At 33.4% G+C, this 72,089-nt stretch overlaps 3 protein-coding genes and 1 pseudogene across 3 annotated transcripts in view; 3 read left to right on the forward strand and 1 right to left on the reverse strand.

The window, feature by feature from the left end:
• LOC139488633 (structural maintenance of chromosomes protein 2-like) overlaps positions 1-385 on the reverse strand; it is a 900-nt gene extending 515 nt beyond the window's left edge. Inside the window, exon 1 of the mRNA XM_071274427.1 lies at positions 1-385. This exon is cut by the window's left edge and continues 515 nt beyond it. Within this exon, the coding sequence (XP_071130528.1) occupies positions 1-385 (385 nt within the window).
• Positions 386-25,091: 24,706 nt separating this feature from the next.
• LOC139488693 (ATP-dependent DNA helicase pif1-like) lies at positions 25,092-28,210 on the forward strand. The gene is made up of 2 exons (XM_071274543.1): positions 25,092-25,694; positions 28,166-28,210. Exons 1-2 carry the CDS (start codon positions 25,092-25,094, stop codon positions 28,208-28,210), a joined length of 648 nt encoding a protein of 215 aa, XP_071130644.1.
• Positions 28,211-32,428: 4,218 nt separating this feature from the next.
• Positions 32,429-35,058, forward strand: LOC139488757 (uncharacterized protein KIAA1958-like; annotated as a pseudogene).
• Positions 35,059-37,480: 2,422 nt separating this feature from the next.
• LOC139493381 (opine dehydrogenase-like) lies at positions 37,481-53,949 on the forward strand. Its single transcript, XM_071281754.1, has 2 exons — positions 37,481-37,604; positions 52,616-53,949. Exons 1-2 carry the CDS (start codon positions 37,589-37,591, stop codon positions 53,842-53,844), a joined length of 1,245 nt encoding a protein of 414 aa, XP_071137855.1. The 5' UTR covers positions 37,481-37,588; the 3' UTR covers positions 53,845-53,949.
• The last annotated feature ends 18,140 nt before the right edge of the window (positions 53,950-72,089 follow it).

Below are 72,089 nucleotides of genomic sequence, written 5' to 3' on the forward strand. Positions count from 1 at the left end.
TTACTTGGCTTTGTAGATTTCTCATTTGTTCATCGTGTTTTTCTTTCTCTTGCATCATTTCCAGTTTCACCTCATTTATTTCCTTCTCGATGTGGCGATGTACCGAATCCATTTTAGTGTCTATTTTGGATTCCAAAGCGGTTATTTGAGTCTGCACCGTAATTTGAAAATGTTCTTGGTTTTTTTTCATTTCATCTTGGGCTGTTTTCATATCTAACATAAGTGAATACAGATCTGTAAGATTTACTTCTTTTAATGTTAAATTTGCCATGTTTTCAAGTTTCTCAATATTTTGTCTCTTGCGAAGGGGGGTGTCTGTTTCTGAACCCGAAGAAGATACTCTTGGACGTCTATGTGGAGTTTGTGGTGTTGTTTGTGACTTCATTACCCGTTAATCTCAAGCGGATGGTGTATTGGTTGATAATTTCACAATATATAGTATTACAGTTCTTTTGGGATACCTTTTTGATACAATTTTCACTTATTTTTTTAAACCTGACTAAAACAACAACATTCCGCCATAACCTCGATCTCGTATATATGTGTTTGTATTGGTGACATTGTTTGAAAAATTAGTGAACATGGTGAAATTAGTTTATTTATTTAAATCATTTTATTTATTACATTGATACTCTAACATATCTTATGTGTGATATATTTCAAACTTTGATAACATTGCTTTACCAAAAGATAATAGTATAATATAACTGTTGTTTAAATTTAACTTAAGCAATACTTGGAGGTTAAAAATGAACCAAAATCAGGTAAAGTTCAATAGAACATAGCTACAGTAAATCATTAATTAAAATTAGCATTTTACTCAAATATCCAATAAAATGTGACAGGGTTTGGAAGAAAAATGAGGACAGTATCACGAGTGTGGTAACTTAAATGAACATATAAATATGTATTGTTTGCCTCATATTTGCCTCAAATGTCATAATTTACCCATGATGCGGTAATATGGTATGGTTGCAATAAATAAATATATATATATAAATAACATTTATGTTAAAGTCACTAAAAAAAACTCACTATATAATCAACATGAATGTTAAAATGTTTCATAGTACAAATTTTGACTATAACATTAAAATTGCTGTATTAGATGCAAAGCATGGCATACATTAATATAAAACTTGCAACTAAATATCAGTAAACTGTAATTTACATTAGCTGAGGAAAATATTATAAGGGATTAGGTTCAAGATGGCCCTTAATAGACATAAAAATATCAACTATGACTAAGCTACCAAATGTTGGTGCTAGGATGTGTATATAAGACTCCAGTATTAATAGAAAAAGTTAAAATTCTATTTTATTCAAAGCACGGCTGAACATTGGACTCACTTAAATGCAAGCCAATGCATAGCCCCTTACCTGTTAAGAATTCAATGTACTGATACAAAATGCTATCTTGATATGTTAACTTGTCAGGATGTTAACTATATAACAAATATCAAGTCAATATCTTCATGACGAAAACAAGTATGAAAAACTGAATATGTAAGTTAATTTTCTTAGTACAAGAACTAGAGATCTGGACAAAACAATAAGACTGGAAGAAAAATCTGTAACAACAAACCTTTGTTTCACTCTCAATATTAAAACATTTACTGAAAATAGCATCAATATCAGCATGAAAAAAAATTGTGAAAAACAAATTATTTGAGTGAACTTATTAAGTCCTAGGACCATAACTCTGCACAAAATTATCACACTGGAACAAAATTTTATCGTGAACATATAACTTGTCAAGATAAAGCTATATACAAAATATAAGATCAATATCTTCAAAAAGTTCAAGTATGACAAAAATAAAGTGCAGAAAATTGATGAGTAAAATTTCTAAGTCTATTAGTAAGACCATTATCTGCATAAAATCATTAGACTAGAACATAATTTCAACTTGATCTGTAATTTGTCTTGATAAATATAGAATAACCATACATTGTCTCGAAGTATCAATGTTATTTGTACAAGGCTTAGAAACAGGTAGAAAGAGAGGCTGTACCAAGCATTTCTACCTGTTTCGAGCCGAGTACAAATAACATTGATATTTCGAGACAATGTATGGTTATTCTTTATATACCGCAACTCTACTGCTTAGCCTTCAATCACAATCTTTGCAATTTTGCAGCAACATAAAAACTTTTGATTTGTCTACGCTATACACTACTATTCCCCATGCTCAGTTGAAAGATCGACTACACCATCTCATAAAAAAGAGCTTTTTCTATAAAAATGGAAATCGTAGTTACAAATTTCTTGTTTTGGGTTACACTAATTCATATTTTGTGAAAAATCACACTGAATCTCCCAGAAAATATACAGAAGATGATATTATCAAAATGCTGGACTTTTTGATCGACAATATATTTGTTGAGTTTGGAGGATTTATATTTCAACAGACAGTCGGTATTCCAATGGGTACTAATTGTGCACCCCTGCTGGCTGATTTGTTCTTGTACTCGTATGAAGCAGAGTTCATTCAGAACCTTCTAAAAGACAAAAAGAAAAAGCACCTTGCGAAATTCTTAAATTTTACTTTCCGATATATTGATGATTTTCTATCATTGAATAACCCATATTTCAGCCAATACTTACATCTCATATATCCAAGTGAACTTGAAATTAAGGATACCACTGATACTAGAAGGACTGCTTCATACCTTGATCTTTTCCTCAATATTGACGTAGATGGACGACTTCACACGAAAATCTATGATAAACGGGACGATTTCAACTTCCCAATTATCAGCAGTAACATACCCTCTGCCCCTTCGTATGGTGTTTACATATCACAATTGATACGTTATTCTCGTGCTTGTTCACACTATACGGACTTCATATACAGGAGTGTGCTCCTTACGCAGAAACTGCTCCAACAAAGTTATGAGGAGGACAGATTAAAATTGACACTCCGTAAATTTTATGGACACCATCACGATTTGGTGGATCCATACGATGTTTCATTGACCAAACTAGCTAAGAACATTTTTACCACATAGTAGATTGTGTTTTGTCATAATGTCGTCTAATCTTTTAATTACCAAACGTGACTTATTCCCGATTGTGACTGTTTTGCCGAGTGTGAACTCGCATTACTATAAGACGTGGTACGGTACTTGTCTATCCCAAATTCATGTATTCAGTTTAAATGTTTAATGTTATATTTGTAATTCTCATCAGATTTTGTCAAATGTGTTGACGTCTTTTCTATTATATTAATGTGTTATGGTAAAGAAAATTAATCACCGCCTTCATTTATCAGATTTGATTTCGTTCAACGTAATCAGTACGATATTTTACGTTTGAAGTTAGATTCAAAACAAACCGAACATAGTTTTATAATATAGTTAATTGCTACCTTAGTTTGATATTAATAAGTATTAAAATGTGCTTTGTTATTAAATGCAATATCAGTATTTAGTTCAAATATATAATCTTAAATCAATCCTAATTCTATCTTATTCATTCTTATGTGACGTCATTTTTCATTTTTTGATGATCTGTTTTACAAATTCAAATGACGTCATTTTTTCGTCATTTTTCAGTTTCAAATAGGACGTCACTTGGCGTAGAGGTTTAAACTTATTCGGATGTGTCTACTTTTGTGTTTCAAATGTCTGGTTATGTAAATGTATTTCAATTGTTTCCTGTAATTAGTTAATACTTCAGTTTTATCATGTACCTCTTTTGAATATTCATTTTATAAAATTTACTGTTTGCAAAAGTATAAATTATTCTAAATTATAGGGATTTTCTGGTAACTTACAGAAAACCCTTGCTGTAGGGGGCAGCTTGAAAAGAACAGCAGACACACTAGTAAGATGCGGTGAGGATATATTATGTGCAGCAAAATTTAAAGAAGCGTTAGACAAAACAGGGACAAATGTCACTCTTTATATAACTGATCCTAAAGAAGTCCAACAATTGGCGCACAAGTATGATAAATGATTTCAGAAGCTAAAAGCCATACCAAATACCATGCAAATACATCAAATCAAAACTATAACTTCGTCTTCTGTCTTATTTAGAGATGTTAGCTGCAACTGTGGCTTTAATGAGGGACCATTGTGTAAAGGTCATGAATTTAAAGAAAGAACATTTAATGTGAAACAAACAGTCAGAAATGTAGATCTAGATATATTAAAAACTAAGCATCAACAGTTTGATGATACTATTCTTGAAGAAGAACTAAAAAATGGCATGACAAATGTTACAGGTAGTTGTACAGGCAAGCTAGAAAATGATACAGACAAAGTTGCAGGATGTCCTTTTGAAGAAATAGAAGATGACATGGAAATCTTTACAGTATTTAGTATACCACATGCAAAAGAAAGCAGCTATGACCATTATTCTAAAATCTTAGAAAAACTACGACAGTGTAAAACCTTTAACGAGTTCAGAGATCAGTGCATGGCAATCAAGATTAAAGATGTACAAGGAAAAGAACGTTCTATACTCGAATGTAAGTCGACTGTTGATCAAACTGCCATGGAGTTATGTCCAGACGAATTCCTTCAACAAGAGCCATATTCCCAACTGTTGTAAGAGCAGATGGAGACTGTCTGCCAGGCTGTGGAAGTGTCTTTGTTTATTGTGATGACAGTCAAGCTATTGAAATGAGATTACGCATAATTATAGAACTAGTCTTGAATGAAGACTATTATATGGATAGAAAGCAATTTGAAGTTCTATCCTCATCGGGCAAATCTAAAGATCTGAGAAAGTCATTTGCCATGTATTCTGAAGCTTTCATTCCCGGAATCCATCTTGATGATCAAATGATAATAAGAATATATCAACAAGAGATAATGAGCATTGCAACACCCAAAAAATACATGGGAATGTGGCAGATTTTTGGACTGGCTAGTGTTCTGAAAATAAGGAAATCGAAATGTACGTGAAGACTTACATAGACTTGTCCAACCAAGACCCTTACCTATAGCAACAAGTTCCGTCTTTATCATGTGGAGTAGCACAGGGTCAGATATGGTAGAAACTCATTGGGTCCCTAATCACTTTTTGCCAATTCTACCGGTTGACAAGGACTCTAGTGGACATGAAGCAGTGGTCGTTGAGTGTGACAATGACGACACTAATCTAGCCAAAATCGATGACATCGTGGACATGCTGTTTGATTTACAGAACACTTATTGGACCGAGAATGAATCCAGCTATGTAGAAGTAGAAAGGACAAAACACAATCAAGCTGAAATAAATCTTGGTGAAATGACTATCGAGACCGATACAATTATATAACATAATCAAATGAATATGGATACCAGTTCTCATGGAAACCAGATAAAAACTGAAACGAACATAGAACAGGGGCATTATACAAAGGATAGCGAGAATATCTATATCAATAATGATACCATCTTTGAGAGTAGCCAAACCAAAACAGCACACAAAAAGTCATTAAATCAGGGAAAAGATGGTGATATTGATCATGAAAGTGGTGTGGCTAAGAAAGAATTAACAGTTGGCCAATTTGTTCAAGTGAACTATGAAGATGATGATTATCCTGGAAAAATCCTTAAAATAAATGAATCCTTAAAAGAAATCTATGTTCAATGTATGAAAAGAGTTAACGAAAACAACAGTTTGTACTTTTGGCCGAGGAAAAAAGACCTGTGTTGGTATCCTTTGGATGCAGTAGTTATGAACATACCTCCTCCAAGACTGATTGATGGGACAAACCAGTACACGATGATATTTCAAAAATGACATATTTGTTTCGCAATGACTGTTTGTTGGTTTCAATTTGACCAATGTGTAATGATGTTATTTTTGTTTTAACTTTACAAACAAAGGAATTGTTTTGAAATAAAGTTCTTTCCTGTTACCTACGTTTATCCTGTTACTGAAGATTCTTTCATGTTACTGACTATATTTTACTTAATTTCTTAAATCTGTGACACTTATCTATTACAAAAAAGGGTGTGAACAATAAAGGTATATTATTTCTACAAAAAAACAAACTTTTTTTTTCTTTCTATCAAATAAAGTTTCTTGATGAATAAAACCACAATTTAAAGTATGGTTTTCAGAACTTCAAAGGTCAAAGAAAATACTCTGTCAAAATTTTATGAAAATTAAACGAGCCAAATTAATTTTAGTGAAAGTGTTGGGTACCACCTTAAATCATTTTGTGTTGGAGAATTGAAAAAGTAGCTACTCGCTAGAAAAATTAAATTTATTTTGCCCTTCTCCTTCCCCTACCTTTTCACTTTTTAGTGGGCATTTCATTTTCAATGTTGTTTTCTACCATCTCTTTACATCTATCATTAGGATTTTTCATTCTCTGTCTTACAAAAATTCTTAATTTTAAATTTACAATTGTGTCCTTGTTAATAGCAATAGATTATTCCTGTCCTTTTGGTTTGGTTGCTTTCAAAACCTCTTTTTGATGATACTGCACATTCAATCCCGGAAGGAAAGACATGTTTGCATTTCCTTTTGAAGGAGCTTTGACAGCCATTTGTTTTTGGCAGCAGCTTTATTTGTTTTTCTCAGCAAAGGCTCCTCTCTTGATTCTATCATTGACTCACTGAATTCATTAAGGGCTTCATTGTCTTCAAATTTTTCTACATACTGTTTTGATCCACAAAAATGAACTTCCTGTCCCTTTTTAAACATAACAAAATAGGATGTATCGTCATTTGCATTGGCAAATTTGGCTATTTTGTCAAACAAAGACAGACTTTTGTTTAGTTGCTTCTTTTCCCGGTCCCTTTTTCTTCTTAACAGCTGTGTTGGTGTACCGGACAGCTTCATCTCAAATTTTCCAGAAGTGCTGCGAATTCTCTCTACAAAAAAAATAATGAATTAAACATATATACAAATTTTACTTTCTTAAGATACTGGAAGGTTTTTTCTAAACACATTTTGATATCTACTACCGATAGCCGGAAAACAATTTCCAGAAAAATAAGGTAAAATATTCAACGAGTGACCAACCTATTACTTAGAGCATGAGTTAATTGTCAGTCTTTGACAGTGCCGTTCGGTCATGAGTTGAATATTATTCAACATTTGAGTTCTTTGATTTGTCATTCTTTGTTATTACATTGGAAAATAGCTTTTTTTTATGAAATTAAAGTAAATAAACAGCTGCGCCATGAGCGCATGATACGCCCGACGTCTGGTGTGGAAGTTTCATGCAATAATCATAAATAGTTTCCGAGAAAGTTTTAAGCAAAAACCATATATTAATTTTCAGATACGGCGGGACATGTGAACCCCCTCCCCTCTTTTTTTTTTTTTTACACAAAACTAAATATCACTAAAATAAAATTTTGAATCAAAACCAAAAAGTATACAGATCTTTAGAATAATATAACAAAGAAGTGTGTAAAGTTTAAAGCAATTATCATAAATTGTTTTTGAGGTACGGCGCGACATGTAAAAAAAAACCTCCCCCTTTTTTACAAAATACTCAATAACTCAAAAATAAAATTTTGAGTCGTCAGCAAAAAGTATGCAGATCTTAAGATTGATATAACAAAGAAGTGTGTCAAGTTTAAAGCAAGAACATTAAGCCATTTGTGGAGATACGGCGCGACATGTAAGAAAAAAAAACCCTCCTCTTTTTTTATAAAATACTCAATAACTCAAAAATGAAATTTTGAATCATCACTAAAAAGTATACAGATCTTAAGATTAATATAACTAAGAAGTGTGTAAAGTTTTAAGCAATAATCAAAAATCGTTTTTGAGATACAGTGCGACATGTGAAAAAAACACCACACACCCCTGTTTTAGTTACAAAGTGCCGTAACTCAAAACGTTTTAATTTTATTTTCATTAAAAAGTAAACAGATCATTTGACTATCATAAGAAACAACTATATTAAGTTTCATGAAATTTGGATAAGTCGTTCTTAAGTTACGGTGCGACATGTTTACGCCGGACAGACAGACAGACGGACGGACACCGGACATTTGTATACCATAATACGTCCCGTCAACATTTTGACGGGCGTATAAAAATGTAAGGAACTAAATCTAATGCTACACATTCACAATTTGTTTTGATGTCTTGACAACACAGTTGTATAAAGTCAGAAAGTGAAATTATAGTGGGTTTTTTCACTGATAAATCAATGTGAATCATTGCTACCGTTTCCATATTTCCCCATATTCATATCGCACTGTTTGAAATTTATGACTATTCCCAGTACATGATTTCCCCTAAATTACAGTGAAAATTACCCCCTCCTCCTCCCCCACCCCTTTTGATATTCCATATCAACCCTGTTATAATGCATACTTGGAGTTTGTAGGAAATCTATTTCATTACTGTCATCTTCTGCAGACTCTTCTTTATGTAACTGTAGATCTGTAAGAAAAAGTAATAAATGGACCTTCTAATAATTGATAACAACATTGCATTTTTTCTTAGAATTCCATAGAACTTGATTTGATGACATAATAAAAGAAAAGGTTGCAAGATGACATTATATGATAACATGTATGTGAAAGTTTCATCAAAATAATGGGGAAAAAACAAATATACGGCAATGTGACTGACCAGACTATCAAAGCGAACCCTAAATCTGACTCCACATTAGCATTTTATCAGGGGACATGGTCTTATTCGATATCCCTATCCGTATACAAAATACCTTAAGATTTGAGAGCTTGATAATTCTTGGCTGTGCATTGATGTAACTTTTGGACTGTTTTAGATGTTTTAATGCTCTTTTCTAATTGGAATTTTAAAATATTCAGTCAATACTGTCTCAGATATTTCCTGTTTAGCACAACTTATTACATTAGCCTGGAACTTGGATGTTTTTGTTTATATTGATATAAAAGTTATTCAGTGGGCACCAATTTTTTTTATATTATTTCTTCATAGACAGAAAAAATATTACAGTCATTCCTTAAATACTGTAAATTCAGAAATTATTGCGTGCATTTAATATGGCGATTTTGTCATTTTACTTAAAAATGCGATTTTAATTTTTACGATTTTGAGAAAAATCCTGTTAAATTCATTAAGAAATGACAGTGTTCGCCACATTTTTTATGTTATTTCGAAAAGACAGAAAAAAATATTACAGTCATATCTTATAATTTAATTCTAAATTTCATTTTAAACCATAGAAAACCAGGAAGAAACGTTGATGACGTCACGGTCACATGACGAAATTATGTCTATGGGCTGATAACAAAATAACTTCAGCCAATCAGAAGACGTCTTACATCCAAAATTAAATTATTATAAAATATTTCAAAATGCGAGTTTAGATTATTGCGTTTACAACTCAGTCGCATTTTTCGCAATAATAAAAACCTCACATTAATTTCTGAATTTACAGTATACATATATACATAAAGATATTTACCTTTAATACTATCAATATCATTATAGTTGGCATCATACATAGTTTCAGCTATGACATTGTCTATCAGGTCACCATCAGTTTCAACACTAGAATTATGATGGTCATGATCAGTCTGTGATTCTGAAAACAGAGTATGTGATAAATTAAACTATGAAAATTTCTCATCTGGGACATTATTTCATTTCTGAACAAAGTTGCAGAAATATTTGTAGAAAAAATTTCAGCTGTTTTAACTAGAGGCTCGCAGGTATAAGATTTTCAGAAAAAAAATTAAACATTTATTTTTCATTACAAATTTTATCATATGGTACAAAAATCATTCCAAAACATGATTAAACCATTTAACCTATAATGGTTTACTTTTTAAATTGTTATTTGTATGGAGAGTTGTCTCATTGGCACTCACACCACATCTTCCTATATCTATGAATTCACGTTGGCCAAAGGTGACTTTTAAAATGTAGATACTATTGAAAAAGATCCAAATTATCTCCCTTTGGTGCAAAAATGCCATTTTTTTGTCATTTAAAATTGAAATATCTTTTTTAACTCATCGGTGACCTATTTTTTTATTGTTGTTTTCAAATAAGCTGTACATAAACTAAATAATTGTAAAATTTTAGCGATTTCTGTAATTTAGTTCTTTTTTTTATTTCGATATTACCTCTTTTTCACCTATCAGTTCAACAGAAAATAAGTACTTTTACAAAAATGTATGCTTTTTTCGAAGGCAGATTGTGAGCGTAAATGGACGGTGGTCCCATTTTTTATCTCATTTTTCTATTAAGTATAAGATAAAGTTCATTTATATAAAAATATAGTAAAATCCTATATTAAATTAAAAAAAAAATTTAGACCCGCGAGCCCCCCCCCCCCCCCCCCCCCCCTAAGAGCCTGTGTCGCTCACCTTGGTCTATGTGCATATTAAACAAAGGACACAGACATGACAGATGGATTCATGACAAAATTGTGTTTTAGAGATGGTGATGTGTTTGTAGATCTTACTTTACTGAACATTCTTGCTTCTTACAATTATCTCAAATTATAATGAACTTGTCCCATTAGTTACAGAGGAAAATATTTTGTTAAATAAATGAAATTCGATGTGGTACTATTTTTTCATGGTTTTGCTAAAAAAAACAAAAAAACACAACGATCTTTGGTCTAATTTAAACGGGAAAGATCGATCTTCCATCAGACTTTAAAGTCTACCTCCAGAGGTGTTTTTTTTTAAAAGGATCGATCTTTTTTAAAGGGTAAACGCTTCAGGTGAAAAAAGAGGGACGAAAGATACCAAAGGGACAGTCAAACTCACAAATCTAAAACAAACTGACAACGCCATGGCTAAAAATGAAAAAGACAAACAGAAAAACAATAGTAAACATGACACAACATAGAAAACTAAAGAATAAACAACACGAACCCCACCAAAAACTAGGGGTGATCTCAGGTGCTCCGGAAGGGTAAGCAGATCCTGCTCCACATGTGGCACCCGTCGTGTTGCTTATGTGATTACAAATCCGGTAAATAGTCTAATTCGGTAGGTCACATTCATGAAAGTTATATTTAGAATTGAAAATAAATCTGCACATGTTCGGCGGCAAAACACGCGTGTTTCAAAACGATGGATGGAACAAGAAAAGTTAACATAGATTCCGCTATTTTGGGATTATCTTCTCAATCGATAAATTCTATTTCTTTGCTGCAAATCCTCATCTTCAAACGCATTGACCGTTCGTTTTTTAGCGATAGTCTACGCAAATATCTTTGTTACCTATAATACTAAAATAACGAGGTCCAATTTGTCAGCCGTCATGGGGTAAAAACGACAAATCAAAGAATTCAACTTTATATATAGCTAATATATGACAATGGTGTAGATTAAAAATTACACCACTCCAGACCCTTTTGTTTTCCATATAATTAATATTGCTAATAGTTAACAATTCTGGGTCGAATTCGATACCGATAGTATACTCACATATAACCTATTATCTTATCATGCCTGTACGTTCCGCATCTGAGAGGCACACCACCAAACGGTGTATTTAGGATTTTGTTATATACAAGGGTCACAATTACAGGGTTGACACTACTAAATTCAATCATTGTCAAATTGTTCCCTATTATAGTATTTTAATTAGTACGACTTTCTAAGATAACAATACGAATACTAAAAATCTGGAATTAAGATAAGGTGTATAGGTACAGTTTTTAATTTGTAAGCGGGCATGACGTAAAACAGCGAATCAAAGAATTCAACTTTATTTTTAACTAATATAGGACAATGCTGTTGATTAAAAAATACTCCATTCCAGGATCTTTTGTTTTCGAAATAATTAATATTACCTATAATTCATAAGTTCCAGGTCGATGGGTTCACACAGAAAAAGTTTGAAAGCAGAGAAAACTGTGTATCTTTAATATATAATCGGCATGACTTTATGAGATGACAATGCAAATACTAAAATAAGGCTAACGTATAGTTTAATTCAGTCACGAACCCGCGATATCACGGGTGTGTTCTAGTAATTATTAAATCCATCCGAAATCCCAATGAGCATTCTATTTTCTACATCATTTTGCAGTGTATGCGAGATGCAGAATTTCCTTTGATATTCTATTTTTAGGATTATTTGTTAAACGAAATATAAGGTAATAAGGTCAGACCGGCTCTTTTTATATTGTAGTGCAAACGCACTGGATCGATCGATCTTGCTTGTGCCATGTATACTCGAACTAATCTTTTTAAGATCGATTCAAATAAAGATCGATCCAATTTCGTACCAGTGTAAATAAACTCATCATAGGTACCAGGACTAAATTTTGTATATACGCCAGACACGCGTTTCGTCTGTAAACGGAATCTTACGCACGTCACTGCTTTTCATATCATGTGGTGTTTATCGTTTCTCTGTTATAAATGTTCTTCCGTTTGTCTGTGCTGGTTTTCTGTCACATAGGGTTTTATCGTTAATGTTTTTCCGACGTAGTCGGTATAGTTTCGGTTTGTGCCCTTTGAACTTAAGGACGCTTAACTATGGCAACAGAATACGCATGCTCGAAAATCCTTTCCGTGATTGGACAAAATGCTGTCATGGTGGGTAATTTGGTTGTGTTTGAAAAAACGTCTCGTTAATTATATCATGATGGAAAGCAAGTGCACTGTTGAAGCAAAAATTTTCATTTTCATTAAAGCAATGGACTGATTATTCATTTTCACAACTATATTTATGATATTCGAAAACATACAATGTTTAGATGATATGTTTATTATAAAAAAAAACCATGTATAGTCAAGTCATTATGTACCATTTTGTCCGAATTATTAATCATCATCTTTTGCAGAAATAAATCTTTTATATTCCCAACTGCATATACATGTATTGCATAGTATTAAAGTTTGGTTGCATGCAACTAGCCTCTATTAAAAATATTGGCAAACAAATTTCGCCGAGCGGAGCGAGTCAAATTTTGAATGATTTTGGATCCACTGAAGGCCAAAGAAGCTATAGAACCAATGATGCAAAATCATGCTTTCTGGGTGTTCTGAAGACCCTTTCATAATCTGAAAATGCAAGTTTTGACTTAATAATTTTTTGACAATATTTTGGTCTGAAAGCAAAATGTATAAATTCAGTGCAAGACTTAAGTTTCTAGGGACAACATCAAAAGACCAATGTGCATGATAAAGCAAAATTGGATTTCATATAGTTAAGTCTGTGGCTGCTGGGTTTTTTTCAACTCATGATCAAGCTCGTAACAAAATTACTAGATTACAAAAGGAATGCAACACTAACAGAAACAGGAGGGCAATCAATGAACAAACGACAAATAAATAAGAAACATTGATCCCGAAAAATCAGGGCTACGTCTGAGGGAAAACAAAACTTGTTTCTTGCAAGGAACTCGCCTTGTACACAATTCGATATGGAGAAAAGCGTTTGGTTTTGAAATTTCCTACATGGGGCATTTGCCTCAATGTAGTTACGGCCCTGATAAAATAAAAGTGAGGTAAGGTTTCCTGAGACAATATACCTCAAGATAAATGAAACCAATTTTCAGACATTTCAAGTATATTTAAATAATATTCATGCTTTTATTATTAAAAAATAGGGAAGATGAACTTATGAAGAATCTGGTTCCATCTCATACTTTCGATTAGACCGGCTGAGTTATTTATTTTCAATACATTGCAAGTCAGGTAATTTATTCTCAAACTACCACAGAACAAACCATTTATTTTTGTGATTATCAAGGCTGAGTTATTTATTTTCAAAATCTTCCTTTCTTAAAATGTCCTGTATCAAGTCAGGAATATGGTAGGGTTTTTTTCTTCAGGCCAACAAAATACATCTTTGAACCATAGTTCATCGAGCATATCACACATCCATGCACGCTATCAGTATTTTAAAAACAACAAAAGGACTGAGCCGATCTTAAGATCTTTCCTTTAGAGTCATAACTGTCCCTTTAAGCATTTACTGATGTCACTATAGTTGCATTTTCCCGCTAATTGCTTGATCGGGCTGGGAATCTTTCCTAGCACATGCATTTGTTGGGTTATGCTCAAACTGTTAACCTATTTCATCCATATTCCATATATGGACAGCTTTCAAATTAGAATTCGTTATGACCTTTGCAAGATCCTCTGAAGATTTTTGAATTTAACTCTATCCGCCCACTATCATGGTCTATAATTGTTGTTTTGGGTTCCCGAAACACATGACTGGCTTTTCTGTAGCTGTAACCCCCATCGTATATCTATTTAATAGCCTTTTGAATATTTTTATACTTCATGTACATTTTGTTTGCTCTCCTGTGCATCTTAAATTATCTGAAAATAACATGAAAGGCTAGGCTAAGTATCGTAAATAGATTCCAAATATATTTTTTTAGAAGACAGACGATATAATGTTTTGTACACATTCTGATATCTCAGGATAGTAAAGGTCTAGCTTGGTTGAAGACGTGACGCCATGTTGTATTTCCGAACACTCATGATCTTCAAATATTACTCTTTGGGCAATAAAATGTTTTGTACACTAAAAAAAATAACAGAAGATAAAAAATTTAAAAATTAAATTGAATTCACAAAAATACTCAACTCCGAGGAAAATTCAAAACGAAAAATCCCTTATCCAAATGGCAATAATCAAAATCTCAAACACATCAAATGAATGGATAGCAACTGTCATATTCCTGATTTGGTACAGGCATATTCTTATGTAGAACATGGTGGACTTAACCTTGTTTTATAGCTAGCTAAACCTCTCACTTGTATGAAAGTCGCATCAAATTATATTGATAACGATGCATGCACAAAACAACAGAAATAATAGTTAACAAAGAAGCACACAATGGCATATATACCAAGCATATTAGCAAAATTAAAAACAAGAATACACAAATTTGCCATAGTACAATAACACAATGACGTGATGTATAAGAACAGAGCCACGCTTTATGTATCGAAGTAACACTAAAGCATACAGAAAAAGCACATTAGCAAAATTAAAAATCAAGAATACGGGAATATCATAAACAATAATGACAGAATGTACAAGTACAAGTATTTTTATCACAATAAAACAAACAAATATTTAACAAAGAAGCACTAAAGGCACACATCAAATTTAACATCATTCATTACTCCCTTAATTTTGAATTGTATTTAAGTATGTCAAATCCACCAATAAATAAAGGCTACAGTAGTAAACCGCTGTTCAAAATTCATAAATCGATTAAAAAAAAAATCCGGGTTACAAACTAAAACTGAGGGAAACGCATCAAATATAAGAGAACTACGACACACACAGAAAAGAAATATAAAATAACATTAGCCATTTTCCTGACTTGGTACAGATAAGCAAGTAACACAATTATATACAGTTTGAACATCACCGTGTTCAAAATAACATTCGTGGTCAAAATTGTCCTTCAGACAACATAAAGCTATCCGTTGGTATACAGATAGTAATTACACCAGTCAATTCCGTTTCTCTTAAAAAATTAATTGGCTCATTTTCTTTTTATCAAATATTAAAACATTTCTTTATTCCATGTTTCATGTTTTCTGTCGCATTCAAATTGACATTTCTTATCGTTTTCTAATTAGATTAGCCTTTACACGAGGGTGTAGATAGTTGTTTTTTTTTAAATACTGAGAATAAATGACAAAAATAGAGAAAAAATAAAGAATAGGCAAAATATATATAGACAAGGGAAAATGGTCTAAAAATAGAAGATTACAGAAAACTGTTTCCATTGGTACAAGATTGGAGAGGATATCCAGTCACATGTAAACACTTGTTCTGTTTGTAATCGATTTAAGGCTTTAAATAGAAAAACCTTAAGCGTCAGAGTTACACTGTGGGTTATCCGTTGGACCGCGTTACAATTATTGTTATTGGTCCTTTACCCCATACCCGTCAAAATAATAAATTTAGTTATTGGAGACCATTTTACTAGATGGATGGAGGCGTTTTCACTTCCACACCAGCAAGCTGAAAAGGTTGCAGAAAAGGTTGCTGAAAAGCTTGTCCATGAATTTATTTCCCGTTTTGGTATTCCTTTGGAACTCCACTCTGATCAAGGGAGAAATTTTGAGAGTAAAAGACAGAAGTTTGTAAATTATTGGAAATACATAAGATAAGATCTACGTCCTATAGACCTTGCTGTAATTTATCTGTTTAATTGTATCATAGAGATATTTAATGCCACTTTTGAGGGAATGATAAGAAGTTGTGTTAAAAATGATTGGGATTCAGATATTGGTATTTTAATGGTAACCTATAGAAGTACTGTACATACAGCAACAGGTTATTCCCCTAACATGTTAATGCTAGTCCCATAACATGTTAATGCTAGGCGAGAGATTACTTTACCCTCTCAAATTATATATTCCCTTTTTCAAATTGTAATGACTCCATGGAAGTCGAGACTTAAGTTTCCAAGATGAAGACAAAATGGGAGGAAACTTACCAATAAGCACGTGAAAATCTCCGGTCATCTGCTGTACTACAGAAAAAAGAATACGACACCCGTATATCCCAAAATCAATTTTGTAAAGGATCACTTGTTTACAAATTTAATAATATTTAAAAAGAAAAAACTAAACGAAAGATGGTCTGGTCCATTTGTAGTAGGAGATGTTTTGAGTCCTGTACTTTATAAATTAAAAACTAGATACAAATCTGAGACTCTTCATCATGTAAATTGAAGAAATATCAATCTGATGATGTTCCAGCCTGGGCTGTTGCTGTCAAGAAAGGAATGTAAGATGTTCAAGTCAAGGTACCTGCTGTCAATTATTTGTCCTCATTTCTTTCAAGTCTCGGTTTTATTTCAGTAAAATGTCTGAAATTTACAATTGTAATTTGACTGACTGTGTGAATGAAGGACATAAGAGAAACACAATTTTGCATATTTTACTTAACCATGTACCGGAAGACCAGGCACCATTTCATTGTAACATCTGTCACTTCCGTGGAAATACTAGTAGAAACATGGACCGATACTTCCCGACTTATTAGCCTCATCTTGAGAAGATGGAAGAATTTGATATTGATTCTTGTAACAATTGTATTATCAAATCTGGAAACCCATATTTTGTTAAATTGGGCACGGACACATCTTGTGATGCTTTATACAAGGACCAACCTTATACAGTAACTGAAGAGATCGAAGCAATTAGGGAAGACAGCGGCGAGTTCAATGTTGTAGATAACCGAAGAGACCTTTATACCCTTCAGAGAGCTCAAGGCAGAAATGAATATTCTAAAAGGCAATCATCCGGCTGAAGTAAACAGATTTGGAAGCTATATTGCCCGTTTGGAGAAAAGGTTAAAAGTGAAAGAAGATGAAGTACAGTCAGCAGAAAGAAAACTAAGGAAGGGAGAAGGGGGAAGTAGGAAGCAGTTATAAGAAAAAGATGATTTGGTAAGGAAATTAGAGAGGAAACTTAGACACAAAGAAGTGTTGAGGAGAAAACTTAAAGTAGAAGAGTATGATACAGAGAAAGAGCAAGAAAATGAGATGCCCAGGAAAAAGCTGAAAGGATATGTGGTTAAAAACTGTTTTAGACAGTATCTTAATCTTAATTTTTATTTAAATGTCATATTCATGCATTTGTTACTGTTTTTGACAAAATTGGTTTCCGAAATCTCTACATGAAATTAGAAAATAAATCTTTAAATGATCAGTATAAAGATATGGAATGATGGATCTTTACTTATTTACCTTTTTTATTGATTCTTAATTTTGAATACCAATTGTGTCTTAACTTTGTCAGATATTTTAGTGTTTTAAAGGAGGTGAAGTCCTCAAACACTTTTCGTTGTTATTGTGTACATATATATTTTATGTGGTGCTTAAAGTAGAAGAAATTCTCAGCGTCAAACCTATTCAATGATTTTATTATTATTATTATTATTATTATTATGTTCAATAAGTATACTTTTCTAATTTTTGTTAATTGAATTCTGGAATTTCGGGGACGAAATTTCTTCTTCAAGGGGGGTAGTATTGTAAAACTGAAATGGTATTTGGTCAAAACTCGATCTTTAATAATGATTTCTCATGAACTATCATTCCTTCCGTATTATTTATGTTTGCCCAATTTGTTTAAAGGTATGAAAGACCTGATAAAGCACATTTTAGTCTTGTTTGATTTATTAATCAACGTTTTCAGAAGAATTTACTGTGTTTACATATTTTCCGCCAAACCGTAGTTCCATGTTTTGTGCAAGAGTTGTCGTTCTTTTCACAACAAAGAAGTTATTTCTGAAATACGGGATTTAATTCCAGGTGTGCTCAATTGAAATATTGTTATTACGGAATAAAACTATTTGTTGTATATAATTTATGTTCATACACTAAGGATTTTCTTATCCTAGGAGTAGATTACCTTAGCCGTATTTGACACAACTTTTTGAAATTTTTGGTCATTAATTTGGATGATAAGCTGTTATCAGGAATAGTAACAGATAGAGCCAGCACAATGACGGGGAAAATTAATGGTCTGACAGCAAGAATCAGAGCTTAGCACCCAAATGTCATCTTTATTCATTGTATATGTCATAGATTAGCCTTAGCCTGCACAGATTCTAATGCTGATGTCAAATTCATCAAAGACATTGCAGATATCTGAGATGTTTATGGAAATGTTTTGATGATTCACCCAAACGATCAGCCATCTTAGCCAAGGTGCAGCTTGAGTTAGCCAAATGTGATGATCACCTACCAAAGTCATCAAGAGTAGCCATTGTACATAAAGTTAAAAAAAAAAAAAAAAAAAAAAAAAAAAGCCTGCATGACAAGGTGGCTGTCATTTGATGCAGGTGTAAAGGGTTTCTATGACAATATTGTAGCAACTTTCCCATGCTTGAGAAATTTGGACAAAGACTGTACTGCAATTGAACTTCTGAAGAAGATGAGGAATGTTCGCTTCCTGGCTGGTATTTATATTTTGACAGAGGTTTTGCCAATATTGGCTAAATTGGGCAAGACTTTCCAGAAGAGTACTGTCATAGAAGGAGAAATTGTTAACAAATTTGAAGAAGGGTTAGGAGCACCAACTAGAACATATGAAAGGTTTTATGAACAAATACACACACGCTTTAAAGACAATTATTCATGAAAGATTTACAGACTCAATCCAATTCTATCAGCATTTTCAGAATTTGACCCTGCCATGATGCCAGAAAAAACTAATCCACTTTTCAAAAGATATGGTGATGATAAGTTGCAAACTTTAGCAAACCACTTCTATGATGACGAAGAGTCAAGAGATGAAGTAAAAGTAGATAGGCTAGCTTTAAATATCATTTAATGAAAATCATGGAAGAAATACAGAGAGATAAACAAGAAGGAACCCCAACTGAATATACTCTTCAGGGAATTATTCAGCTGAAATCACAGCAAGGCTACATCTTTCCAAAACTAGCAAACATTGCAGCAGTAATTTTGTCATTACCAATTAGTAATGCTTTGCCAGAAAGGGGTGCCTCTGCTGTTAAAGGAGTAAAACAAGGACGAGGAACAGACTGAAGAACACGATGCTTTCATCATTACTCCAAGTTGCAGTAAATAGTCCACCAATACATGAATCAGAGCAGTTGATAAAAAAAAATGTGTACACAAGTGGTATGATATGAAATCAAGAAGAAACTGCAAAATTCTAAATCATTACTTCCACTCCAGACACCATGAAATGTTGTTACAACATCTGATGCTGGCACACAGGCTGATATAGTGATTGAAGAAATGGAAGACGATGTATCTCAAGTATAAAAACGAATGAACAATATTTTGTCAATTTTAAAGCTCCCTGGCCTTAGTTTCAGTCAGGAGAAACAGACCCAGATTCAGATCTGTCAGAGAATGAATATGAAGACAGTTTTGACTATGATTACGAATAGAACAATTTCAAGAACTTTAATTTTATTAGACATTAAATAATGATACCGTTAAATTCATAACACAATTCATAATTTAAATGCTATGAAAATTTACCAATAATGATATCACTTGCAATAACTTGTTTTTCTTATATTGAGCAATGCTTTTTTCATTTCCTAGCAAGTTTTGGATACCTAAATGATTTTGATATAAGCTAATGCTTCACTGACAACTGTTCGATATATAAAATCTGCATTTGTTGCATTTAAAGTTTTACTTCACAAATGAATGTGTAGCAAAGCTAAAGAAGGAACAATATTATGCTATCTAAATTTCTTCATAATTAAGATTATTTAATACATTTTGAGTGTTTTGACTGGTAACATCTATGATTAAGATTATGAGGACCTTTCTTTTTTACTCAACTTAATTGCATTGATTTCTTGGTAATCTTGGTGATGAATGTCAGCTACTTTCTTACCTTTTGAAAATATATGGCAATTATTATAATATGACTTGATTACAATTAAGGTCATTTTATCAAATCTTTTATATTTGATAAGCAATATCACAATTTACCAACTTAACCTGTATATGGGATATATATTTCCCCAACTTATTCGATATCCAAGAGCTTGCAGCTCCTATTCAGACTTTGTAAAACGTCATCGGTGTCTGAGTAGAAAGTTGATAAACCAGGGGTATGTCAAAGAACATCTCGTCCTTTTTCTAAAAAGTTCATCGGAAGGTACCAAGACCTTGTTGATAAATATTTCGTATCAACTTCACAAATAATACACGATGGTCTTGATGTATAGATTCTGCGTACTGATGTTGTTTATCATCTTAACAACGTGTTTTATAGTTCTTTCATTTGTCTTTGTTCTATTATTAATATTACTTTTACTGTTGAATGGTTTTATGTGATATTCGTTTGACGTGGCTCGGTACTTATAGATCTCTTCAATGTAAGATTGAGAATGGAAATGGGGAATGTGCCAAAGAGACAACAACCCGACCATAGAAAAAAAAACAACAGCAGAAGGTCACCAACAGGTTTTCAATGTAGCGAGAAATTCCCGCACCCGGAGGTGTCCTTCAACTGGCACCTAAACAAATATATACTAGTTCAGTGATAATGAACGCCATACTAATTTCCAAATTGTACACAAGAAACTAAAATTAAAATAATACAAGACTAACAAAGGCCAGAGGCTCCTGACTTGGGACAGGCGCAAAAATGCGGCGGGGTTAAACATGTTTGTGAGATCTCAACCCTCCCCCTATACCTCTAGCCAATGTAGAAAAGTAAACGCATAACAATACGCACATTAAAATTAAGTTCTAGAACAGTCCGAATCTGATGTCACAAGATGTAACCAAAGAAAATAAACAAAATGACAATAATACATAAATAACAACAGACTACTAGCAGTTAACTGACATGCCAGCTCCAGACTTCAATTAAACTGACTGAAAGATTATGATTTCATCATATGAACATCAGGCACAATCCTTCCCGTTAGGGGTTTAGTATCATACCATCATAACATATATGAGAAGAACATAACCCGTGTCATGCCAATGTGTTTGTATTATAACGTGACTCTGTACTTTAAAAGATCCCGTCAATATGATATACTGCTATTATGAATAACAAAATACGTTGAACCATAAACGTCAAAATCATTCTTCAATCGCGTTGTGGTATAACCTATTTGTGGATTCTTATAAATTCTATATTTAACTTTTGGACTATTTTCAATCTCGGTCTATTTCTGAAATTTATTCTTACATACTTTTGATTTTTTAACCCTATATGCTAACATTGCATATGTAAATTTTAAAATTGTTTGTATGCACATTGAACGACAAATTTATGTGACGTATACAATTTTCTGACGTCAAACACACAAATCAATGAATGTGTTTGTAGATAGATTTTTTGTGTTCTGTTAAATTGTTCCTTTTAAAATTGTTATACGATGATGAATGATGTACCCATATTCTGACTATTTTATTTATTGTGTCTGTTTATTTAACGCATCAATGTAAATATAACGGAATTTGATGAGACTGTCATCAAAGTGAGAGGGTTAGCGCTACAAAACCAGGTTTAATCCACCATTTTTCTACATTTGATAATGCCTGTACCAAGTCAGGAATATGACAGTTCTTGTCCATTCGTTTTGATGCGTTTTGTTATTTGATTTTGCCATGTGATTATGGACTTTCCGAATTGATTTTCCTATAAGTTCAGTATTTTTGTGATTTTACTTTTTATTATTCAAATTTATTTGAAAATAAGGAGATGTGGTATTGTGGTATGACTGCTAAATATCCACCAAAGTTCAAATGAAATGGGTGTAAGCATTAATAGGCAACTAACTGTACGTCCTTTAATAATGAGAAAGTCCCATACCGTCTTCTTGCCTTTTTTAAGAAAAAATAAGCTAGAACAAATATTATTCCTATGAAACCTCATTTTTTATGTACTTGTAAATGCAATTTTCAATATAATCCCCCAAAAAAATTCAAGGAGGGGGGGGCTGACCCACTCTTTAGGAAGAGCCACTTCAAATTAGTGAATAGCCTATTCACCAATTTCTTTTGGAATACCCTGCATTTAACCATGAGCATTCACATTTTTATAACCTGTTTAATGAATATATCTTACAATAAGGCGTTATTTAAATGATTTTACTTTATATATTCAAAAACTTGCGACGTAATAATTGTGACCTTTTTATCCTAGTGCAATGAAGTGACTTTCTGTCCATTTGCCAAGTTATTAACCAGTTAGGGACTGGTTCTTAAAGTAATGTCCTTTAAAATTTCATTTGACCAGCACTTGCCAGTATTTCCAGGTATTTACCGCTGGCTTGGTCAATACTAGTATCGACCGCTTTGTTGCAATCCTTGGCATCAACAGCTTCAATAATAAACGTTTTGTCGATTGCCATTGTGCCTGTTGTGGTAAAATTATGAATGATATTTGGCAGATGAGAAAGAAAGTCCAAACTAAGTTTGAATCTCAAACTAATTGCAACAGAAAAGTTTTAGTTTTAATCTATAGCATCAAGCCCAAAATAAACACAAAAAAAGTCCATAAAATCTAACTTGAATAAAACTCAATTTTTTCATTTTTGATTTCTTATGGAAAACAGCACGTTTAATAATTGCATGCGTCCGACGCACTTTTCTGTATTTACTTTCATCAAGAACGTTCAAAGCGTTGATATCCGAAGATGTATAAGTACCGAACCCGTTGAAGAGCTATATGACAAAAAATACCAAACATTAATAGCCAAATTCATCTTCAGTCAACTTTGCCCGAGGGAGTTAAAACCTTAGTTTCTTATTAATATCAAAATTTATAAACGGATAATTTTAGAAAAGTTTGTTAAATCATGAAGTACTGACTCTTGAGCTGAAGATACTCTCGGGGACTGATAGTTCACCAGCAGATGTATCGACCCAGTAATGTTAAAAATGAAAATTTACATTGGAAACAGTTTTTGGTTGATTTTCTTAAAATTCATGTAAAATAGGATACTTTGATGGGGTTATGAGTTCGTATTTGATAATATGATATAAGCTTCTGCTCGTGAAATGTACAAAACAGAAGTGTTGTGGGTATTTTTTATTATTTTTGCACAATTTTCATTAAAGAAATTGCAAATTTATGGCTGTGTCACCATTTTGAAAAAATAATCTGTAAATTATATTTGTTCATCCACCTTGTTTAAAGAAACTTTAAACCACAAAAAGAAGAATTTATACTTGATTAGTTTTATTCAATTTGAGATTCTTTATCTTGGCATACTGAAAAATCTAATAAATGGTCGACTAATGAATTATGAAATATAGGTTGTAGCAAATTAAAAGATATGAAAACACCTTCAAAGTTGTTTGTTTTACTCTAAAGATGGCTAAAATGTCAAGAATCAATACATTCTGTTGAATAGATAAATTTTTATTGAAATTTCTGCCTTTTTTCAGTGTTATCGATGCTTTTCCTTATCAATGCAAATCTCCATAGGAATTTTTAAATCATGATATTTTAGTTTTCCTCAAGTTAGATGTTATGGGACTTTTTTCAGTGAATATTTGGGATATAATGCTGAAGTTCGAAACTTAAAAATCTTCTGTTGCAATTACTTCAAGGTATGGGTCAAATTTATGCCAGATTGACTGGACTAACTGGCATGATTAAAACGGAAAGAAATAGCATGAGTTGACTACCTTAGTGCATCGTATTCTGCATTCAATGAATGGAATTGTTTACGGCATAACAATGATGGCTCATCCTCTCTGTGGGGATATAATAGGAATCAGCGTCCTATCCACTGGCACTTGTTTTCTATCCATGGGAAGATCTACTATCCCTATATATTACGAGAAGGTGGCTAACATTGTAATAGCTACTTCCACTTCGAAACTCTATTTCTACATAGTTACTCGTCGTATTTGTGTCCTACCTTACGCTGTTCACTTCATTATATATTTATCTTTCGCGCTGTACAAGTTACAAAAATCCCATTGTGACCCTCGTCACAGCAATCATGAATTATATTTACATAAACTATGATTTTCTTGACCTAGTAAACCCTCACTATATCAACTTCCGGTTTTATCAGCAGCAAATTTAAGGTAGTTTCTGATTGGTCAGAAAACTTTGGTCCGGTTCCCTGTTTATTTATTTGTATACAAGTTACCAGTTAAACGAAAGTTGTCAACATTGTTGTGTTTGACTTCACAAACTATGATTTTGAGCAATCAACAGCAAAATATATTGTCCAAGGCGTTAGAGGGCCATTCTATGATTGTGTTAGGTCAAAGTGGGACTGGTAAGAGTTATTTAATAAAAGAAATAGCTAAAAGTTTCAAGAAATACAATGAAAAATCTAGTGGGGTGCAAGTTACTGCCACGACTGGCATAGCATCGGTTAATGTCGGGGGGGAAAACAATCCATTCATGGTCTGGAATTGGTGACGGTCGGTTTTCAAATGAGACATTGCTCCATAAATTAGAAAACAGTGACCATTATGAAGTATACAAACACAATATCAAGAGCACCCAATGTCTCATTATTGATGAGATATCCATGCTATCTAGCAAGTTGTTTGAACAAGTAGAATATATTTGTAGACATATATTAGATAAATCCCTCATATTTGCATTGGTGGCATACAAGTAATTGTTGTAGGAGATTTTTTCCAATTAACCCCCGTCCCAGATCAACTGAAGTTGGACTCTGGAGAGCATTGTTTCAGGTCACCCATATTTAAACAAGTGTTCAAACACAAATTTATTTTGACAAATGTAATGAGACAAAACCAAGAGGACTTTGTCAAAGCAATCAATGATATTTCGAGAGGTGAGCTGCCAGAGGACACTCACAATATGATAAAAAGATTGAGCCGCAAATTACCACCGGGAGATGATGCCATAAGACTTTGTGCCAGAAATTTTGATTGTGAAATGTACAATTCTTGTAAGCTTATTGATATGGAGGGTGGGGAATTTGTATTTAACGCGGTTGATGAAGGGAATAATTCAAAACTAGAGAGACTTCCTGTTCCAAAACACCTTCACTTGAAATTAGGGTGTCCTGTAATGTTGTTGAAAAATTTGAATGCTAATCTTGTCAATGGTCTACGGGGTATTGTTAATTCGATTTCAACAGAAACTGTGACTGTTGACTTTAAAAATACAAATTTAAAAGTTACTCAAGTAGAAATTAAAAAGGAAAAGTTCACTGTGTACAGTTCTGTTGAAAGCAAAGTAATAGCTTCAAGAAAGCAATTAACATTATGTCTTGCCTTCAGTATCACAATTCATAAATCACAAGGTTTAACTTTAGACCGAGCTGTAGTAGATGCAAGCTGCATTTTTGCACCTGGACAATTGGGCGTGGCTATTGGTAGGGTAAGGGGGAAAAAAGGTTTGCAAGTACTAGTAGTAAGATTTAAAAAGTCATCAATATTGAAACATGAACTTTCCTTGTACAAATACTACGATGAAAATGTGAATCATATTTTTTATGATAGTGGCACATTATCATACTGTAAAACACCTTATGATATTGTTCATACCCCTGACACTAATTGTCAAAATATACCAGACCACTGAAAATGTATTGCTGTACATGATTTGCCAGTTTGCTTTCAAATTTTCCCTCGTGTAGTGCTTGCACATCTAAACCACTATCAGACAAACCGTATAATTTTGTGCTCGACTTGGTATTGACAATTTTTAGGTCTTCTTGAATCGCCATTTCATATAAAATTAAACCTCCAAAGTAGCCCTCTGTTACAAGGTTTTGCCTCTTGGCCTCATTACACATCCACAGCATCATGTCAGGAACAATTCCAGGACATTGATGCACAGCATTTTTGTATAGTTTTATAAGACTTTCAGACGGTAATTGTAACCAATCATTTTGAACAATATCTCTGTATGCTGCAGGGTTTCTATTGAACAAACTTAAGGCCATACAAATTACATCTTTGTCCCAACACATTCCTTTCTTACTTGTCATATTAGGTGCAACAATCTGTGTGTGCAGTAATGAAATTTGATTTTCATGAAGGTTAGGAGCTAACTCTTTAAGTTTTCTTATAATTTCACCTTAAGAAAGTTCCACTGGGTCATTTTCCTTATTCTCTGATTTTAAACTATTCATTTTCTTGTTTGCAACAAATTTGGAACACTTGTTACATATAAGAAGAGAGGAGTTTAACTTAAGTTGCACAATACCCAAGCAGTCTTCATGTTTTAATATGTGCTTTGCCACACCATCCGATAATTTACATATTTCCTTAGTACCTTTTATACTTGAAGAGAATGAGTGTTCTTTATTCAGTTTGATTTCACATCCTTCGCAAGGATGAATCAACTTTATACATTGAAATATTGCAGCTAAAGATGTAAATGTATATTCCACTCTATTAGGGATTTGGTATGAGGCAAGATCTACAACTTTATTATCAATATGTACTGTGATTAATTTCTCACAACTGAATGTTAAATGTAAGACAGGGTTCTTCCCGTTAAATGATATGTCATAAAAGTATCCGAAAGTGATTGAGGTGGCACGTTGCTTGAAGATGAACCAATTAGGTGGTGTCATTTTATGGATATCTTCAAATGAAATATCTCTTGTTGTGGTGGAAAGGCCAGTCAAATTGATGGAAATGTTTTTATAACTCTGGAAGTGGTTTAATTTTGAATGGTGATGACTATAAGGCCAAACTAACACTATGAGTGACCTGACTGAGTGATCACCCCACTTGTTTCCTTCTTTTTGAGATAGAATACTAGTAAGTTGAACAAGAAAAGACTGTAGCAGGATGATGTTACAAATTCTCCCAAACAAAGCCCCCTGTAATTATAAACCGCTTGGTACCCACATACTATTTATTCAATTTGACATGACGAACAGGAAGATAAATGGGTGTGGATTTCAACCTTTTACAAGATATAAGAATATTTTTAAATGGTTGGGATGGGCATTTGACCCGGGGGTACTCACCCATTTTATTTTTTTATTACTTTTATCGTCCCAAGCAAGAAGATATTGGGTTTAGGGGTTGGTAACTCGACCGTTTACAAGATATGAGACCATTTACTACTTAAATGACAGGGGTGGGGTTTAACTCAGGGTACTAGCCTGGCATATTATTCAAATCAATTTGACATGACGAACAAGAATATATAACTTTAATGTTTAACTTTAGGGGGGATTCTCAATCATATAAAAGATATAAGAACATTCTTAAAATGGCAGGGGGTGGGGTATGACTTAGGGGTGTACTCGCCCTATATTTTATTTGATTACTTTTATCGTCATATAATTATTGAAAAGAAACTTCAGTTTCAACTTTGGTTGATTGTATAGGGAATGACTGGAACAGGCCCCCTCTTATTGCAGTCCTGCCCTCCTTTATTAAAAGTTTTTGATCTACTACTGGCCATGCACCTTTTATCAAATTCAAATTAAAATGTCCCATTGAAATCAGAATTTTTTAAATATAATGTTATAGAATGACCCATTGCATTTCTGAATGTCCACAGAAAATGGCCAATTGGAAAAATTTTAATCCCAATGCAGGGGGTGGGGGTGGTAGGTTCACTGCAATTACTTTGAGGTACAAATTTGCAAACGGCAAATTAAAAACCCACCTATCCATATGCTTAAAGCATTTAGAATACTAAATCTAATCATATATTTCTCATTAAATCCTGACCTATTCATATATGTATTGAAAAAAAGAATAATCTGTACAGTGCAACTTAAGCAAAATTTTATTAGATGCCACGCTCATTCCAAACACCATAATACATTTTTCTTGTATTTCAGCCTATTCATTTAATTCCAAATAACCATACCCATTCAGGCCACACAGTCACAGGCTACTAGAGTCATGGATAGAAGATCATAGCACAGTCGCTTGAATTTTAGTGATATATGTATGAAAAAAAATTAAAAAAAATACTGTTATATATGTTTTTTTTCATACATATATCACTAAAATTCAAGCGACTGTGATCATAGAAAACAAGTGCCTGTGCGCACAATTGTAGAAGTCGCAACCCCCATCTCCTCCCATTTAAGTCCCAATCACTCAGTCAGGGTCAAAAACAAATTATTTTTTTCTCCAAAAACTGGAAACAAACTTTTTTTTCCAAAAAAAAACATGAGGGTTTACTAGGTCAAGAAATCATAGTTTATATAAATATAATTCATGATTACTGTGACGAGGGTCACAATGGGATTTTTGTAACTTGTACAGCGCGAAAGATAAATATATAATGAAGTGAACAGCGCAAGGTAGGACACAAATACGACGAGTAACTATGTAGAAATAGAGTTTTGAAGTGGAAGTAGCTATTACAATGTTAGCCACCTTCTCGTAATATATAGGGATAGTACATCTTCCCATGGATAGAAAACAAGTGCCTGTGGTCCCATCTATTGCACCAACAACATTTGGCACAATGCCATAGAAATCCCTTTACTTTTAATCTTCTCAGTTTACTGGTAAAGTTATTGTGACCCATCCTCAGTCCTACGGAGGTAATGCATCGGCTAGCACTTGCCCTGCAAACACCATGTAAATCTGCAAGTTCTGATTAAGAAACCCCTTTTGAGTAGTAACGAACGGCTAATAGAACCTGCGTTTTAGTACCAGAGTATTTGACAAACGATACGATTTTGGTTTTTGCATATGGGATATGTATTTCCCAAATCATTCGGTATTCAAGACCTTGCAGCTGCTACTCAGATTTAAAAAAAAAACCGCGTCTCGTTCTTTTACTCAAAAAAAGTTCATCGGAGTGTACCAAGACCTTCATGATAAATGTTCCGTATCTACTTCACGAACAATACACGATGGTTTTAAATAATAGATTATGGGTACTGACCTTGTTGTGTATGTAGTATTAATTTATTTAACTTTACGAACAATACTTTTAATGTTTATGGCCTGTTTTGGGTAATATTCATTTGACGTGGCTCCGTACTTATACATCCCGTCATTGTGTAATTATGCGATGGAAATTTTTGTATACTTTACCTTGATTTTTGCTAATGTGCTTTGTCTATATGCCGTTTTGTTACACATGCCGTGGCTTTGTACAATTCAACAGCTTCCATCTTAAATGTAGTCATAACTATAGCGTGTATTCTCCTAACCGACAACGCTACGGCTATAAATGAAAAAGACAAACAATAGTACACATGACACAACATAGAAAACTAAAGAATAAGCAACACGAACCCCACAAAAGCTAGGGGTAATCTCAGGTTCACCGGGAGGGTAAGCATATCCTGCTCCACATGTGGCATCCGTCGTGTTGCTTATGTGCTAACAAATCCGGTAAATAGTCTAATTCGGTTGGTCACATTCATAAAAGGAAAGGGGATTGTAGTTTAATACGACGTAAGGAACATTTGTGAAACGCTTATTCCATAACGGTTATTGAAAATGTTGGATGATGATCGCCGAATATGTTCGAGGTGGCAGACCATATATGAAAAGGGAAAGTTCAAGATAAGCTATTAACCCTGGAAACCAGAGGTTAATGCTATCATACGATTTAAATAAGTCTGTAAACTGCAAATATGTTCTTTGAGCGCAGCGAAATCTGCCATAAATCAAACGACTAATACTTATCAAAGGTACCAGATTATCCACTTCCAAGTTAGCCTTAAAATTTCTGTATATGTCCACTCCTTGGTCAGGATTCATCTATTGTTCGTGGAGTGACAGTCTCGATTTTAGAACTTTTGAACAGCTTTCAACATGGTGTGATGATTTAATATATGTGCACAATATAAACAAACAAAACCACACAGCAGTATCTTTCGCACGAATTGCATTCTAACAAAGAAGGGGGTGGGTGGGCGGGTTTGCTGCAGATATTTTCTGTGTCTAAAAAGAGCGTCTGCTATAGCCAAATGTCGACGTCTAATGGAGGATTATGAGTAAATAAATCACTTGTGAAGATCGATAATCAAACTAAAAACCAAATATTATTAATAACTGACGAAGTAGTATAACGGACGTGGTGTCATGAGCACAACCGATAACTGATTTAAAATTTAGATTTTAAATCTTATTACTTTAACAATTTAATTTCAGAGACAAGCCAAATCCATGTTTTCCCCTTTCAATATTTTTTCTTTGATTGTGTCACATTTTAATTATGTCTATATTCTCGTGAACACTTGCAGTTCTATAAGGAACTGGTAAATAATCAATATTGGTGACACAAACTCTTATGTTATCACAAGTTGGATTGGATTCTATCGCCAGTCTTGGTTGTCATGGGAATGGTACAGGTGACATATCCGCAATGTGGACTGTGTTGGCATCAACCTGTCGATATTATTAGTATGGTCCAGACATTGTGTGTATCGACTCCGAACATTTACCAGGTCTTGCATCCCTCAGGTTTGATTGCACAGACGATAATCCCTGTGAGGTCACCGGTGTCCTTCTAACACCTGATCTGGCTGAAGATGTCCGCTTTCTGTTACCTCGTCTCAGCATACTGAAACTCATTTTCCAAATAGATATTATTTTAAATTTTTTTAAATTATTTTTAAATTTATTCGTTTTGTTTTTTTGTGCAACCAAAATCAAAGGTCTTTGTTTGTGTGCAGTGTTTATCAATCAAATGTATCGTTTTTGTTGAATTTAGTGAGTTTCTCGTGTTCATCAAATTTTTTTTTTACGCAGCAGAATCAATGGATGAATTATCCACCAAATATATAATCACAACAGAAATATTATGTATCACGTATATTGCTTTTAACTTAAGTCGTATTTTTATTTAATACTTTTTTCCTTTATATCATAATGGAAATCACGATACACACGACTATGTCGTTTTGAAAATAAAATGTGTCGCACTAGTACTTATTTTATGTAATTGATTGATTGATTTAAACATTTAATGCATTATCTATATATCTCTTTGTTTACGTCTATAAAATACCAACATCAAATATCCACTTATCCACGTGATCCACATGTAGCGTAAAAATCCCGTTTTATAAAACAATCGTACATTGCGTGCAAATCGCGAACGTTTTTAGTGTGTAGGTAAATCTATCGCAGATTGATCGCAGAGTTAAAGATGGCCATCGCCTTACTCATTTTGAGACACATGGCACTGTGGAGGGAAAGAGTGTTTAGAGATAGAACTAACATTATGGACAATCTGAATGACAGAACTAATTTCAGGGTGTCGTTTAGACAGACAAAGTATTTTTGAATTGGTAGATGTTCTTGTCCCTCACTGAGAAAGGCAAATACACTGAGAAACTTTGCAATCCCCCCTTTGCATCAAGTTTTGACATCTTTGCGGTACTATGCAAAGGGGGTGGTTCCTGTCTGAGATAGAAGATATCCATGGCGTTAGTCGTTCTTCGGTCAACAGAATTATATCATCTGTTACAATTTCTCAAATATCTCCTTTGTTATATGGAGACATAGATTAATAAAGGCTTGTAAATTAAAGTGTATCTTCCGTCAGATAAACATAAGACGGAAGATTATGTCTTTCAGCAATACAATACTTTCTTTCTTCTAGTAGACGACACTGAGAGTGCTTTGTACTTAAATCCGAAATTTTAGGATAATGAAAAACATTGATATATTATTATTTAGAGGACTTTAGACATATCTGTGGCACAAGCACTTGACTGGTTTTGTTTTACCAATATAGTGTTTGCATTCAGCAGACAAATTATTAAAATATAAATCTTTTTTTATACTCATTTGTTTGAGTTTAATTCAATGTGTGTCTATTTAAAATATCAGTGTGATAACATACTTCTGAACAATACTTGACCAGATTGCCTTCTTTTTATGAAGGTCTAAATTGGGAGAGAGTGCTCCAAAAAGAACAGAATAGTTCTCTTGCACTCCCTCCACAATGATATCCACAACCTCACTCGAAAAGTAATGTTTTCTCGGACTTTATTTTTTTTTGTATTTCCATAGTCAGATAGTGTTGCACGTATTGCTAAATTCTATGTGAAATTCGAACGAAAAATAGTGCTGTTCTCCAGAATTCCCGTGTTGTAAGAATGTCCTTCTATAGTTAAACTACTCTATTTTTGCAGTTTTTAAAAGAAATATATAGCGTTAACTGCACTATGCGAAAATAGTATGTCTTGCTGTTGCAATAGACTATTGATTTTAACGTCAATCATTGTTTGATTTCACGCGAGAAGGTGGAGCTTAGTCGCATTGACAGACAAGTGGGCTGGACTTATTAGCCTCATCATATGTGTGCTTAAAATAACGATGTTATAAACCACTCATTAAAGACGCTTAATGACTATACTGTCGTCTGCAAAAAAACAAAACAAGCAAGATGTCGCGGTTTGGTCAAGACGACCCTACAACATTTAGAAAAGAGAACTTTAAGTCCAAGAAAACTGGTCAACAAACACATTTTGCTGTTAAAGTTTTGTCAGATTTCATTGTTGAAAGAGGTATGGAAATTGACATTTTGGAAGCCACAAAAGATGAAAACGCAAATTTATTGCAAGATTTTTATGCCAACATCCGAAATAAAAGTCAAGAATATTACAAAAAAAATACTCTTCTAGCCATACGACAGAGCATAAATAGATATCTTAAGGAGACGACAGGTTTTTTTTATATCATAACCGACCCCGAATTTACCCGAGCGAACGACAACTGTACTTCCCTACTCAGGAAAACGAGAGAAGAGGGAAAAGGAACTGTCACCCACCATGAGGCTATCTCACTGGGGGATTTGAGAATGCTTTATGAACACCCACTAGTTTTTAACACGTCAACTCCTCAGGGCCTCCTAAATAAAACTATATTCGAGACAATCTTATATTTCTGCAGAAGGGGTCAAAAAAATCTCTCACAATTGAAGGTTGATGAATTTAAAGTTGACTCGGATCAAAAAGGGCAGATGTTGTATGTCCGTAAACTTACAACAGAACTAACAAAAAACCACCAAGGTACTACAAATGAGACAGAGGGTACAGGGGGAATGATGTATGCTACTGGCACAGATAGATATCCTGTTAAGTCTTTTGTTAAATATCTAAAGAAACACAATAATGCAAGTAACAGATTATTCTTGCATCCAAAGAATTAATTCAGTGAACAAGATGATATGTGGTTCAGAAACGAACCCATTGGACAAAACACCATAAAAGTGTTTATGAAGAATTTGTCGAAGTCAGCAAAATTATTTAGAGAATACAAAAACCACTGTATCCGGTCAACATGCATAACCTTGCTGGACTATAGTGGCTTTCAATCCGGTCACATCAAGACTATCAGTGGACACAGAAATGAGGCATCTTTATCAAGCTATTGTTATGATACTGCAGATAAATGCTACACAAATATTTAATATTCATTGTGCAATTGCTAAAATTTTAATACAGTTATATCTATATATCTTATGCAGTACATCATTTGTACATATAATAACAAAAATATACATGGAAATACAACAATATTGTAAGAATATTTCTGCTTTTAATATCATAATTGAGTTTATCCAAAATTTTTATGTAAAATCTCAAAAAGGTATTGGGTTTAATGTGTGAAATGACTGGGTACAATATTTATATATTCTTTATTCTAATGACTATTGTACATTTCTTTATTTTATTGTGCATGTTTATAAATTAATTTTACTGTCTGTCAATCATTTTCTGAACTCATATAAATGCTTTCATTGTTTTTTATAAATACATTTCAGATAAACAGAAAAAGAGTATGTCTGATGCATTAAGTAAATGTACCTATGGAACATTACAACAGACAGAAAGTAGGAGTGTAACTAGTAAGTATAATCATGTAAACTATCAAATTGAACAAAATAATCAAAGAAATGCAAAGAAAAAATAAACTAGGAGAAATGCATGTATTTATTTGTTTTGTTGGTACCATGAAATATAGCACACTACATTGTAGCATTGACTCCCATCAAATATTATAGCACAATAAAATCACATCGATAATTGTATTCTAATATTTGCCACTAAACTTGGGTTGTACTGTTTAAAGATAAGACAACTGTTCATATGGCTCCTTTTGTACATATAGTCTATATAATATATAAATAGTTCTCCTTACATGCAAGATAGTGCAAAAACAAACTGAATTCTTTTTATTACAGTTAGCTTGTCCCAGGAAAAGACTGTTTCTACCTTCACGTCGGATGAGAATGAACAGCCAATACCTCTACCAGTACTAGAGACTGTTTCTGCTGTTAGAAATAGTAAGAGACAAGGTATATTTTTTCTTTTTGTATTCAGGTACTATTGAAATAGTATTAACTATTCAACATATATTTTGGGTCAACAAGATGAAATAAATGTCAAAGGTTTGTCACATAGTCTTCAACAATGAGATCTTCCTTAAAGTCACTCTCCTACATGTCCCGTTACATATAATGGAGTTCATGAACAAAATGGCATTCAGGTGAATTAATTGCACATTTAACACATGTAAATACATTTATGTCTCAACATTATTCAATACATTTTAAAAATGAAAGTACGCTTTTACTTGTTTTTGATAGTACAAATGATGTACCGTTATATGTGTAAATATGGCTATTTGTGCATCTTTTTTTATGTTCAACTAGAATAATTTGTTATCTAATAGTATTGGTACTTTGTTCACACTCAAAAGCTGATTTTATTTAAATTATTTCAGTTGAAACTGCACCATATGATCCAGATATCATTATTACTGTGGAGAAGGTTAATAAATGAAATGGAAGAGGTTTGGAGTACACTTTCTTGAGAAAAATCCAAAATAATACAGAGACAAATCTAGGACATAATGCTTTAATGCTTCTTCATCTTGAAGTGAACATGGAGTTTAAGCTTTCAACAATGAGCAAACCGCTGGAACCTTATAGCAAGTTTAACTCAACTTCTAGCACCAGGCCAACCAGTATTCTATTGTATGTCAATAATGATTTATATTCAGATACAAAGTTAAAATCAATCATTTCACCCCAAAACATACTATTGAATCAATCCCTTTGATAATCTTTCTTTCAGCTATAAAGACAAAGCCAAAGTCTTTTTAAGAGAGCAAATATATGTTGATAAGATTACATAAAAAGCATTTTTTTACATTGAAATACACTATTGTCACTATTCAAAATAGTAAACAGTCAGTATAATAATGATATTAATGTTGTGTTTAACATTGACTATGGAAAATAGAAGCCAGGGTCGTGCACTATTGTCTCTCACCCTGGCTACTATTTTCGCATAGTCAATGTTAAACACAACATTATTATATAAATAGCGATTGTCTAGCGATCAAAAATTATAACGATTCTTCTGCGTATGCCTTATAAAACGCACGTAGATGTCATCGTTATTTAGTCGTTTGTAACACGCTAAAATTAATGTTAGTCGTTATTAGCGATTGTTTTATAAAAAACGGCAGCATGCTGCTCAAAGTTAAAAAGAACGTTGACGTCATAATTACACATCATTAAAGAACTATCATATCAATAAAATGAAAAAGAAAGCACTGCAAGACAAGATTAAAACCTTTCACTTGAATACCTGATATATAAATTCATTTATTGTGCTTTTTTGTCTTTCGTTTTTGTCAGTGTGCTTTGTCTATATGACTTTTTTGTGTATCTTTGTTGACTTTGTTACATATTTGTTTGTTTTATAGTGATTAAGATTATAACAAATTAATGTTGACTGCTGTAACATACTTTTTACAATTTTACCTATTGTGTTTGTTTGTTTTGATCACACATCAATACAATAGAATTTCATGCAACTGTCATACAAGTGAGAGGTTTAGCTAGCTTTAAAATCAGCTTTAATCCGCCATTTTCTACATAAGAAGTCAGGAATATGTCAGTTATTATCCATTCGATGTCTTTGGGCGTTTGATTTTGGCTTTTGTTTACGGACTTCCATTTTGAATTTCCCTCTGAGCTATCTCGATATTTTTGTTTTTATTATTTTTTCAGGTGGTAGGGCATGAGACCAGTTTTGATCATTTTGATGTCTGCCTCTATAGCATCATTCATAGTAGCTCTATCAAAATTAAATCTTAAAATTATGTCCATGTCGTTGGTAGGGTCACAGGAAGAGAGGGTGGTCCTGTTATTAAATAGTCTTGGTATTCTAGATTCATCTTGATCGATGCAGCTATCTTAAATATGGTTTCATTAATATTCGCGCAAAAACTGCTATCAAAATACAATAATCTTACGACGGCACGCATACTTAATGGGGCTTTGTGAAACGCTGGCCTGGAGCCTGTTATCTACGAGTCGTTTAGCTTGCTGACTTGCATAAGTGTTGTTTTTTGTTGTCTGTATCCAATTACAGGTCATTGTATGGCATTCAACAAGAAAAATGCATGCCTTATAGTTTAACTATAAACATTATATAAACGAACCAAGTATAATGAAATATGAAACAATTATAAAGAGAGAAAAAACGGCCTGCAATAAACTTAAACTGATCGGAATATTTATATGACAGACTGCGATAAACAATGAATTACAGGCTTTGGAATGTGGCACGGTCTAACATGTGTGTGATTGTTCAATTCTTTCATACCAGATCAGTGTTGCGAAAGATACCAGATGGACAGTCAAACTCGTATATCGAAAACAAACTTACAACGCCATGGCTAAAAAATAAACAGATAATAGTACCCAAGATACAACAATGAAAACTAAAGACTAACCAACACGAACCCCACCAAAATCTGGGGGTCATCTCAGGTGCTCCGGAAGGGTAAGTAGATCCTGCTCCATATGCAACGATAAAAATACTTGTAAAACTCAGTTTAAAAGGGTTTATTTACCAGATCAATACTAACACAAAAACCAAAGGTTAAAGACACAAGTTACTTAATGTTAGTTAAAAGCCCATGTCACACAATGTATGCTGTTAAATCTTGTTCCAAATAAAAGAATTGTTCTGGACAGATTATCGCTTTCCAAGTGAGGACGGATTCTTCGCTTTGTTCGTTACTAAATCAGTTTTCCCTTGCGCTCATTTCATTACTAAATTTGTGATTACGACTGAGATTGTTTAATATGACAACAAATTTCCTTGAAATCTTAAATTTGATTACTTACAACTTTTCAGTAAACGGAATTCCTTTGGTATTTGTAAAGTATAGTTATTGATTGGCATTATCCAATGACCTTAACTATACTACGACTGCTAATTAGTGATGAATTGGGAACGTCATCGCTATATGTTAGACAGAATTTTCTAACTGAATGTTGTTGCAGAGGATCGTATGCTTAGCAAAAGAGGTATGGCTTTTATTTTAAAAGATATCTTTAACAACTGCATCGTTTAAAAAAAAGCAGAAGCGATAATGTGTTTTAAATAAGTTATTATGTATCATGTTTTATAACTGTATATTCGACTTATTTTCATAATTTTTTTCCGAAACTAACCTTTATTTTCAAGAACAAAGACGACTATTATTTAGTTCTTTATAACTTTGCTATGTTTGCATTATAATTTACAGTCAATATTGATAGACTTTTTATTTTTAGTCTTGTGGCGAAACGGCTTATTTTTTTTCTTATGGTAAAAGTCGATAAGATAAAATCTACAGCATTTTCTTATTTCTATGTTGTGTTATGTATATTGTTGTTTGTCTTATCGTCTTTTTTTTTTTTGTCAGGACGAATTTAGTTTTCTTTTTCGACTGTACGTTTGAGTGTCCATTTTGTATCTTTAGTCTCTCTAAGGAACATGCATTTAAACGTAAATTTATTAAAAAAAAGAATTTTATGTTAATCCAAAACAAATGATGTCTTTTTTTTAATATTGATAATTAAATTTTCTTCCTTTTTTCTCATGAAAAATTACAATAACAATTTATTAGAATTATTAGAAGTATTAACTCCGACATTATACTACATGTAGGAGGCAAAATTAGTTCTCTACAAAGTGGAAGATTGACAGTTACATAAATTGTATCTTGTTATCACTTCTGTAGAGATTTGACAGGTGTCAGTGGGAATACATAGCTTGACTCTAGATTGTGTGACTCTCATAGGCATAACATTCTGCTTGGCCATGAACTTTCTTTGCTCTGAACATTTAATGACGTTTTCAATCAGAAAAAAAATCGTAATTCACTTTGTCCTGCAATCGATTGTTAAGATATCCGGTCTACAATAAAAGATGTTCATTTTTACAAGTACATAGATATAAAACGATCTTGTATGGGTGGCAACATTCCTTTTGCGCCAATTACTGTTTTTCAGGGGTATCATTTGCGCCAATTTTTTTTTTTTCTCAAATGTATCAATTGCGCCAGTTTTCGGAACTCATTTGCGCCAATTTACCTGAACACATATTGATCGTACATATTAAAGATAACACAGTCTATGTACAGAGAGAGAAGATAACTGTACCCTGCCCAACCAAAAAGTTCAGTAGAGTTTCAAGAAATTTTAAGTGAGGTAGAGTGATCACAAATAAAAAAAAAAAGAGTTTGTTTTAGCAAATAATATTGAAAGTGGCATTGTTATTCTCGGTTGGGAAGCTAACTTGAAATTTCTTTTTATGCGGGGCAGAAGATGTTTTTGCTGATGGAACATTCAAGTGTTGTCCTAAGTATTTCCAGCAATTGTATACAATACATGGATTCAGGAATGGACATTTAATTTATACTCCACTTTTAGATTGCCTTTGGCCTTCCAAATCAGGAAACTGCAATAGAAAAATGTTTCCAGCTGAAGGACGCCTCCGGGTGCGGGAATTTCTCGCTACATTGAAGACCTGTTGGTGACCCTCTGCTGTTGCTTTTTATTTGGTCGGGTTGTTGTCTCTTTGACACATTCCCCATTTCCATTCTCAATTTTATTTCTTTGTTTATGCCCGCGTCACACTGTCCCGATTTTTATATACGATGGACACCCGAATGCGAAAATTGTAAGTTCGTACGAAGTTGGTCCCGATCTCGTTAAAATACCAAAAGGTGACAGAAGAAAGTACGATGAATAACGAAGTCTATACGATGGTGCCGAAATTATATACGATAGCAAAAGATGGACATACGAAGGTTAACCGAAGACGGGTATTTAAGCTTCATATCTCAGCCGAAGACTACACGATGGATCACGAAGGCTACACGATGGATTACGAAGGCTTCACTATGGATTACGAAGGCTACACGATGGATTACGATGATGGCGCGATGGCCATACGATGTCTAAAAGATACGAACAGAATTTCGACAACATATCGTTTCTGTTCAAGTCTGCCATGCATGGCGGGAAATCGATCTTTTTGTCTAATTCTTATAAAACTTAGTTTATTATCCCCTCGCCTACTACATGTAAGTTGTGTGTATATAAAATTGTTATTGACACTCTAGACCCAAAATGCTCAAAACTTGGTATGGTGTTACTTGTTAAGAATATCTTAAGCGCTATTGACTTTAAAGTTCAAAGGTCGAGGTCACAGTGGCAGTTGTAATACAAGGCAATATCACCCTTGTGGACACTCTAAAACCAATATGCTTCAAAAGATTTTAACCACATTTGGTATATTGTTCCTCCTTGTAATGATCTGACATTTTTTACGTTCAAGGCCAAAGGTCAAGGTCATGCAGATGGACTTGTTTTTCTCCTTGAAATAGCATAATACACAGGAATTGGTTGCTCATTTTTTTACCTGCTGGTTATAAAGACAATATTAAAGGTATATTTCCAGTTACTGAATGTTTTGGTTGATTTCTAGAAAAATAGTTTATGTATCAAATATGCATATTCAATTTACCATTTTCTGCATGTGTATATACTAGTGTTGTCAAATCGTACACTTTTACCTAACCGGTTACTCGGATAATCGTTCGACCGATTAACCGGTTAACCGGTAGTTTACGTTGGTTTTTGAAAGCCTTATCAATAGTACCATACGCATAGATATAAGATGTGGTATGAGTGTCAATTTGATAACCTTTCATCCAACTCCTAAATTTAAGCTTTTAGAATTGAAGTTTGTTCTTTGGCATTATAAAGCTTGCCTGTTAGGATTCCTGGCGAAGTTTGACTTTTAATAATCAATTACACCGTATCAACTATAGCGTTTGTACCAACTTCAGATTGAAAAATAAAACCTTCTTGATCTCGTAGAATTCAATATGTCTGAAACCGATCATTCTTTCCTTTTCTCTTGTTGTCTCCGAAAATAATGTGGAGTGTTTCAATTTGAAATGATTAATTATAAAAATGAAGATGTGGTATGATTGCCAATGAGAAATTCTCCACAAGAGACCAAGATGACACTGACATTAACAACTATAAGTCACCATACGATCTGTTTCTTTGCTTTTTTTGCTTATTTCTTTAAGCATGTTACTCGTACTATCACGTATACATTGAGTACATTCACATTGGTTTGCATTTCACAATTTTTGAGTTAGTATTTCGTTTAGAGTAAGACTAAGTCTTGCACTACGGAGGTTGCACATTTAGATGTAGGTTTACACAATATTGGATCAACAATGAAATAATGAAGTGATTATTAAAATTTAATCGCATTACTGATTTTAAGTTACTGTTAAAAAAACATGTATACTAATTATGTTTCTTTAAGACCTTGCCCGAGTTCTAATTAATTTTATGTTTTTAGGATTAACAATAGCAATCAATATACTGTACAATTGATCTGTCAAATTAATTACCACGATGACAATTTTTAAATAAAACTTAACTATTTAATGATTTCAATATAAATTTATATAAAATCTACCAAAATTGAAAAAAAAATCCGGTTAACCGGTTAGCGTTTTTAGTATTCGGTATTCGGTCGTTCGACCGGTTAACCGGTTAACCGTGAAACCGTTGACAACACTAGTATATACAAATATAGTGTCCATATTTGTCCCCAATATGTTACATACGAGGGGATGCCACGCTCGGCATTGCCTTGTTTGAACTGTAAAATGTGTGCACTAGTCTGAATAATCACCCATAATTATGCCCATGTTTACTGATTTATCTTAAAGGTAAGGTAATGGGTTCGTTGATCCCTTTTATTCAAAAAGAGCTCTTTCCAGGAGAATATCATAATAATATAGACAAAAGGAAGGATGTGGGGAAAGCAACAAATGCGGCAAATATGACATATAGAAAACAAAATGGTTATGGAGTTAACATTCGTGTGACAACAACTCAGACGATACATAAAAAAATCAGAATAATGAAGAAAAAGTTGGTTTCCCTAATATGAGGCAGGCATTACCTGTAAATGGGGACGAAGTCTGTATGAATTATTTTTTTGTAACTTACATTTTTATATTTGTTAAGAAAAAGAAACGGAAATACCGTAACGTTTCCGATTTTGGTTCTGTTGTTAGGGATTTTAGTTATGACGTTATTTAAGTTATGACGTCATATGCAATGTAAACAAAGAAACGCTATCATCAGGTAACGTTTTTTCATATCAAGGAATTATTAAAAATGAAATTGGTATTGCGCGTTCCTTCCTATTTTATACTAGACTGATAAATATATATTTTACTCAAAGTTTCATATAAACGAGACCGGAAAAAGGAAGTACATTGTACATTTCTGCGCAGGTCCGGGATTTCAAAACATGACATAAAAAAAATTGAACGATTTTGAGTTCATTAGTACAATGAAAAATTCGGGAAATTTTCCCGAATTTTTTTTTTATTGAATTTTCTACTGTTATTGGGGACTTCGTCCCCATATAAACATGTACCTGCAGTGTTGGTGTACGAGGCGCGTTTATGATTTTCATTATGTTACTTGATATGGAAAATTGACAAAAATAATATTTTATTTGTAAAAGTAAATCCTGAGCCTGTAATAGCTGCTCTTCTTGTTCCATTTGAATTAATAGAAACAACGCTGTCGCCTTTCTTGTTCTCATAGAATCATATGATATGAGCTCCATGTTTTGTGAACGTCTTTCTTAACTGTCATATTAGACTGACCGGTGCATATCGCGCATGGCACTTTAAATGTATTTTAACGCGAAAATTAACTTACATTTAGTTGGATTTATTGCCGTCGTAGTTCCATCTTGTCGCCTTCGTACTTTTATTCGATGGCAACAGGACGGGATTACGAGGTCTTCACGAAGTCGTGTTGCCATCGTAAGACCTTCGGGTATCTTCGTGATTCATTCGTGTAGACATCGTAATGTCAAAACTGCCCGATGGAAACGATGGAAACACGAATGCAATACGATGTGCAAAGATGCATTCCCGGTGACATTACGATAGTGAGGATGGTGATACGAACTCAATACGAACCCTCAACATCGGACGCACCTTCGGGGATTTTTTAACATGTTAAAAAATTTAGAACCCTTCCCGAAGTTGTCCCCGAAGGCTAGAAAAAGTGGCCGATGGTTCTACGATGGTTAAAGATGGCACTACGAATAGCCCGATCTTGATACGATCAGTCCCGATTTTGAAAATTTCCATTATCGTGTTGCCATCGGCGTAAAAATCGGGACAGTGTGACGCGGGCATTAAGGAATGTTTTTCTTTAAATTGGCGCAATTGTATTTTTTTTTTTTTTTGGCGCAAATCATACCATGTAATTTTGTAATTTTTAAACAGTTGGCGCAAACGTAGCATTAGAGAAAAAAAGTTGTGACGCAAAAGGACGTATTTTTGGCGCAAACGAATCTCTCCCGTATGAGTGCCAATGTGACAACTCTCCATACAGTCCTGATATTCTACTTCAGCATTATGGAAGCGGAAATGATAACGTTATTGTTTACGTAAAGGTTGTTTTATGTCCTTTCCACATTCCACATTTAACCATGTCGATTTTTATAAAACAAACAAAAAACAAAAAACTATTACCACTATGTGGAATGATAAATAACGAAAGGTTAAAGTGTCCGGTTAAAATTTCAGGATATTAAAAGAAAAAATATATATGTCAGATTAACGAGCCTATATTATCGTCAATATTTATAAAAGCTCGTACAAAGAATTATATGCAGTTCAGATGTATTGTATGTTTATAATTATTTCTGTATGATTGCCAAGGAAACGGCTATCCGAAAAAAGACAAATTGCAAAAGGATATAAATAAATACAGCTCACGGATGTTTTTACAGTCCTTATAAAATAGGGGCGAAAGATACCAGAGGAAAAGTCAATCTCATAAATCGAAAATAAACTGACAACGCCATGGCGAAAAAATGAAAAAAAGACAGTATCACGACACAAATCTAAAGACTGTTATACTTTTCGTTGTTTATTACAAAAAGGTTTGATAGTACAAGTAATGTTTTCTGGTAGGTTATTTGTTTAGACTCGTATATGATTAATTTGGTTTGGTCATGATTTTTTTTGTTCTGAACATTGACTGACGTTTTCACCGAAACAAAATCAGATCACCTTTTCCTGCATTCCGCCATCTTTTGTATAAATATCCAGTTAACAATAAAATTTTATGTTTGTACAAATAAAATGATTGCCAGTAAAGACGACGATCCATCAAAGTTCAAATGAAGTGAATGTAAGCAATGTGTAAGGCAATCGTACGATTATAATTAAATTTTTAATCCTATGAAAAAAGAAGAAGTGGTATGATTGCAAATAATACAACTCTCCACAAGAGACCAAATGACACAGGAATTAAAAATTATAGGTCACCGTACGGCCTTCAACAATGAACAAAGCCCATACCGCAAAGTCGGATATATATAGAAAAACCCGAAATGACAAAATTTAAAACAATTCAAACGAGAAAACTAACGGCTTACTGATATACAAAATAATGTACAAAAAACAAATATGTAACACAACAACAAACGACAACAACGGACCTACATGCTCCTGACTGAATGTGGCGGGATTGAACATGTTAGTGGGCACCCAACCCTCTCCTTACAGTGGGAATATGGTGTAATAATACAACATGAGAACAGACTAAAAAAAGTTCAAAAATGCTCAACTCATCAAATGGATACAAATAAAAATACATCTAACAAAAACACAGAGTGAACGTTGGAGTGTACTTGTACATCCAAGCAACAAACTAGCATTCCTTATCTATTTGAAATGTATTTTTTTTATTTCGAGTTATTGACAAAAATTAATACCAGTGTAAACCATTATTAATTTGTTTTATACAATTAATATACAGGCACTAGTCTCAGACAAAAAAATCTTATATACCATGTTATATTAAGGTATATAAGATTTTTTTGTCTGAGACTAGTGCCTGTGAATTAATACAGTTTTGTGGTAATGTTTCCAATGAATTTTCCTTGTAATATTCGTTTAAAGTTATGCAGGACGATATAGTTACATCCTTTTAGCACAAATCTTAAAATTCTTGTTTGTTTAGCTTCGTTATTACTACTCATTAAATTTGCCAGTTGGTTGTTCATTAAGACTCTTATACATAAATCCAAGTTTCTCAATAACAAGAAAGTAATTGTTGCGTATGTAGCAAGTCTATTTTGTCCATGAACCATATTACTGTCAGATAGTTTACCACTTCAGCTCCATGTTTACATTTACCACTTCAGCTCCATGTTTACAAACAAGATTTTGATCCTATTCTATAATTGTAATATATATATATATATATATATATCACTGATTTTTTTTTAATCAACTCTGTGCTTGTTTATGACAATTTGCCATATACTATGTATTAATATATTTTTTTTGAAAATAAGTATAGGTCAATATCAAAGTAGCCAAATGTCTATAAATATGCATAATGTTTATGAATTTTTTCGCCGGTTTGGTTAATTCACTGCTTGTGCCGATGAAAACCACCATTGCATCGTATTAATATTTTTGTGCAGATTTTTATAGATAGCGATAAACATTACTACTAATTAATGACAACTATCGCATGTTTATTCATGTGAATAACTACCTGCTTGCATTATTATACTCAAACTGAATTATACTGACCTGCCGACTACATTGATTCGCGTTAAATTTCGTCATAATTTACTTTGTTATATAGATATAAAGGATTTCATAGTAAAATTTTAGACCAATGAAGATAGAATATCAGGTTTTCTGTATGTTTTTCTTCGCTATAACGTTTGTCTGCTTTTCTGTTTTCTATTGAAAGCTTCGGCATATTCTCAACAATTTTCTCAAATTTATAAGTTGCGACTTCACCATAGTCACTAGTACCGAGTTTAGGTCGTTGAAATTATTTGTGGAATAGGATAACTTTATTTCTTAGAAAAGCGTTTTGACACATTTTACATAACATGATCTATATTATGATAAGACGATAATTGTCTTTGCAGCATTTTCCCTGTCTTCCACAGTTTCATATGAACAGATCTTAATTTAACGCAGTGTCTCAGAAAAAAAATAAGCTCAAGTCTTTGTAGATTAAAATTGTCTTTTTTGTGGTCTATACATCCCAGTTATTTGATTGTTTGACAGATTGAGAAGATTCAGAATTTGATATATTATGTCGAGTTTTCTTTTAATTTCAGAAACTGTTCTATTTTTCTTTTTATCTGTATTTTGATTATGTCGTGTATTGATATCAACAAATCGACGATTTGCATTGTTTATCTCTTATTTTGACACTTTGAACATTGAGACAAACTACAACACAGAATTCACACGCAGAAAACATATTCTTGATTATTAACAATAATCGATTATCTATTCCTTAGAATCGGAAAACATTCAATGCAACGAGAATCCATTCGTCATTATTGTGTGTGAAGTGATGGAAATGAATTGTGCTATTCAAAAGTATTTTTTTTTCGCATCCGAGATAATATAGCGATATTTCACCAATAAAGTTTTTTTAGTAGATAAATGCATATGACATCAAAATCATAAATAAAAATTTGTAAAGCCATTTGAAAAAAATATTATTCTTGACTATTAAAAGATGTTGGTTTCCCCCATATGAAATAGATGGGGAAATTGAATGTTAAACTAAGAAAATATATTTGAAATAACAGAATTTCAATTAACAATGCATTGGTTAGTGATCGCCTCTTCGAGAAATTTGTTGTTTGTTAAAAAATATTTCTGGAAGTGTATTTGAGATAATATATAAGGATGCTAGGGGGAATATCCAATGTATAGTCTGTGAATAAGACAAAGGAGTTCCAAAATATAAAAGTAAAAAGCTCAAATTAAGAAAATAGTAGTATACCTGTGTTCAAAGGTCATAAATCGATTGAGAGCAAACAAGTTCGGGTTAAAAACTAAAACCAAGGGGAAAACATAGGAACAACAGGAACACTGAAGTGCAACAAAAACAAACGCCAACATACATAGAAACGAACTATTTGATAACAACTGTCATATGCCACACCTAGTACAGGACATTGTAAGAAAAATGGTGGGTTGAATCTGGGTTAAATGCTAACCAAACCTCCCGCTTTATGACAATGTTAGAAAAAAATATCGCTGAAATGAAAACACTACGTGACAGAAATACACACAGGAACAATCGTCACAGAGAAAGCACAATCTAATAATGCAAAAGGCGACACAATATTCAGAACAACAACGAACATATTGCATCAACGACAAATACCACAGGATGTAAAAAAAAACTGAACTTACATGCAATCTCGAAATTTATACAATTGTTTATACAAAACTCGTTCTAGGAATTTTCATGATAATGATGTTTTGAAAGGGCAAATTTATAATAATTTGGACTACAAACGACCAGACATAACAAATTATCAAACCGAAACCACAAAAGAAACATCAAAAATGATCACTAGTTCATGAATGTTGTATTTACAAAATACATAGACACGTCGTTTAGCAATGCAAATTCACTTTGCAGAATCTTCTTATTTGATATATTAATTCTAGTTCTGATCATGCATGACATATTTGCCACTGAGTGCTCAGCAAACATCAACCAATCTTCCTAAAATTTTCTACAAGATAACTGTAAGTATAAAAAAGAGGTGTTATGATTGCCAATGAGACAACTATCCACCAAGTAAAAATGAAGTGAATGTAATTAAGAAATAATTCATGGAAGCCATAGATTTGTTGGAAATTTACACATGGCCTGGGCCGTGATATTCGAATTTTATCCTGAGCGTTAGCGAGGGATAAAATTAACGAATATCACGGCCCAGGCCATGTGTAAATTTACAACAAATCTATGGCTTCCATGAATTATTTCGATTCTTATAGGACAAATACGATCATTAAAAAACTGAAGCGATGATGGGTATACCGTGTGTGTGGCTGTTCTATTTTACCCACTGTTCGATAACAAATCTAATAAACCTGCATGAATGATTTCTTAACTAACCGTTAGAAAAAAATGTGATTACTTTTTTTACTTCTCAGTAAACCCAACATTTGCAATTTTAGATTTGCATTTTTTATCGTAAGCTACCGTCAAATTCACTGTTGACATGTTGTAACCAAGGAGCCGCCATGTTGACTTGCTGAAATCAGTAAATGTGCGAATATTGCAATAGAACAGAAAACAAGCAACACCTACCTCAATACTTTATTTTAATGCAATTGTATCCGAGTTTAGAAGGTAAACGCAATAGAAAAACCTTCAGCTTTGACGTTTTCATTCGTTTGACGATTCTATGACGTCATGTTTTGAAATGACGTTAATGCGCCAAAATCATTACTGGAATTTCGCGGAATTTTAATTTATTTTGTTTTTGTCCATTTTTCCGTTCTCTAATGTGTAAATTCTTTTTGTTATGCATCATAATCAGAATAAATGTTCTATATTGTTTTATTCAATTGTATAAATGTTAACACAGCGAAATCCACAACCGTTTACACATAGGTTACGCTACATGTGGATTTACGTGGGAGGCATATTTAAACAGCCATTTGTGTACATCTTGGAGTCTGCGCTAAGTATAGATATATCGAGAATTTTATCACGGTGTTGTTTACAAAGCGAAAGAAGCACGTCATATTAGAATCATGTATAGTTAATGGCAACCATATGGCCTTCAACAATGAGAAAAATCCATACCGTATAGCCTGCTATCCAAGGCCCCGACATGAAAACTATGAATTAGTTCAATTGAGAAAACTAACGGTCTAATTTTAAACAAAATAATTTACGAAAAACAAGTATGACAGACGTGAACCAATGACAACCACTGAACTATAGTTCCTTACTTTGGAATAAATAATGTGCGGGGTTAACATGTTTGTAAGTGCTAAATTTTCCCGCTAACACGGAACTGTGGTGTTATATATAAACAAACTATAAAAATCAGACCAATGCAAAGCAGAAAAAAAATCTCTCGAACCCACATACCGGACGTGGCAGGTTATTTATAAATCCCTAACAACAAGAAATACACAAAGTACAGATCTGAGAGTAATTGCAGTTTCTGGCAGCTAGAGTAAGGTCAATAAAAGCTATTAAATAACAAAAATATGAATTTAGAACTAAAGAACTGTAAAGACGCCATAAATAATCAGAGAAAAACATGACGCCGCTAAGACTATTTTGGTTTCTTTTTTTACAGGTATATTGTGCTATTTCGTAAATATAAATTACCTAAATAAACAGTTTTATGATAGATTCTTACGTTTATAACAAATTCATATCGAATGGACGATCACATCTTTATTTAAACTCACTGATTATAAATTCCACCACACTAAACTTGCAGACATCACATATCATGTTATATCATTAGGGGAAAAGAATCTGTTCAATACTATCAAACATTTTTTTAAATATAACACTACGGTTTGAGGAATAGTAAGATATTATTTTTTTTCCATTAAAAAAGTTCTCGTTACCATTTTTAGATAATCAAAACATGAAACTCCTAATAATTATTGATTAATAAAGATAATTAATTGAAATTTAATCAAATTCGAATGAATGAATGAACGTTAAACAAGAGCATTTTTTCAGTTCGCTATAGCGTGATGCCTCATTGCCGAAAAGGATAAAATTAATGAACGGATTTTAAAAGTAATGAAATAAAACAAGACAGGTATTACAAGTAGATCATAAAATTCTTAACCTTATGCAGCACAACAGTTTATTCGCTGTTATTGGAGTATTTTTCTGTCTTTTAGATTTTGATGTAGTAATATTTTTTTATTTATTTATTTTTTACTGTCCTTCGAAATATGGTTTTTCTATTGCGTGTGTATTCTTCCTCTGTGTAAGCATATTACTGTACAAAATATGCCATTAAGTGCTACTTGTTTTAGTAAAGTGAGGTCCAAATTTTATATATTTGCTCAAAATTCGGATTTGTGGACGTATTTTTCCTTCCGTCAGAAATTGGCACACATAATGTTCTTACGTAATCAAACCAAATGGCATTTTTAAAAAAGAGGGGTCCATGAACTCGTTTTCAAGTTAGATAAGTTTGAATGATAAAAATCAGTCGAAAACTGAATCTTTTCTCAATAAGTCATAGTTTGACGTCGCGAAAATAACAATTTACGTTATACCGCAGTCCCACTTGGCCACAATCGCAGCCGAAGTTCGTATAACGGTCGTGGTGAGGTCTCCAAGATCGTGATGAGCGTGGCCAACTTTGAACATGTTCAAAACAATCGTGGTGCTGTCGTGGCGAAATCAGGTCGCATTAGAAGCGTAGCGAGAGCGCACTAAGGTCGTGGTAAGATCGCAAAGGTCACTGTACCATCGTAGCGAGAGCGTGGCGAAAGCGTTATTCCATTCGGAGAGACCTACAGCGACGTTATTGCGACCATCACGTTTTCATCGAGACCCAACTACGCTTCCACTACGACTATAACACGTTTACAACAGCTGTTCAAGACCATAGTACGATTCTAGAACGCCCTTGCCGTCCTCATCACGCTTTTCTTACGACCTGACTACGTTAATACAACGACCATTATTCTCATTGTCATTTTCACATAAAATTTATTATATATCTTCAGGTTTTGATTTTCTGTATGTAGTTCTTGTCCATTTTCTCTAACTGCTCACCCATGCTTCTCGTTTATATAGATTAGACCGTTGGTTTTCCTGTTTGAATGGTTTTACACTAGTTATTTTGGGGCCCTTTATAACTTGCTGTTCGATGTGAGCCCAGGCTCCGTGTTGAAGGCCGTACCTTGGCCTATAATGGTTTACTTTTATGAATTGATACTTGGATGGAGAGTTGTCTCATTGCCACTCATACCACATCTTCCTATATCTATTGACACATTCGTGTCATCTCTGCTATCGTTCACTAAAATATCGTCATTTGAGCTTTATGGACCAGCAAAATGTGTGCCAATGAGAACACTGTCCATCCAAGTAACTATGCATGTATAAAAAGTTAACAATATCTTAAATAGAGTGACATGATGTTCGACTATAAATAGCATGTTGGGGAAAATTAAAATCTTCGTAAGAATATTATTAAGAACATCTATCCTAAAATTGCATTAGTACTAAAAGGATTACATTACATGCATGTTCCATAATCCGTAATTTTGATTGGCTAACAACAATCACGAGGAAGTTTGATATCATATTTAAGATTCAACAGCTATGACTTATCGTGATATCCGTGACAATGTTAAAATATATTGAAAAACAAACGAGACGCTTGAAATGACTCTTAGTTTCCTTGTTGTTACATGAAAACATAATTAAAATGAATCGAATGATTCTTTAATAATTTCATAGGGTCGTAAAAGCGTTGATCGTGCGCACTTTTTCAAATATAAAGCGGAATGTGCTTCGGTCAGTGCTTTTACATACAGTCCTATAATTTTTTTTTTTTAATCTATTCAAGTCCTAAAATAAAGAAAATATGTCGTTTGATGTTCAAAATTAGGGACGACATCAAAAGTTCAATGTAGGATAAAAAAAAATCTTAATTTACATAGTTTTTTCATTGACCAACTACCCCCCTCCTAACATATAATGACCAATAAGGATATATGTAAAATCGATGTCAATTAAACAAAAATTGCAACAATGTTTACCCCCACCCCAAACTATTTGAAACAAGTTTGTTATCCTTCATTGATCTTTTGATGTCGTCCCTTACCCATATAAGTTTAAAGGAAATCAATAACAAAAGGCTGATAAATATGTCCCATTGATACCAAGTATTACCTAAATGAGACAATACATTGTGTATGGTTTTATTTCGAGCAATGGTGGATAGTGCTTATAAATCGAAATAATGAAAATTGTCGCTGCTACTAAAAGAGAAAAAATAAAAAACTATTGATAACACAATCTGAAGTATCAAATACTTCCAACGGTGACTTAGTAATATCTTTGAGCAAGTTCTTACTGTATTTAGTGTAATTGGTGGAGGTTGTTCCAGACTCGTGCAAAGAACGCACAGAAAATTTTGGCATACACGTTTTTCTTGATAATGCTGTTAAAATATTTGGCTTGATGACTCAATTGGCTTATACATGTAACAACAAGGCTCTCAAATGAAAACAATTTGATATGAAGACAATCTTTTGTTTTAGTTTTTTTTTTGAAATTTAAAACATGAGGCATTTGCCTCATTTGCCTCAATGTAGTTACGGCCCTGAAATAACAAACCTATTGATACAATTCAGGTAAAATAACAACCCTAAAGCATTGTAATCGACCGTCAATATCAAATTAAAGAAATTTAATTAAGTTCCATCCAAAATATTTGTTTATGTGTTTGTGACTAGTCGTAATAAACCTTTTCCTTGACTTTTCAAAAAAAATCCCAGTTTGATGCCCGTTACTTAAAAAAATTCTACCCGTTACATGTTGATCTAATACATAAGTGATAAAGTTTACAAATGGAAATAAATAAATTTGGTGTATTAACTGTCTTCTGATTGGTTAAAATTATTAGTTTTGTTTTCAATGTTGTCAATTTTTATGGCGACACGCTCACTCTGTCGCTGTGTATTCATACGCCAACATGTGTGTACGTTGTTATTGTTAATATAAATAATATAAAAAGTTCTTTAAGCCTTCTGTTTGATAGAAATTTATTTATGATTAATGGCAATAATTTATTTTGATTTTATTAAACCATAAAACTAATTTTTGACTCTTCACATTTTACATAATCCGCGAATTCAATGTGAAGAGTCAAAAATTAGTTTGATGGTTCAATAAATTTAAAATAGATAATAGCCATTCATTAAATAAAGGCAGATTTCATCAAATATAAGACAAACAATAAAGAGTTGCATGTTTGTCAAGAAAAGATAAAGACTTACAACTCACTGTTATGTATGGTGAATTTCGTGATATCAAGGTATCTGAACTATCTACCAAGTATTGATATGAATATTTAAATTCCTATGACTATGTAAACATTTTACTTCATTTGCAATTTTTTCTCGTTCCAGTTACCGAAGTAATGCCAGCAGGACCTGTTAAACGTAGAATACTTATTTGTGGTGGTGGTAATGGAGCACACTGTTTATCTGCTCTAGCAGCGTCTCGCGAGAATTTGGACGTCAATGTTTTAACACTGTTTCAAGACGAGGCTGAGAGATGGACAAAACTTTTGGAAGACAATGATTTAAAAATCTCTGTGACTTACAACGATGGCACCGAATCCGAAATTCTTTCCAAACCATCGATTATCACAAAAGATCCTGCAAAAGCTGTGGAAGGAGTTGACATAGTTTTCCTTGTCGTCCCAGCCTTCGCTCATGCACAATATTTCACAACTATAACACCTTATCTACAGCCAAATACGTTAATAATTGGGTTACCAGGTCAGGCAGGATTCGAGTTTCAATGCAGGAGTATGCTAGGCAAAAAGGCAAGTACCTGTACTATTGCGTCACTTGAATCCTTACCATGGGCATGCCGAATATTAGAGTTTGGAAAGCATGTACAAATTCTTGGTTTTAAAGAATCACTAGGAATGTCCTTTTTAACTGGTAGCGAATGTAATCTTTCATTTCCAGTCGTAGAAACAGTTCAGGAAGTTCTTGGAGAAAAGCCACACATTCAAGTTATTGAAAATTATATTGCAGTAAACTTAATGGCAAAATCAATTATTCATCCGCCATTGTTATACGGTAAGTGGGGAGACTGGGACGGAACTCCAGTACCCGAAAAACCTTTGTTTTATCAAGGTATTGACGAAATTCAGGCAGAACTATTGTCCAAAGTCAGTGATGAAGTACTAGCAACAGCAAAAGAACTTGCGAAATTAAGAAACGGATGTGATATGTCAGAAGTAATTCATATCTTTGACTGGTACAAAATTTATTACAAAGACCAGGTAGCGGACAAAAGTTCTTTAATGATGGCAATGCGAACAAATAAAGCATATGATGGACTTGTTCATCCAATGACTCCCACAGAGGATGGGAAATTTGTTCCCGATTTTAACTACCGTTATACATCAGAAGATGTACCGTTCGGTCTTGTAGTAATGAAGGGGATTGCTGAAATTGCAGGAGTTGAAACACCAACAATTGACAAAATCATTGCATGGGCACAGACAAAGCTCGACAAAGAATACATTGTTGGTTCAAAACTTACTGGGAAAGATATAGCTTCTGCAAGAGCTCCTCAATCCTATGGCTTGCATACTATAGATGAACTTTTTAACATGTAATGTTGTTAGATTTAATTCCTTTTTCGGAATATGATTAAGCTGAGGAAAATGCTTCCTATGTCTATTTTAAAGGCAAATGCATAAATAAAATTCTTTGTTATTTTCTCATTTGTATTGAATCCTATCACAATCAAAGTCTTCCATGATGGCCGAGTGATCTAAGTAGTTTAACTAGATGCTGGTCATTTTTTAGACGAATTTTGTTGGTTTTCTCCGGACACTCCGGCTCCCTCAAACATCAAAAACTGACCGCCGCGATATGGTCGCCAGTGCTGCAATTGAATAGACACCAGCAATCAAAGTCTTCTAGAACTACTAGATGCATAATCGAAACCCTAGTTCAATGGCCCATCATCCAAAATGTTAATAGGCGGGGTTTCAATCAGAAATGCCTAAAACAGAAATCTTTAATTGCAATTAAAAAGTTCTCGAAACAAAACAAGACAGTTAAATAACCATAGGAAATGTTAATCTCTTTTATTTGAAAGTTTATAAGAAAAAAAGAGACTCGACCTGTTTCCACCATTTTCCATATTAAAAGTGGTTGGTATAACAATTTGTACATCAAAATCGTATCTCCTAACAGACTTATAAGTATTATATAATGCTCTCCGCGTAAATAACATCACAAGAAAGACAACACGTTTGTGTTTTTGTTCATTCTGTCTTGATTTTGGTTTTTAGGAGTCTGTTTGTGTTCTTTCCATTTGCATATTTGTAAACTTTTGCTTCGCTTCCAAATACCAAATATCAAGTCATTCATTTTTTTTCATATATTCAGCAGTTAATACTGAGAAAAGTGTGACGGAAATATCAACGAGTCGAGCAGACGGACAAGATGATTGCAATCATATAGCGTTTGTTATTGATATTTAAACTTGAAATTAGATCTTATTATTTTTAACACAACTTGAATACTTGTAACCAAAATGTTGTTCACATCGTTGGAAAAAAATCTTGTCAATGTGAGTTAGGGGGCAATCATCAGATTTTCTTATGGAGATAAGAAGATTTTGAAATTAAATTAACTAGCTTGATAAGAGCTGAAAAAAACCTTTTCCCAGGACAGGATTAAAATAAATATTTTGCAAAACAAAAGTGAAGGATTCTTTTCTGCACAAAAATAAAAAGGTATACCTCCCCACCCTTTCCTGCCCTTGTAATTGGTAAATGGTCTTTATAATGACGTATCTTGCATCTACATTTTAGACTTTAAAATAAAACATGGTCGAAATGTATCGATTTTCGATAAAACTTTTTTATACTATTAAAAGTACACTTTTTTTTAATTCCATTATAAACTAGAGATTCATTCTGATTCCAGTGATATCTAGTTTTATACAAGTATCTTCATCAATCAGTCCACCACTAAGGGTCACTTATGCATGGTCCCTCAAAATACGACGTCATAGAAAAAACTGTTGATTGCACCCTGTGTGGAACTTTTCCTATGGTTGGACCATGTGATTATGTGACATTTTTGTGACATTTATTGACATTTTATTTGCATTGATTTATATTGTTGTTAATTGTTTTCAACACATCTATACATCTATTTTAAATAGTTCTTTTCACAAATGTTAATTTCTTTAATATTTGTCCTAAAGGGGAGGATGGTGTAATAGATGTGCTTTGATGTGCCTGATTAATTCCCCTCAATTTGGACAGATTAATTATTTAGTATTTAAATGTTTATTTTAAGTTAAATTTGATTTAAATATAGTAGGATAAAAGTAAAGAATGTTAATTTAACTGTTTTAGTATTTAACTTTTGATGTTTTTATAATGCTTTGAGAATATTCATTTATTCAACTTTTCTTCAGTACCTTTTCTGTTAAGGTTACCCTGATTAATGACAAATTTAGAATATCATTTGATAATGAGTCGGAGTCGGCCTTGCACAGGCCTCCAAATACTTGCCGGACTGTATCAGTCCACTTGAGTCTTAGAGTTAGCCACCACTTCGGTGCAGTCGCCAAAGTTAGTCACCCCTTATTGGTGCAAGTTTTACCACCTTAAATAACACAACGCGAAGCAAATTTACTGTACTTTTAAGACTAACTCTGGGAACACTTTATTTTCATTTTACTTTTGAAATAACTCGAGATCTATTTTTGAACTCCTCTAAGAAAGTTTTCTGACTCCTGTTTATTTTCGACTTTGTTCAATACATGCAATTATTGTACATTTGTGAATAAAATATAGTTTCATTTGATTTATTGTCTATTGTTCAGCCATAATCTGATATCAGGTATCCCGATGGTCGAATAGGGGCGAAGTACTGGCCACTACACGTCCCGGGAGGTGTCGTCACCGACCCCCACCCCCCTTCCGTTACAATTATAGTAAGAAAGAAAAAACAATTCCAATTACCAGTAACAAGGTTAGGCCCTAACAATAAAGATTACAACTATTTGCTACCCCCTGGTGCTGCTGAAGATAATATTACACGTACACATAAATAGTGATATGCGCATTGTATTGGCCGGACAAATAGTCCTGGTACTAATCGTCCGGCTAGCCGGACAAATAGCAACTGCCAAATATATTATTTACATTCATTTTGCTGTTAAAATGTTAAGTCCGTTATTTGCAATTGAATTGTATGAATTGGGTGCAAAACATATAAACAGATTTTTTAAAAACTAAATATTTATATATATAAAAGAAATTAAACATATATAACTTGTATGAAGTCTTGACAAGGATAAAATCACAGAACAGTTCGCTATGTTAATAGTTGCAGGTAAAAACACCTGGATCACAAAAGTAGTGACAATAGAAGGTGAAAACAAGAGAAAATCATCATACTGATTGAATTAATTTAAAGATTTTGATTAGACCAAAGACTGTAATTTCCACCGTAAAACAGGTCAATCATCAAAATTGAAACACTAGTTCTTAATAGTAAAGTACCAATCTATTCAAGAACTGTGCAAATTTTTTTAATCAGTTTAACGCCTTTTTATACACAAGACAAGCTAGGAATATAATTTTATTGCTAAACTACAAAAACATATTTACTAATACAATATACAATTATATACAATACTTTTTTTCGCGTACGGCTGTCTCAGCAATTTAGCGTGCATGGTCACTTTATCCGATTTTTTTGAAAAACAAATAGAAATAGTGTAGTTGTAGGCAAACTGCGGTTTGCTTGCAAACATAACTTTAAAGTAGTCAGTTCAGCTGGTTAGTGTCCAGTGTCTAATCTAGTTTAAAGCTACTACAGAAACACTATATTATGCACTATCTGCTCTCCTGGTTCCAAAGCATGTGATTGATAAGCATCTGAACTGTGATTCAGATAAGTAGCCAAAGATATAGTAGAAAGCCAGAGAGAGCCGATCTGCGAAACAATTAGCATAAGCCTTTGTCTGAGCTTTCTTGCCAGAAAATATTGGCAAGACGTATGCTAAAGTTAGGATGTAAGTGACCACTCAATACCCCGTAAATTTGTGATTTGAGTGAAAACTCGAAATGACCCACATGATCTAACAGTATGAAAACATTAGCATTCAACTGAGACAACAATTATAACAATGAAAGAAAAAAGAATATAATAATATTTAGATATCTATATATAAAAATACACTAGATAAACCATATGACATGCTAATAATGTGTAACAGTAAAATCTATCGGTGGTGGAGGGGAGGAAGGTGGTTAACAAAAAGAATGGCGATGCCTTCAACGTAAACAAAGAAAATTTATAAATAGTTTTCACGTGCTAAAAATAATTGAATGTAGATAATGCAATGGGGAACGGTAAGGGGCAAATCGTCTTTTGTATAAACCTGAATTATATTCATAATTCTCATTTTATACACAAGACAAGCTAGGAATATAATTGTATTGCTAAACTACAAAAACATATTAACTACTACAATATACAATTATATACAATACTTTTTTGGCGTACGGCTGTCTCAGCAATTTAGCGTGCATGGTCACTTTATCCGAATTTTTTGAAAAACAAATAGAAATAGTGTAGTTGTAGGCAAACTGCGGTTTGCTTGCAAACATAACTTTAAAGAAGCCAGATCGGCTGGTTAGTGTCCAGTGTCTAATCTAGTTTAAAGCTACTACTGAAACACTATATTATGCACTATCCGCTCTCCTGGTTCCAAAGCATGTGATTGATAAGCATCTGAACTGTGATTCAGATAAGTAGCCAAAGATATAGTAGAAAGCCAGAGAGAGCCGATCTGCGAAACAATTAGCATAAGCCTTTGTCTGAGCTTTCTAGACAGAAAATATTGGCAAGACTTATGCTAAAGTTAGGATGTAAGTGACCACTGAATACCCCGTAAATTTGCGATTTACGTGAAAACTCGAAATGACCCCAAAAAACAGATGTTGAATATTTTGATTAGGCTGATGAGACAGATGGACCCCAAATTGAAGGAAGTATGAAAAATAAGATTATGATAACTATGAAATATAGTAGCCGATTAAAGTGTTATTGGAACCAAAAACAAGAATAGCATATAAGAAGTTCTTTGACTGAAATTGTTCTCGATGTTGTCAGTAATTTCATATTCATAATATTCAGTTTTAAAGTAAGAATATGTAACAAATTCGAAATATAACTCATTAAGGGTAATAACTAGTCTTAACACGTAGTATAGTTTAAAAATAAAAAGCATATGAATTTAACAATCTGAAGTATATACACGATCATACTACGCTATCATGATGCTCAAAATAGAATATATTCAATTCATATCAGGAAAAGTACACCACTTTTAGTTGAGTAACATATTATATAACTATGGATTGTTAAGCACCAATGATGAGTATCTTCAAGCTCATAGAAAGGGGATTACTGTGTCCCGTCATAGCATGCAGATATGTTTCTAATGTCCATGTTAATCAAATTGAAATTTCATTAAATAGAATGTAGTCTACATGTATTTGACAAGAAAACACTCATTCTAAACAGTGGATTATTATGCCACTGTAGAATCGCGCACATATTTTCCGTGAACTCTACAAAGAAAACAGTTGAATAGTAAAACTAGACTAATCGGATATCAAAGCTAGCTGGGCTTGCTTAATCGTGGATTTTGGAGTATGAATATATCTGGTATAGCATTCGAAACTCCAACGACCTAAAATCTTGATTAGGTGATCTTCAATTTTTGATGCAACTGATGTTGCCGCTCCTATTCGGAAGCTGTGTCCGTTGTAATTAAATAGATTGAGTCCGATAATTTCCAAAATGGATCGAACATGATTGATGAAAAACGTACGTGTTAGAGCCTCTCCATTTTCCATAACAAAGAGCGGACTATAGTTGCAAGCTATGCTGAATCTAGATCTTCTAACATCGAGGTATCTAATCAACGATTTGACCGCGCACACAGAAGTATTGTTTTTGAAAAGATAAATATTTACTCCACTTCTGAAAGGGTCTGTTTTAGACCTCTTTAAATGTAAGATTGCGTAATCCTCCTCGAAAGTGATGTCTTCTATACATAGATTGCAAGATGCATCGAAGTCCGTGTTGACGGTTAATTTACCGCAGCGGAGAAATCCGAAGTAAGCAACGACACAAGCTGCCTCAATAAGTACAGTTACAAATGGCGAAAATATTCCCTTATGAAGCGCTGTTATCATATTTCTTATTATATCATAAGTTAGCGGTAATCTTTTTTCGGGAACTCTTTACTTCTTATTTTTTTAATACCCCTGTAAATTGTTTCTAACCTAAGCAGTTTTGAAGAGCAACAGTCACTGAATAAACACTGTACTCCGGATTGAAGATATATATATCTTACACCGCAAATGTACATTTTTATTGTAGAACATTTTATCTTACGATTTTCGTGACAATGTGTAGCGTAATGCATTAAAATAGTTTCCGTTAGAGGTGGCATATCTGTTTTATCATCCCACTTAAAACCGGAGAGACACAAAAAGTTTTTGTATGATTTAAATCCATGTTCGTATTGCGAACGCGTACTGCTTGCGATGGAGTTGTGAATTAAATTTTTAACTTTTGCATTTAATTCCACATTACTTGCCAAGATTTCGGACACGGAGTGGGTACTGTCTCTGCTGCTGGTGCTGCTTTTTTGAAGGTCTGAAAATCAAATCGAGATAAAGAGTCAGCTATCACATTTTTAACTCCGGGAATATGTTGACATTGAATAGTTTTGTTTAACGGATAGCCATGTTAGTGTTCTCATTAACTTCATAATGTCTAGCACTTTAGATCTTCCTTTGTTAACTATGTTAATAACGGCTTCATTGTCACAGTGGAACATGATACGTTTCTTATTCCATAAGTGCCCCCATAATAAAGATGCAATAACAATCGGGTCCAGTTCTCTAAAAGCCATGGACATGTCTGAATCGAGTGAAGTTGATAGTTCAAAAGGCCAAGTACTACTAAACCATTTACCTTGGAAAAAAACTCCGAAACCAAAGTTAGAAGCCGCATCTGTGTATAGTTCAATGTCACTAGCTAAAGTTATATGTTTGTCATAAAAGAAAGTAACTCTGTTCCAGCCTTGTAGGAAATCTCGCCACATGATTAAGTCAGTTCTACAGTCTTTTGATAATGATATATAGTGATGTAGTTTATCAACTTTTGTAGATAACTTGATGAGATAGCTGACAAACGATCTACCCGGACGAATAATTCTGGCCGCAAAATTAAAATGTCCTAACAGTTGTAATAATTCTCTTTTCGTTACCGATTTTTTATGCAGAAAACTGTCAATAAAATTTGAAATTCTTTCTACCTTTTCATTAGGTAATCTTGCTTCAAAACTTACAGTGTCTAGTATGATTCCTACATACTCGATAGTACAAGTGAGACCTACAGTTTTTTTCTTAGAAATCGGACTATTTAAACGATTGAATATGAGCGTTATTAGCGCCATTGTTCTAAATCCGCAAGAGTCCAGTGGTTGAATAGTGGGAAAATCATCTAGGAGATGAAGTATAACTGGTATGCCGTAATTTTCCTTTGCTATCCAACAAATAGCCCGTGATAGATTGTCAAAGATGCAAGGCGAGCTGCGAGAACCAAAACAAAGTCTTACATAATGATAATAATTGTTTTTCCATTTCATGCAATATAAGTGATGCTGGTCTTTACGAATTCCTAGCTGTTGAATGCATCGGTCATATCGGTTTTGTTTAGAATTGTTTGCTTTCCGAAATGCTTGATGGCCCTTATTGCGTCATCTATTTTTACATAAGATAGCGAACATACCTCCTTATCTATAAGACTATTGATGCTTTCATGTGTTTCGTGTTCGTGTGGAGAAGAGAGATCAAGGATAAGACGTTTTTTGCCAGAATATTTGCCTTCTGCAATACCAATAGGACTAACACGGTAAGTTTCGAAAGGTGGACTACTAAACGGGCCTTTAACATATCTTTTATCTATTTCTTGTTTCAAAAGCATATCAACACTTTCGGGGTCTCTGATGGCAGAAAGTAAATTCTTACATTCAAACGTAGGTAAATCGAGTATAGATACTAATGTAAAAAAACCGAAACGTATACCATTCAGAAGATACATAACAAAATGTTTATCTGGGTGTTCTTTAAGTTCGTATTCAAGTCTGTTTACGTTTATAGGTGACATACCTAGTCAGATGTTTGCCTTTGGCATTTCTTTTTGTGAAGCTTTAGATAAGTTGGATAATTTATCTAATTTTGCAGTTTCATTGTTTGACCTTGGTTGTTTTGTCTGTTGTTTGGCTAAACTACAAGGTTTCATGCCATGCCCGCTTGACCCACATTGACTACATGCGTGCATGAATTCGCATTCTCTTCTATAGCAAGTGCCGTAATTGTAGTTATTGCAGAGTTCTGCCCCTGCAATATTAGAAACCGGTCTGTCCCTCTTATCTGTGTTACGAATATTTGTAGCCCCTTGGGATAAAGTTGGATTGCCGTGTTTTGCCTTTTCACAAAATTTTGATGTGTGGTCAAGTTCCCCGCAGTGAGTACATGCTCTGCTTTAAAAAATGAGTAACAAGGTTCAACAATTTGTCATCGACCTTTGACCAGATGATAACAATATTGTGTTCAACTATCGCAGCAGCTGCTTTAGCAGAAAACATCTTGTGATATGTATAGAAACATGGGCCGTAATTTTGTGATATTTCGTTTATTTCAGATTCATATTGTTCCAATTCAACTTTTCTCTGAGGGAAAGCTTTCCCCATAATATTACGGTATTTCCGGAAAGCCCTATTAAATTCTTCTATTGAAAGATTGTGGTCCAATCTTACGTCTTTCTTACTCGAAAGCTCAACGGTAAACCCCCTTGACTGCTTAGTTTGGTTTTGAGGTACATCATATTTAGGTGCCAATAATGTAGCCAGGTTAATGTCCCTACCTTCTATTATCTGCTTTTTGATGGAAGGTGCAACGAAATCCATCTTTGGGAGATCTTCAGCGTAGTATACTTTTCCTGTCGATGTAGCCTCGGCAGCGGAATCTGTTGGTCGGCTATTAGAATATCTTATTGCAGATTCAAGTGTAGGTGTTGTTGCTTCCTTTTCGGTAACATTTCTGTATTTGAAGTTTTTAACATGAGCTTAGCGATATTTGAAAGAGTTTCTGTTGCTGAAGTAAAGGCTGCCGCAGATTCCCTGAAGAGTACCTCACTGTTAAGATTAGGTGTGTTACCTGGCGTATGCATATGCGTATCATTAACGACAGGAAGCGTTGACTGGTGATATAATCCTACTTCTTGATCATTCAAATTCGTATTTGTAGAGTTTTGCAACTCATTAACGAGAGCCTGATTAGATGTTTCAGGAATTGTTAAAGACGGAGTTTTGGTTTTATTAGCCAAATACAACTGGCGAAGCATTTCTACCTTTCACGTTGCATTGACCCCGATACCCATCTCTTTTAATTTTTCCAAATATGTTTCTTAAGACTTTTGGCCAATTTCTACTATTATCAATGTTTTGCTTACGTGGCCTCTTTCTACCACTCATATTGTTTTAGTTGATGTTCTTACGTACGATTAAAAGAAATAGATGTGTAGAAATTTATTCTCTGTATCACGTGAAATTGTAACTGTGTTTAGAAACTTCTGAATAAAATATGAAATGTAAAGGAGTAGGTCCAGTAAGACCCCTTTTTGGTTTACAAAACTGTTAAAATGTAAACTTTTAGTTATTTATTGGACAGTAAAATGCTTCTGCTACATAAATATAGGCTATTTTTGACAATATAATGCACATATATCGGGTACTAGCACCATTAAGTCATGCTAAATTACTGAAATCTTCACAATTCTAGCATTTTAGTTTAATTTTAGACGGTTTTCGTGTAAAACAAAAGTGGCCGCATTCGTGTTCATCCTTAATATTGAAATGTAAGTTGTATTTTATGATAATACATAACATATATAAAGGTTGAGGATGAACACGGATGCGGCCAAATTTGTTTTCACCTTTTATTTTCACTACTTTTGTGATCCAGGTGTTTTTACCTGCAATCATCAACATAGCGAACTGTTCTGTGATTTTATCCTTGCCAAGACTTCATACAAGTTATATAATATATAACTTGTATATGTTTAATTTCTTTTATATATATAATATTTAGTTTTAAAACAATCTGTTTATATGTTTTGCACTCAATTCATACAATTCAATTGCAAATAACGGACTTAACATTTTAACAGCAAAATGAATGTAAATAGTATATTTGGCAGTTGCGATTTGTCCGGCTAGCCGGACGAATAGTACCAGCACTATTTGTCCGGTCAATACAATGCGCATATCACTATTTATGTGTACGTGTAATATTATCTTCAGCAGCACCAGGGGGTAGCAAATGGTTGTTATCTTTATTGTTAGGGCCTAACCTTGTTACTGGTAATTGAAATGGTTTTTTTCTTTCTTACTATTGTAACGGAGGGGAGGTCTGTGACGATACCTCCCGGAACGTGTAGTGGCCAGTACTTCGCCCCTATTCGACCATCGGGATACCTGATATCAGATTATGGCTGAACAATAGACAATGAATCAAGAGAAACTATATTTTATTAACAAATGTACAATAATTGCATGTATTAAACAAAGTCGAAAATAAACAGGAGTCAGAAAACTTTCTTAAAAGGAGTTCAAAAATAGATCTCAACATTTAAATACTAAATAATTATTCTGTCCAAATTGAGGGGAATTAATCAGGCACATCAAATCACATCTTTTACATCCCCCCCCCCTTTAGGACAAATATTAAAGAAATTAACATTTGTGAAAAGAACTATTTAAAATAGATGTATAGATGTGTTGAAAACAATTAACAACAATATAAATCAATGCAAATAAAATGTCAATAAATGTCACAAAAATGTCACATAATCACATGGTCCACCCATAGGAAAAATTCCACACAGGGTGCAGTCAACAGTTTTTTCTATGACGTCATATTTTGAGGGACAATGCATAAGTGACCCTTAGTGGTGGACTGATTAATAAAGATACTTGTATAAAACTAGATATCACTGGAATCAGAATGAATCTCTAGTTTATAATGGAATTAAAAAAGTGTACTTTTAATAGTATAAAAAAGTTTTATCCAGGGAAACTGGGAAAAACATTGACTAATTTAAGCTTTAAAACCTGAAATCAGGTCATGTGCACATCCCTGAAGACATGATACCTGCACATTTTTCATAATCAAAATTGTATAAATTTCATAGATTTTTACCTGGTCTTTCAAAAAATTCATGCTTCAGGGTACGTCCGTCTGCTCCGAAAAGAGCTACAATTGCTGCAAATAAGTTTTCAATTTTCACTGCCAAAAAAACAGACTGTTTACAGTGTTGTCTACCCTCAAAACATGTAAATTTAATCTATTTTTTTAAATTATTTTAATCATTCAACCTGCTTTAATTGAAGTTAGTTAACATATTTTTACAACCAATTACAAACAACATGATACTTTTTCACCAATTATGTTGATAAAAAGGGACTTCCATCCATGTCTATTTTTAGTTGGGGAATAACCCCTAGTTTTTTATACGAAACTGTTTATAGCACCCACAGCATACACGTCAAGGCATAGATGTTAAAGACAGTTTATAAAGTACGATGATCCAAAGAATATACGTCGCTACGGTAAACGGACACAAATATGTACAGCATTCAATAAAGCACAGTTCTTCAAATGTAAACGGGTGTAAATACGGATAATCGGCATGGTCCAAGTTGTACCAGGTATTGTCCACCAATTGTCGATCTCACAAAAACACTTTAAACGTGTGTTTTCAGGTTCTTAAAAGTCCATCGTTGTACCAGGTTTAGTCCATTATTGTAGATCTCACAGAACCACGTTAAACCTGTAATTCCGGGTTCAAGATGATCAAACGTTTTACCAAAAGTAAGAAAGGTGTTCTCGATACAAGAACTTTTTACTTTATCAGCTGGTTGTCTTCACACATAAACTAATTGCCACTCTATAGATTTCTGCCATGACTTATAAAAGTCACAAAAGGAACACCATAACCAAACTAAACAAATTTAAAACAATAAATAAAGGCAACAGTAGTATACCGCTGTTCAAAACTCATAAATCCATGGACAAAAAACAAAATCGGGGTAACAAACCAAAACCGAGCGAAACGCATTAAATATAAGAGGAGAACAACGACACAACATCGAAACGCAACACACACAGAAACAGACCAATCATCAGACAAAACACCACGAGAATAACAAATGTAACATGAAAACCAAATACATGAATTTGGGATAGACAAGTACCGTGCCACGTCTTATCTCAATATCTCAAAAATAAGAGAAAACACAAACGACTCAACGTTAAAATGCAACACAAAGAGAAACGAACAATATATAACAATGACCATCTTCCTGACTTGGTACAGGACACTTTTAAAGGGGAATAAAAGTGGTGGGTTGAACCTGGTTTTAAGGCATGCCAAACCTCGCACTTTAATGGCAAAGTTAAATATAACATTGAAATGACAACATAATATTACAGGACTACAATACAAATAAATAGGAGAACATATTAGACACAGAAAAACATGATTAATAGATAACAAAAAGCATCAGGTTTAAAATTCAATACGCCAAAAAACGCGCCTTGCCCACACAAGACTCACCAGTGACGCCCAGATATAAAAGATCGAAAGTGAAAAAAGTACAAAGTTGTACAGCACTGAAGATCAAAAGTTGAAAAGGTTTCGCAAAATACGAGTATTTAAAACTTGTTCAGAAAGGTTGAAAAATCCAAATAAATGAGCAAACTCATAAATAAACCTATTCAAACAAGAAACTTAGCAACAATCTAAACAAACCAACATCAAAAGAAAAAACACAATCTAATTGAACAACGTTTTTGAGGTTGGTTTCGATAGCAAAACCGGCTCATTAACGTGACCAAGAAAAACAACAAATCCAATCAAAACTTTGAAACCATACCTACTAAACTATATAAACTGACAAAATAAGTAAAATACTAAAATATACAAACTAAAACTCATAAAACATACTATATGAAAACTTAAAATGGCTGATCCTTTAAACAAGAAAATTCATCCACGCTAGAAATGAAATAATCAGATAAACAGCTATGCAAATAAGAAGGAAATAAACTTTGAACTTTTTGACAACTTTACATGATTTTTTCACATTCTTATGAACTGAAGTAGAAACTGGTTTGTTTTTTTTGGTTCAACAATATGATCAGAATTGACACTTTTACAAATCTTATTTGGACAATTAGCCACCAATGTCAGTCAGCTTACATACACCAGGGTACCCGCACACACTATTGTACCGGAAGGACATCACTATCCCGGAAATGACTTTTACAAAAAAATCATATGGGAAAGTTATGTTCTTAAATTAGATCATAGATATATAGGGCTATAGTAACTATTAAAACTGTCGGCTATATCACAACATCGTTAATTAATTATTACACCAATATAATCTACATCCACCACCATACCCGTGGTATATAAAGACTAATACACCGGCAACATGATCTACATCCACCACCTTACCCGTGGTATATAAAGACTATAACACAAGTATAATCTACATCAACCACCATACCAGTAGTATATAAAGACTAATACACAATTATAATCTACATCAACCACCATACCCGTGGTATAAAAAGACTAATGTGTTTTTTTTATTTTTTGGTCGGGTTGTTGTCTCTTTGACACATTCCCCATTTTCATTCTCAATTTTAATACACTATTATAGTCTACATCCACCACCATACCCGTGGTATATAAAGACTAATACACTATTATAATCTACATCCACCACCATACCCATGGTATATAAAGACTAATATACTATTATAATCTACATCCATCACCATACACGTGGTATATAAAGACTAATACACTAGTATAATCTACATCCACCACCATACCAGTGTATATAAAGACTAATACACCAATATAACCTACATCAAACACCATATCCGTGGTATAAAAAGACTAACACACTATTATAATCTACATCCATCACCAGAAACGTGATAAATAAAGACTAATACACTATTATAATCTACATCCATCACCATACCCTTGGTATATAAAGACTAATACACTATTATAATCTACATCCACCACCATAACCGTGGTATATAAAGACTAATACACTATTATAGTCTACATCCACCACCATACCCGTGGTATATAAAGACTAATTCACTATCGTAATCTACATCCACCACCATACCTATGGTATATAAAATCTAATACACTATTATAATCTACATCCACCACCATACCTGTGGTATATAAAGACTAATACACAATTATAATCTACATCAACCACCATACCCGTGGTATAAAAAGACTAATGTGTTTTTTTTTATTTTTTGGTCGGGTTGTTGTCTCTTTGACACATTCCCCATTTCCATTCTCAATTTTAATACACTATTAGAGTCTACATCCACCACCATACCCGTGGTATATAAAGACTAATACACTATTATAATCTACATCCACCACCATACCCATGGTATATAAAGACTAATATACTATTATAATCTACATCCATCACCATACACGTGGTATATAAAGACTAATACACTAGTATAATCTACATCCACCACCATACCAGTGGTATATAAAGACTAATACACCAATATAACCTACATCAAACACCATATCCGTGGTATAAAAAGACTAATACACTATTATAATCTACATCCACCACCATATCCATGGTATATAAAGACTAATATACTATTATAATCTACATCCATCACCATACACGTGGTATATAAAGACTAATACACTGTTATAATCTACATCCACCACCATACCAGTGGTATATAAAGACTAATATACTATTATAATCTACATCCACCACCATACCTGTGGTATATAAAGACTAACACACTATTATAATCTACACCCACCACCGTACCAGTGGTATATAAAGACTAATACACTATTATAATCTACATCCACCACCATACGAGTGGTATATAAAGACTAATACACCAATATAATCTACATTTCTGAATTTTTTTCTGAACTCATTTTTTTCTGTTTGATTATAGGTTTATGCTGAATTAAAACATATACATAGACTTTAAGAAAATCTGGCATCTTTTGGATGATATCAATCCAGGAAAGTAGAAGGATATCATGTGTACTGGAAGTGGTGCGGCCTAGTAAAAACGGCAAACAGTTTTGACTTCAGGATTACGTAACTTTTTATTCTTCGTGGCACTTTTTTTTCGATTAAATCACAATTTCACATTAGAACATACATGATATGAACATGAAAAAAAATTCTATGTAGCATTTTTTATTTTTTTATTTTCAAAGATCAGCTGTTTTGCATGTAAGCCTATGGAGCAGTCAATTACAAGACTGCAACCTGCATGGGGTAATTTTTTCATAGTTAAAGATGGCCATCGCCTTACTCATTTTGAGACACAAGGAAAGCAGGGCACTGCGGAGGGGAAGAGTGTTTAGAGATAGAACTAACATTATGGACAATCTGAATGACAGAACTAATTTCAGGGTGTCGTTTACAGGGTATATATCTCCCAATTGATACGATATTCCCGTGCTTGCATTTCCTATCATGTTTTTCTTGATAGAGGGTTACTGCTCACAAGGAAGCTATTAAACCAAGAGTTCCAAATGGTGAAGTTGAAATCATCTCTTCGTAAATTTTACGGACGCCATCACGAGTTGGTTGACCGTTATGGAATAACCGTTTCACAAATGATATCGGATATGTTCCTTACGTCGTAACTACAATCCCCTTCCCTTTCATGAATGTGACCTACCGAATGAATTAGACTATTTACCGCATTCGTAATCACATAAGCAACACGACGGGTGCCACATGTGGAGCAGGATCTGCTTACCCTTCCGGAGCACCTGAGATCACCCCTAGTTTTTGGTGGTGTTCGTGTTGTTTATTCTTTAGTTTTCAATGTTGTGTCATGTGTACTATTGTTTTTCTGTTTGTCTTTTTCATTTTTAGCCATGGCGTTGTCAGTTTGTTTTAGATTTATGAATTTGACAGTCCCTTTGGTATCTTTCGTCCCTCTTTTAGACAGACAAAGTATTTTTGAATTGGTAGATGTTCTTGTCCCTCACTTAGAAAGGCAAATACACTGAGAAACTTTGCAATCCCCTCTTTGCATCAAGTTCTGACATCTTTACGGTACTATGCAAATGGGGTGGTTCCTGTCTGAGATAGGAGATATCCATGGCGTTAGTCGTTCTTCGGTCAACAGAATTATATCATCTGTTACAATTTCTCAAATATCTCCTTTATTATATGGAGACATAGATTAATGAAGGCTTGTAAATTAAAGTGTATCTTCCGTCAGATAAACATAAGACGGAAGATTATGTCTTTCAGCAATAAAATACTTTCTTTCTTTTAGTAGACGACACTGAGAGTGCTATGTACTTAAATCCGAAATTTTAGGATAATGAAAAACATTGACATATTATCATTTAGAGGACTTTAGATATATCTGTGGCACAGACACTTGACTGGTTTTGTTTTACCAATATAGTGTTTGCATTCATCAGACAAATTATTAAAATATAAATCTTTTTTATACTTATTTGTTTGTGTTTAATTCAATGTGTGTCTATTTAAAATATCAGTGTGATAACATACTTCTGAACAATACTTGACCAGATTACCTTCTTTTTATGAAGGTCTAAATTTGGAGAGAGTGCTCCAAAAAGAACAGAATAGTTCTCTTGCACTCCCTCCACAATGATATCCACAACCTCACGCGAAAAGTAATGTTTTCTCGGACTTTTTTTTTTTTTCCATAGTCAGATAGTGTTGTACGTATTTTCGTCTGCTAAATTCTATGTGAAATTCGAACAAAAAAGAGTGCTGTTTTCTAGAATTCCCGTGCTATAAATAAATAGCGATTGTCTAGCGATCAAAAAATATAACGATTCTTCTGCGCGTATGCCTTATGAAACGCACGTAGATGTCATCGTTATTTAGTCGTTAGTAACACGCTAAAATTAACGTTAGTCGTTATTAGCGATTGTTTTATAAAAAACGGCAGCATGTTGGTCTCTTGCTGCTCAAAGTTAAAAAGAACGTTGACGTCATAATTACACATTATTAAAGAACTATCATATCAATAAAATGAAAAAGAAAGCACTGCAAGACGAGATTAAAAACTTTTACTTGAATACCTGATACATAAATTCATTTATTGTGCTATGTTAAATTTTTGTCTTTCGTTTTTGTCAGTGTGCTTTGTCTATATGACTTTTTTGTGTTTCTTTGTTGACTTTGTTATATATTTGTTTGTTTTTATAGTGATTTTAAAAAAAAATTATAACAATGTTGACTGCTGTAACAGGAATATGTCAGTTATTATCCATTCGATGTCTTTGGGCTTTTGATTTTGCCTTTTGATTACGGACTTCCATTTTGAATTCTCCTCTGAGCTATCTCGATATTTTTGTTAATTTATTTTTTCAGGTGGTAGGGCATGAGACCTGTTTTGATCATTTTGATCTCTGCCTCTATAGCATCATTCATTGTAGCTCTATCAAAATAAATCTTAAAATTATATCCATGTTATTGGTATGGTCACAGGAATAGAGGGTGGTCCTGTTATTAAATAGTCTTGGTATACTAGATTCATCTTGGTCGACTGCAGCTATCTTAGATATGGTTTCATTAATATTCGCACAAAAACTGCTATCAAAATACAATAATTTTACTACGGCACGCATACTTAATGGGGCTTTGTGAAACGCTGGCCTGGAGCCTGTTATCTAGGAGGTGGTTAGCTTGCTAACTTGCATAAGTGTTGTTTTTTGTTGTCTGTATCCAATTACAGGTCACTGTATGGCATTCAACAAGAAAAATGCATGCCTTATAGTTTAACTATAAACATTATATAAACGAACCAAGTATAATGAAATATGAAACAATTATAAACAGAGAAAATAAACGGCCTGCAATTAACTTAACCTGATCGGAATATGTATATGACAGACTGTGATAAACAATGAATTAAAGGCTTTTGAATGTGGCACGGTCTAACATGTGTGTGATTGTTCAATTCTTTCATACCAGGTCAGTGTTGCGAAAGATACCAGAGGGACAGTCAAACTCATATATCGAAAACAAACTTACAACACCATGGCTAAAAAATAAACAGATAATATTACACAAGATACAAGAATGAAAACTAAAGACTAACCAACACGAACCCCACCAAAATCTGGGGGTCATCTCAGGTGCTCCGGAAGGGTAACCAAATCCTGCTCCATATGCAAATATAAAAATACTTGTAAAAATCAGTTTAAAAGGGTTTATTTACCAGATCAATACTAACCACAAAAACCAAAGGTTAAAGACACAAGTTACTTAATGTTAGTTAAAAGCCTATTTCACACAATGTATGCTATTAATTCTAATGCAATTATGTTGTAACAATTGTTCTGATTGGATGACAGCAAGCGTAAAATTCTCTATCTCCTTGTCTGTAACTAAGGAAGCCGACATTTTGAATTTCGCAATGTATTGACTGTTATTTCTACAATAATAAACACAAAACTCACCTGTTGCGCCTAAAAATCTTCCTTTTATCAAATTTTATTACATTCTGAAGCGGCACAGAAGCCAGAAAACGCACGGTGTTTATGTTTGACGCCGGAAGCATACCTATGACGTCACCTAGTGTAGGGACCAAAGAAGATAACATCTTTTCGCGGAATTTTCTTTAATGAAGGTTTT

Source organism: Mytilus edulis, chromosome 1 (genome assembly GCF_963676685.1).
Source record: "Mytilus edulis chromosome 1, xbMytEdul2.2, whole genome shotgun sequence".
NCBI classification, from domain to species: Eukaryota; Metazoa; Mollusca; class Bivalvia; order Mytilida; family Mytilidae; genus Mytilus; species Mytilus edulis.

Excerpts from the sequence above, each read along its gene's own strand:
- LOC139488693 (XM_071274543.1), top strand. The coding sequence starts at position 25,092 with ATGAGACAAAACCAAGAGGACTTTGTCAAAGCAATCAATGATATTTCG. Across the intron at positions 25,695-28,165 it reads TGGGCGTGGCTATTGGTAGG|GCCACACAGTCACAGGCTAC; the intron begins GTAAGGGGGAAA and ends ATACCCATTCAG.